The 70,226-nt window shown below is 43.1% G+C and overlaps 4 protein-coding genes across 5 annotated transcripts; 3 read left to right on the top strand and 1 right to left on the bottom strand.

The window, feature by feature from the left end:
- Positions 1-16,142: 16,142 nt before the first annotated feature.
- On the top strand, positions 16,143-25,438 carry LOC311020043 (uncharacterized protein). Of its 2 annotated transcripts, none has more exons than XM_084019821.1 (14): positions 16,143-16,281; positions 18,194-18,523; positions 18,608-18,916; positions 20,513-20,797; positions 20,872-21,016; positions 21,313-21,482; positions 21,557-21,838; positions 21,940-22,233; positions 22,327-22,614; positions 22,691-22,853; positions 23,591-23,751; positions 23,833-23,908; positions 24,912-24,939; positions 25,087-25,438. In XM_084019821.1, exons 1-14 carry the CDS (start codon positions 16,167-16,169, stop codon positions 25,204-25,206), a joined length of 2,766 nt encoding a protein of 921 aa, XP_083875947.1. In that variant the 5' UTR covers positions 16,143-16,166; the 3' UTR covers positions 25,207-25,438. The 2 variants fall into 2 exon arrangements, with proteins under 2 accessions (XP_083875947.1, XP_083875946.1); XM_084019820.1 differs by having other exon boundaries at positions 25,084-25,438.
- A 358-nt stretch (positions 25,439-25,796) lies between these two features.
- rrp8 (ribosomal RNA processing 8) lies at positions 25,797-29,144 on the bottom strand. Its single transcript, XM_084019253.1, has 7 exons — positions 28,899-29,144; positions 28,063-28,306; positions 27,148-27,976; positions 26,774-26,903; positions 26,589-26,695; positions 26,395-26,491; positions 25,797-26,255 (listed from the first exon to the last, which is right to left on the bottom strand). Exons 1-7 carry the CDS (start codon positions 29,001-29,003, stop codon positions 26,142-26,144), a joined length of 1,626 nt encoding a protein of 541 aa, XP_083875379.1. The 5' UTR covers positions 29,004-29,144; the 3' UTR covers positions 25,797-26,141.
- A 713-nt stretch (positions 29,145-29,857) lies between these two features.
- Positions 29,858-42,542, top strand: LOC311020312 (scaffold protein ILK). Its single transcript, XM_084020288.1, has 13 exons — positions 29,858-29,998; positions 31,012-31,264; positions 36,962-37,127; positions 38,207-38,302; positions 38,509-38,605; positions 38,696-38,779; positions 38,944-39,029; positions 39,119-39,228; positions 39,450-39,577; positions 39,784-39,905; positions 40,051-40,150; positions 40,784-40,914; positions 41,022-42,542. The coding sequence occupies exons 2-13, from the start codon at positions 31,176-31,178 to the stop codon at positions 41,169-41,171; spliced, it is 1,359 nt and encodes a 452-aa protein (XP_083876414.1). The 5' UTR covers positions 29,858-29,998; positions 31,012-31,175; the 3' UTR covers positions 41,172-42,542.
- Positions 42,543-43,655: 1,113 nt separating this feature from the next.
- apbb1 (amyloid beta (A4) precursor protein-binding, family B, member 1 (Fe65)) lies at positions 43,656-50,055 on the top strand. Its single transcript, XM_084020176.1, has 14 exons — positions 43,656-43,786; positions 44,422-45,080; positions 46,118-46,323; positions 46,404-46,463; positions 46,567-46,646; positions 46,737-46,803; positions 46,902-47,048; positions 47,279-47,406; positions 48,170-48,284; positions 48,390-48,471; positions 48,554-48,634; positions 48,782-48,897; positions 49,248-49,424; positions 49,525-50,055. The coding sequence occupies exons 2-14, from the start codon at positions 44,444-44,446 to the stop codon at positions 49,678-49,680; spliced, it is 2,052 nt and encodes a 683-aa protein (XP_083876302.1). The 5' UTR covers positions 43,656-43,786; positions 44,422-44,443; the 3' UTR covers positions 49,681-50,055.
- Positions 50,056-70,226: the final 20,171 nt, after the last annotated feature.

Below are 70,226 nucleotides of genomic sequence, written 5' to 3'. Positions count from 1 at the left end.
CTTATTCAATGTTATGAATGGAGACTGAAAGTTGGTTTACGTCCTTGGAAACAGCAGTTGACAAAACAAGACTCACCACCAAAACACGTCAACTTCCATTTGCCAGATTTAGCAAAGGTCTGAGGTCACAACGAGCAGCTAACATGGATCCATGTGTTCCCGGTTTGTGCTGGTTGGCTTCCTGGTGATGAGGACGTGTGTTCGGCCTCCCTTATTGGCCCTCTTAAGTTGATTGCCTTGATGTGTAGCACCTGTCTCAGAAGCTATAAATACTGCTGATTCCCTGTCGTATCTTGAAGAAGGCAGTTTGCTGAAACATTGATTGGTGTTAGTTGAAATAAATGAATTGGAGTTACAAGTGAGAGGCTCATTCTCTTCCTTTGGTTTTAATAAACAGACTTCATTAAGAGTTTTAGTCAAACTACTTTTTCCAAGGCCAAGAATTAACCTTCAAATGTCCAGTTTCAATGCTGATGATCCGGTCTTCTCCTTCTCCTTCTCTTGCAGGACTCTTTAACAGCTGATGAACCACACCTGAGCCAGGTGTGTTTCCAGGTAGAAAAGCTCACTGAAGGAAAGTCGACTTCCTTCTTTCGGTCCTATTTTCCATGTTTCTGGTAATTTGTGAAACAACTTCCCAGTTTGGGATTAATAAAGTCCATCTAACCATGAATATTTGTATAGACGACATGTTTGGGTCTTTTTAGGCCGGCGGCCATCAGTCTCTGTCACCTTCAGCCACTTGCACTGTCCACACCTGCGATAGGAACTAACTGACCCATTTCACGCAGCTCTCCATCCTGTCGAACTCAGCACCCTCTTCATCACAGAGCGAAACAAGCGAAGAGTGTGTTTTTCTTTCTCTAAATGTCTATCACACCTGCATCGACCACCCACAACTCCCAGGCAGTCCTTCACCAGGTCCGATGCGTCTCCTGGAATATAACAAACTGATACCACGCCGAAATGATGCCCTCGAAACATTTACCAAGGAATTTACAATGGCATTCCTTAATCCGAGGCCCTCCCACTCTAAGTGCCTGCGTTTAATCCCCAGTGTTAACCTGGCTTTGGGAGGTGACACGAACACTACCGATGTGTGTTGTTTAGCAAAGTGACAATCGTCCCCTCTGGTCCAGATTAAGAGCGGTGGGAGAAACTGGATATGTAAAATCCTCTGTGGCATGCTGGACAGAGACAATCTCCCCTTCTTGGACTTCACTTTCATCAACTTGAAGCGTCCACGTCGCCTCGGACCCAAAAGCACTCACTCTGTTATCGTGGTGTTGCCTGACTGGGATAACCCCGGCCTAATCCATCACTGCTACCATCTGCATGTTTGTGCAGGCCGTGTGGGTAAATAATGCCGTGTTGGTGGGCTTGGGTTACCGCTCCTTTTTTTTTTTTGGCAGATAGCTGCAAGGGGCATTTTTTCACACTTAATGAATCCGTCAGCAAATGTGTTTGGTTTTGTTGCCTTGTGAAACAGCAGCGGGTCCTGTGAACATTCTTTAGGACCCCACCCAAAGATGTTAAAGTCAACGCATCAAACGTTAACCTTTACAAAGTATTCTTGTAAAAATGCCCTTTTTTCTTCTGTCGTTGTTTTCTTACCTTTAATGATTTATTAATTCACACCCTCCTCCTCCTCCTCTTCACCGATTGTTAGCTAACATACGTGGACGCAGCACCGGGAGCTCACTTCAAAGGCCACAGCTGACTGAGCGGAACAGACAAATTGTTTGAGCTCATGGGTTTGGAAATAATGAAATGCTGCAGAGGGTGGGAGAGAGCGGAGCAGCTACAACAAAAATGTTGTCACATGGCCCGCGGCCTCGCCGGCCTTCGTCCTGCCGTGAAGCGTGTGAGCCACCTGTGGCCGAGACGGTGGCGGCGATATCAGAAATAATAAAAACAACAACCTTCATAGAGAGGATAGTGAGAAGATATGATGTGTGTTGTATTATCACAGAATCCTCACAAGAGCTGATGGAGTTTGCCTGCTTTTCATGGATTTACATTTTTTTTTCAGAGCACCCAGAGGACTTTTTATCCCAATAAAAGTGGAGCTGTAATTATAAAAACAATTTAACAATACTACTACTAACAACATCCTTATCTTCTGGTTCACTATCAGCATTGTATTACAGCAAAACACTTAGTTAGCGACCAGCTGGTGAACACAGTGGAGCGTTCAGCAGCTGAAAAAGCCAGATATTTCAACTCTGGAGTTGGTGGAGACCAAAAACAGAGCTAAAATTGGAGTGAATATTAGAAGTGGAAACAGAAAGAGGACTTTTGCTCCAAATAGGTTGATATGAAACAAACACATTCCTCATATCAACTTAATAGGTGATAATATGTCTGTGTTGTGTTTACAGATTGTTTCTGCTGCTCCCATGTGACCAATCATAACCAGCCAAACTCTTTCTGCTGAGGAACCAGACAGCTACTAAAATCGTTGAAATTGTTAACATTTATATTTTTGGATTATAGAATAAACCAGAGAAAGTCTTTGTTTTTTCTCTTTTTTTCAAACAAACACCATCCTAAACATAGAAGCAGCCACTGTCACTGACTTAGAACATGCAAACATACTAAACAACACAAGCAAATAATAGACAAATAAACCCTCCATTCCTCTTTTGAGGTTTATAAAAAAACGAATCCCGTAGAATCCGGCTGGAAAAAGCCCGTGGCGTCTGCTCTGTGTGCAGACAGCTACTGTTTCACGCTGCCTTTTGTGATGTACAAGCCACAAGTGTTGGGTTTTCATTGTGATGTACAATGGGAGCATTTAAATGATGCAGTGAATCACAGTCATACGCAAGCTGTTTAACTCATCTGCTTCACGCTGCAGCGTGGAACCCACACAGCGAAAAACAGAGAGGTATCTGGATCACGCCATGTTAGCAAACCCTCCCATGCATCACCTTCGAGCAGTAGATTTGACGTGTTTGCAGAATGAACGACGAGAGGTCGACCGCCGTGACAGAGCGCTCTTTGTGCAGCGACTTCTCTGAGACCGAGAGCCACGACAATGGCTGGTTTTCATCGATGAGCCGCATTGTGACTCCGGATTGCGCTGAGGGCCGTCCACAGATCAGATTCTGTGTTTCCAGCCGTGGAAAAGCTCGCTGCTTTCGAAGCGCTGCGAGCCGTTCTGCTGACTCAGACAGTTTTCCGGAGACAGAAAAAGCACTGAGAGCAGCATTATTGCACAATATGAAATTAAACTGGCATGATCGAGTGGTTTCCTCTGGGGCCTAATAAATAAGGTATAAACATACAGATAGTGTTGTGAGGACGGTAAGAAAATATCCATAGGATCATTCTTCCCTTTTGGCAGAGCGACCCCGTCTGCCGCCCACGGCTGTAACAAGCACCTTTAAGGACAAAAACAGCTACACGGTTTACCATACGTCCTCTGAGTTTTTCTTATGGATCAGCCTCTAATTGGGCTCATGGCATGCCACGGACTCTGATCAGAATGGGTGGGCAGCCATGTTACCGGGCTGTGACAGTGAGCCCCCCCCCCCAGCATTGTTCTGCAGTGCTGGAGCAGATATAATCTTCAGTGAATTTTAATCCCTGCAAAACAATGCAATGTTCCCTGGGAAATGTCCGTAGGGTATATAAAAGGAAACAACAACACACAATGGAGGCTGAAATACAGCGAGGACCAGACGGGACGGGACCTGCAACTTTATACACGCTGGACACAAATCTGCAGGAAGTTTGACTTCTGCAGCTCTGTGAGGCCAGTAGGTGGTGGTTGCTAACGTCAGCATGCTAACATGCTCGCATTGACGATTCACCATCGTAGTTTAGCAAGTAGCATGATAAAATGTTGAACCAATGGCGCTATATAAGATCCTCTGGGAACCAAATCTCAGTGACAATCCATCCGACAGTTGCAACAGAGAAAAATGCATGTGGTTTAAAGGTGCAGATAGAAATTTTAAATCAAGAATACGGTAAATATTCTGCTCATTATTTGGCGATGCTGGGCCCAGTATTTGTGAATGACAGACTTGGGGTCCTTGGAATTTCCTTGAAATCCTTCCCATTGTTCTCAGGAACTTCAGGTTTACATATTTCAGTCTCGGCCAAAGTGGTGGTCCGACCGACGGATAGTCATCCCTGGAGCCCCGCTGCTAAAAAAGAAGTTGACTTAAGAATTCCTCCATCTATCACTTTCAGGGACTTCTGTCTGTCTGTCTGTCTGTCTGCTGTCTGTCTGTCTGCTGTCTTCTTGTTATTTTTAGCGTTTAAAGCTCTGTTTCCTTCACCTGCTCGTGTCCGTCAGCTTCCAGGCCCCGAGAAGCAGGATCTAATCCCCCTCCGCATGCTTCCTGTGAACAGTTGGACTCTGGGTGGTTGGTGCAGGCTGACAGCCGGACCGTCCGCTCAGCCGCCACCAGCTGTGTGCGTTTTTAACGCACGTGACGGCGCTCGTCATGTGATTGCCCGCCTGCCCCCCCCCTCCTGGCATTAGAGCAGCAGACCACCAGCAGAGGCTGTTGTTAGGTCCAGGTCCTTGGAGCGGATGACTGGCCATAATAAAACCTCCCCTCACATTAAACCCCTCTATGCAGCTTATTATGAATCAGATGGTTTTCTAATGTTTTAAACAGCCGTTTAGCTCTGATTCATGTTTGCTACCGTCGTTCAGTCAGGCTTTGATCTAACGGGGAGACCTCTCCTGACTGGGACAGATGAGTCTGTCAGACTCAGCTGTTCGCCAGGATGATGTATCACCAGGGCTACGGCTTATACAGTCAGGACATGTGCTTTTTTGTTACAACAACATCAGCGTGACCTTAGCATATCTGATTTATGACTCTGATTTACTGCTCGGGCACGCAGAGCATTTACATATCTAAATCAGATACAAGCTGACATCATTGTCAGTACGTTTAAGTCATGAAATGAACAAGGTTGGACTGACAATGAGGATTTCATGACTTATAGCGTCATGCTAGCCCATTTTATTTGAGATGCTTTAACTATATCTGTTGGTGCTGCTTGTTTTTCTTCAGGAACAGAGTCCAGTTACATTTATTGAAGTTTGATTGTATAGAAGTCAACCCTACTTATTCCAGCTCAAAACCTATTGATACAGTATATAAACACAGGTATTTTTAAACATATTAACCTGATAATTATTGTGATTAATCTGTGGTTTGGAGTCAATGTCATTAAACAGTCACACAACCAAAGGAAACTAAGATGCTAACTAGATCATTGAGTGTATAATAGACTGAAAAACATTCTCAAAGATCAGTAAAGAAGGAAAAAGTTAATGTTTCCGTCTCTTCCGCTAGTTTCCTGATTGACCACTTGACTTCCTAATTGTCTATGCCCTCATCTAAAACAGAGTCACTTTGGGCTTAATTAAACACAGCCACGATCACATACAGCAGCAGTTACGACTAAAGGAAATAGAGACAAAAGGCGGCGAGGAGCTCCATTGTTCCACCACAACACGGGCGTGTTGCAGGAGAGGCGAGGACGCGGCCAACCAAAGCTCATGTCAAATTGAATAAATGACTTTGAACAAGGAGGTGCGGGACGCCCATTGTGGAGCTTTTAAGTTGAACAGCGTGAAGTCTTAATTACTGAGACTTAAACACTGGCCGGCGCAGCGCTCACGCAGCGACAGTCAGGGGTCGGAGGTCGTTCCCCCCGCGCGGATCAGAGGAAGGGGTGAAGACCGAACCCTGGAGAGTAAACAGGACGTTTCCACCGTCTCTGAAGGTCGATTAATTTCATTTCATTTACGAAACGTTAGATAAAAGCAGTCCAGGCCTCATGTTGTTCACTGTCTGGATGAGATGGATTTCCAACAAATACACTTTTTTTTCTCCAGCCCCCTTTTATAACTCCTGTCAGATATTCATGCACACTTGAGTTTATTGGTAGTAATAGGGTTGCTCCCCGCTGACCAATCACATGTTAATGCTGTTCAGATGACGGGGGCCTTGGACGAGGACCAGAGGGTCAGAGAGGAGCTCCAGTTCCATTAGTTGGACAGTGTGATGCTGTGAATGATAATAACGATATACATGCTGACCTTTGACCTTTACTTCCAGGCCTTTGTTGCTTGAGCTTCACTTGTTCACAGTTTGGTGGAAAATATGGTCTTAAGGTGTACCACAAGGTTCTGTAATAGCACCTCTTCTGTTTCTAATTTCATAAACAATATTGGATAATTCAGGGATGATTAATTTTTATGCAGATGATCCACTTATGTATGTATGTATAGTATAGCTCTTACAATGGTAATTTATTTCTGCATTAAGTGCTTTTGGTACATTTTCTTATGTACTTCTACACTTTACAGTGCAGAGGTTTTTCTTGTAATGGAGTATTTTTTTTTTTTTTTACATTGTGGTATTGGTTCTTATACGTAAATAACAGATTTAAGTACTTCCTTCACCATCGCATATATTTGAATATAAAAGTAATTTAACTGTTTTCCATGCCTTCCGGGTGCCATTTATTTTATTTTGTGTGAATGTTGTTGATTAATTGTGTGTGACTGTGTGTTAACTTCTCTATGCAGCCATTTTCCCCATGTCTCTCTTGTAAAAACACTTAGAGTGCCTCAAGAGACGTTTAGGTTTAATAAACAGATCCCATGTTAGTTATTATTTGGGGAATTTTGTGTATTTGTTAATATGACTTATTATTAGAACAGTTTAATTAGAAAAGTTTTACTTCGAATGAACAAAAATCTCACCTGATTTGAACTTCCCATCATTCTGCTCAGTAAGGGCTTGTTTCCTTCCTAATTAGCTGAATGTCTGGGTGTCTCCCGTGGCGATATCACAGCAAATGTCACGGTGCATTTCTTGTTTTGGCTGACTTACATGTTTGCTCTTGTCTGAAAATCACCCCGGGGGTACGTTACCTTTGGAGGTCATTGCATGGGCCTCCAGCAGCCGTGAGGATCAGGGCTCTGGTAGCGATACACTTTCATTTCAGCCAGCTAGTAATCCCACAATGCAATAAAACTGTCTGGGCCCTGCGTCTGGCTCCAGTCAGACCAACTTTACTCACAAAAATGCCCCCCTCCCCCTCCTCCCCTTCAATATTATTAAGCAGAATGTAAATCTCTAAATAGAGCTCTTTTCTCCGTTTTCGTCCAAGATTTGAGATGTCATTAAACAGCTATTGGCCGGCAGAGAGTCAGTAATTATATAGAGGGAGAGAGTCGTATGTGTCATAATGAGGGAGTGCATCTCAACCAAACCAAGACACCGACGAGGACAGAGGTCACGGCCGTCTGGTCAGGATTGTGTTTACGTTGGCCAGAGAGTTGCAGCTGTGTGTGGAAAGTGTGTCTCTTAGACATTATCTCACAGTTGGTTTTGGTCAACTCTTTAAAAAGTATCTCCTGAACTTTCCGCAACTGTGTTTCACGCTGTTTTTGAAAGACGAATCTCAGCCTGAATAGATAAGAGAAATTGTGATCTTTAAACCAGCAATAACAGTTTTTTTTCCCACTTGGGGGCAGCAGAAACAAGATAATCATCATCACCTTTTAAGTGGATGTGGCACTCATGTTAGCAACTGTTGCTTATCTACACATCCAGCAGTGACAGGGCAACATGATCATTTAATAGGAGTTGTGTTTCTGGCCGGCCTGGTGAATAGAAGTCCAATATTCACTCTCCTTTGAACTCGTTTTTGGTCTCCACCTACTCCTGAAGGAAACTCCTGCTCCTGGGGACTAACATCATTACACATGATTGGATCCACTAGAGTCTCAGCATTCCAGTCAGACCCAATTTATGGAGTCACATGACTGATCGGGCTCCCCAGTATGCAGAAATAGACCATTTTATACCGCATGCCAAAATCTGCATCGCAGTTGTTCCTTTGTAGATCGCCTTGCCAGTTTTCACTCGCCAAAATGGAGCCTAACTTTGGAGCGCCATTCAGCCCCCTTATCGACAAACCAATCGATTCCTTGGGTTTTCTAGTTTCATGTGACACTATTCCACTATACGACTTCACCCTAGCTTTAAGATTGATCCGGCCACATCCTCTTAAAGACAGCATGTCCGATGCGATCGCCGGCCCCGGGTCTCAGAGGGAAGCTTTCCATATAGTGTAACTTTTCATCCCTAAAAATAAAACTTCAACTCCTATATTTGAATCCATGCAGCAGTGACAGACCGGCTCGATGCCGCCACGTGGTACAGGAAACCTGAAAGCTATTGATCACTTCGGTTTCCTTAAGGCAGATCCATTTCATCCGCCGAGTCCTGATTCACTGAAACCCAACTCTCACATATTACTTACCTCCTGTAACACATATTCATATGAAGCTCATCCTGACATGAACCTGAAGTCTAAGCACAGAAGGTCTCGTAAGGTAAAGTGAAAATATACTGTGAGATAACAAAATAATGTATTGATCTGAATGCACTCTATTAAAAGGGCCTTTATGCTTCTCAATAAAAAATATAAGGCAAAAGTTATTGCTCTTCATAAACTTTTTCTTCCCATTAAAGGAATCAATTAGCCTCCGATCAGCCAATCCGGATAGCCTGTCCTCTGGCTTTTAAAACGTGGTTAAGAGTTGGACAGATTCTTGACAAATCGCCTCTCAACACCCGCCGGGCGCATAATCACTTAACACGAGGTAGCAAAACGCTGAGTCAGCGTAGGTAAAAGGAAGGTCGGGCTGTGTGTTGTTGGCAGAGGCAGAGCGAGCGGTCACTCGGGGACACTGAAGACACCTCCCGGCTGATAAAGTGTGGGAATGTCCCTTTATTGTGTTGTCATTGTGTTGAAACGTGTGTGAGCAGACTGACAGTAGAGTGTGCTGCAGGAATGCACTGGTTGAGCGGTCATTGTGTATACACAAGAGGCGCCACAGGGATTTCTGAGGGCCCCCGACCATGTGTGTGTGTGTGTGTGTGCGTGTGTGTGTGTGTGTGTGTGTGTGCGTGTGTGTGTGTGTGTGTGTGTGTGTGTGTGTGTGTGTGTGTGTGTGTGTGTGTGTGTGTGTGTGTGCTGCAACTCACCTCAGGAGCTGTTTTAATCATCATAAACACATTTTTTTTTTAAATACATCGGGCATGCTTGCCTCAATTTGATGTCGACACACTGTTGCATGTATGATTTCAGAACATGGGCCTTTTCATTTTCATGCTTTTATTTTGTTACAGATGTTCCACTTCCTGCCCTGCACCTGGTTCGATCCACCTGTGTCCAAAGAACCCCTGCTACCTGCGTATGTAAACCCTGTGTATTCTAACTCATGGACTCTTTGCAGTGTGTTTCCACTTGAGGGTTTAGTTCTGCACAACAAACGTAAACATTTCAAAATTGTACTTAAATACAGTACTTCCTGTCCCCCAACTTGCTCCCAATGTCCAGGTAAAAAAAAACAATTACTTCTTCACTCTTTTATTTTACTAAAATGCTTTTCTATTGATCGTTTTTTTGCATACTTTTGTATTTTTCAGCCTCAAAACTAATCAATTATCAGATGTTCCCATAGGGGGCAGCCATGACATTTGTTTATCTGAAATCCAAAAACTCAGTCCTGTTGCACAAACTTTTGCATGGAGCACTTTCTGCCTGTTTGTTACCTGAATGTTGAATGGACGGGAAACAACTATAAAAAACACATCTCCCAATCAGAAAAGAGGCTTCACGTCAACTAATGCTCCCATTATCATCTCAGTGTGGATGTGTGAGTGTTGCCTCTCTGCTCTCCTTAAGAGCCACGAGACGGAGATGAAAGTAGCCGAGTTAAGAAGGTACATGGAGGAATGATTCAGGTCTATGAAGCCGTATTGATTCGCTGCTCGCCTTCCTGCTCCGTCCCTGCCTGGCCGGTGCCAGAGTAATTCGTCCCCCAGGTCTAAGGTTGCATGTGAATTTTGTGTTGTGTCAGCTGAGTTTAATGCAGTGCATGCTTCAGAGGGGGGTAAACTCTCATTATCCCACGCTGCTTCAATTAAGAGCTCGGCGTCAAACGAAAGCAACATCTTTTACTCATTTATCACCTCTTGCAAGTAGGCATCTCAAAAAAAAACGGTGATATTTCATCTTCCATTGTAGAACTTTGTCACAAACACGTCGGCAGCAGAAACCACAGCAGAAAATGAAGGTTTTTATTTCACGTGAGACATTTAGATAAGTGTGATGAACGTCCGATGCTAAAGTTCAGTGTCGAGGCAGGAAGTAGCCAGGCAGTAAGGATGTGGATGGGCGTGTTGCACACAGTTGACTTTCATGCAGGAAGGTCAGACAGTGTGTCCCATCACAGACCTGCAACTAACATCTGCCTTTTGTTTCACCAGAACCACAACATTTCAACAGAGTGGACCCGCTGACAGCTTTAAAAAAAAGTACTCTATGTTTATTGCATTCTTTGTTTGGAGCACATTGTACAGATTGTCCTGCAGCACATTCAATAAGCACTCTTTGTTTTCGTCGACATTAATATATTACAGGATACCAGACAGACATGCACTTGATGGAATGCATTTTATTGAAATTGTTGCATTGATGTGTATTATTGATAAAAGTAGGTTTTTCAAGTGTTTAAAAGTTGCTAGTATGTGCAGTAATTAAGGCAACGTCATTGTCATCTCCTCTCCAGTGTGTTTTAAAGGAATCCCACCTGGGAGATACCAAGTGGTAATGAGTGTAGGGGTGTTTAATGCACTTTAATCTTAAATTCTGATTTCCTATTTCTCTACGTGATGTGTTATGTAACTTAAGATAGTGCAAGTGCTTGATGTTTTACAGTTTGAGTGTAGATTTGGAGTCGTTGTGTTGCTGTAGTTGCTGATGTAGAGGTTTGGGTCACACCTCCCTCTCCTGTGGTAGAGCTTCAGGTCAGTGCCAGGTGCAGGCTATTTAAAGCTGCTAATAAACACCTTGCCTCCGACTCAATCCAGCTGCTAAGCGGTCGTCTTAACAACCTGTAAGTACCTCAATTTAATAAAAATAAAGCACCATACTGGAGTCAAACTGATCACCTTGAACGGAACAACTCATGGGTGCGACCTTTTGTTGCTCTCTCTCTCGCCCCTTATTTCCTGTCATCTCTTTAAAAAAAAAACAATTCTTGCAAGTGCTTCACCTCTTAAACATGTATCCACCCAACACTTAACCCTGAGGACGATGATGTCATGGAAAGTTGTGCTGATCTGGTAGCAGCGTTGCATCATTATTTCTTGACTTGCCTGCTGTGTAAAACAAAGAGTTCTCTATGGATGAACACATGTTTAAGGCTGTTTTTGAATTTCACCGAAACAAGCCTTTGGTGAGTCTAATAAAAGTGGGTCAGATAAGACGAAGCAGCTCCTGCTGATGACGTCCACGAGTGGAAGTGGTAACTTAGGTGTGGCCTTTTTTTTTTACAACAACAACAAAACAGCGTTGTGGTTTGTGCATTCAAACATTAGTGCAGAAGGTTGAACCGTTACTCCACTGATAGGGTTGAGTATCCTGACAGTACAAGGCTTGATGGTGAGTCTTTCCTTATAAATATAAATTCCTTATTCAGTGAATCACCTCCTCCCTCTGATTGGAGTTGCACAGGTTGCATTAGCCTGCTGGTTTTGAAGAGTCCTGTGGTGGGGGAGGGGAGGGGGAGGACAGGGGGAGGACGGGTGCCAGGTCTGGAGGTGGTGCATCAGGACAAACAACCCAGTGCACAAACCCAGAGCCATCTGCTGTCCATTTCACTTACACTGTCACTTGATGCTCTGCCAGCGGCCGTCTTCGTCTTCCTCTTCCTTATCCTTCTTCTTCTCCTTCTCCTTCTTCCTTCTCCTTCTCCTTCTTCCTTCTCCTTCTTTCTCCTTCTTCCTTCTTCTCCTTCTTCCTTCTCCTTCTCCTTCCTTCTCCTTCTCCTTCTTCCTTCTCCTTCTCCTTCTTCCTTCTCCTTCTTCCTTATCCTTCCTTCTCCTTCTTCCTTCTTCCTTCTTCCTTCTCCTTCTTCCTTCTCCTTCTCCGTCTTCCTTCTCCTTCTTCCTTCTCCTTCCTTTTCCTTCCTTTTCCTTCCTTCTCCTTCCTTATCCTTCCTTCTCCTTCTTCCTTCTCCTTCTTCTTTCTCCCTCCTTCTCCTTCTTCCTTCTCCTTCCTTCTGCTTCTTCCTTCTCCTTCTTCCTTCTCCTTCCTTCTCCTTTTTCATTCTCCTTCTCCTTCTTCCTTCTTCTTCTTCTTTCTCCCTCCTTCTCCTTCTTCCTTATCCTTCCTTCTCCTCCTTCTTCCTTCTCCTTCCTTCTCCTTCACCTTCATCCTTCTCCTTTTTCCTTCTCCTTCTTCCTTATCCTTCATCATTATCCTTATCCTTCTCCCTTATCCTTCTCCCTTCTCCTTCTCCTTCATCCTTCTCCTTTTCCTTCTCCTTTTTCCTTCTCCTTCATCCTTCTCCTTTTTCCTTCTCCTTCATCCTTCTCCTTTTCCTTATCCTTATCCTTCATCATTATCCTTCATACTTCTCCTTCTCCTTCTCCTTCTTTCTCCTTCCTTCTCCTTCTTCCTTCTTCCTTAACCTTCTCTTTCTTCCTTCTCCTCCCGTCCTCACCGATGTGCCGGGTTCAGCTGTGCAGGACGCTGCTTCTGATTCTCAAAACAAAGAGCTCCAATTCCCTGAAACGTATTTTAAAAAAAGCAGCATTATTCATCACAACCGCTCTTCCAGAGCTCCATCATCTTCTTCCCGTAATGACTGGTTTGCCTCTCGCCACTCTTCATGAGAGTCTTCGAGTCATTTCCATCAACTAAATAACCATTAAGCACTCAGCAGTCCGACCTCAACAGTTACAGTACATAAATGCCTCATGACCTGAACATCCGATGCATCGTCTTCAGAACTGGAGCGTCAAGCGCTTGAGTGATTTCCATGAACTACATAGCCATTAAGCACTCAGTGTCCCGACCTCACTGACCATTAACTGGTAGCGGAGCATCGCCGTGAGGCTGACCAGGGACGTTATGACTCACAGAGGCACAAGGAGGAGACTTTTCTTTCATTTTGGAAGCTTAATATACTGAAAAACTCACTCAATGTGCTTGCAATTGCATTAAACTTCCTCACCGTTGTGTGAAACGAGAATCATTCTTTCAGTATGAGTCACCTTCGCACTATAAAAGCACACCGTGAGTACTCATAGTAAAAGAACGTGTCACTGTGAGGTTTCCTCTTTGCACGTTCAAACTGTGATGCATTTGAAAAGCTTTAGAAATCATGTGATCTTTGTTCTTATCAGGACAACAACACATAAACATTAATGTGATGATTCTGATTCATTACGGATGTATGATGTTTTATGAGCGCTGATAAAAAACGCATCAGTAACCATTACGGGCTCTTAAAACCAAGGTCAGGATGTTTTGTGAATGGATTTAAGTCGTGAGTGTTCTCGATGAGCATCAGCAATCGATCGGAGCTTTTTTGTAAACCAACTTCCAGATATGAAATGTGACTGACAAACAATACGACGAGTGCAGTCGAGTATAATGATGTACTTTTAAATCGGAAAAGATCATTTAAAAAAAGATGTACTCAATACACTTTACTTTTTACTGCATTTTTGACAGTTACATTGCAGATAAAGATTTTATTGAAAGATATAAAAAAAGATTAAACACCCAACAAGTTATTAAAATTAGCTCCACATCCACAAGTTACATTAAAAAGCTACATTTTATCATAATATAATGATAAATATTAAAAAAGCACTCTGAAAGGAGGTTTTTTGTTGAAAATATTAAGTTACTGCCAGCAGTTTAGCTTAGCTTAGCATAAAGACTGGAAGCAGGGGGAACTGCTAGCCTGCTTCTGTCCAGAAGTGAATAAACAGAAAAATCTCCCTGTAAAAACCACAACTTGTTGTTTTTGTACACATTAAATCAACCCAGATGTAAAGTGTTTAATCGTTGGTCGTTTGAAGGTAGATTCAGTGCAGATCCAGCCTCGCGGTTTCCAGTCTTTAAACCAACACGAGTCAGACAAATATCATCACATCCGCCAAAAAAAAAAAGCGAATGAGTTTCCCCAAAATGTGAAACTCTTCTTGGCCGCAGACCTACATTTGGCTAACGATGGCGCAGTCGCTCCAGGCTGCTGCTGCACGCAGAAAACAGACTAAAAGGTGAATTTTTAGGTTTAAATGTTAATAATTCTCCTTGAGGAGGCGTGAAGCATAACATCCAGAACTATTAAACTGTTTTATAACTTAATTCCTACGTTTTTTTTAAACATCTGCTCTGATATAAGAGCAGCCGGACTGTTTGTCCTGACCAGACAGGCCTCTTTGAAACTTTTAATTGTACTTTGAACTATAAGCCCAGAGCAAGGTGTGTGCTGATAGTACAGACATCTTGCTTTTCTATCTATTTGTTTCCTTTCTTCTGCGTCGATAGCTTGATGGTGATAATTTAGCTGGAAATGAATAACAGCGGGAAGAGATGCTGCAGACGATCTGTGATTTTCTCTGAAAGATGTGATGATAAGAGTTAAGTAGGTTAACACACAACCATTCTCTGGCAGGCAGGCAGGCAGGCACGCACACACACACACACACACACACACACACACACACACACACACACACACACACACACACACACACACACACACACACACACACACACACTCTCTCTATCACTGGCTCATCACCAACTACCTTTTTTTCCAGCTGAGTTTCTGCATGCGCGTCCATGAGAGAGTGATAAAGAGAGAGCCAGCGAGGTGAAAAGGATGCCAGTTGTACGTCTGTGAAATCTATAAGCACCTTGGTGAAAGTTAACAATCCATTGTCGGTAAAACACATTAGGTTGCAGACAGTGTGGGCACACCTGGAAAAGTTTCCAGACTCCAAACTCCTTCTCCACCTTCAGGGAACAAGCAAGTAATTTAATTAGCCGGGGGGGATTACACCGGGTTATTTCAGACGACGGACTCCACTCTGTCAAGTGTTTGCCCTCGAAAACCAAATGTTGCATGTAACTTCACCTTCCGGAGATACAGTGCAGACGAGTCGGGGAGCGAGACTGGAAGTAATTAGAGCTCTAATCTCACCTGTCTGTGCCGTTTAGAAGCTGATTTACAGATTAAACAAATGTCTTATTTTCTGAGTGTCTTATGAAACGAAATGACTTGAAATATGATTAACATTTGAAATGTGCATGAAATGAATGACTTTAAGGGATGAATTGGCCCTGAATGTTGCTTATGCTCCTTCCTCTGCTCTTAAATGATTCGGGTGTGAGATTAAGGCGTATTTAAGGTCTTGTACCTGCAGATACAACCATGCAGTGTTTGTTTAAGGGGTATTTGTACAGTCTAGGCCGTGTGTGTGTGTGTGTGTGTGGTGAGAGAGAGAGAGAGGATATGAGAATGTGCCATCTCTTTTCTTTGTTGTAAAACCTTCACAGGTTACCAAATGTCTCACTCCGGCTGCCAGTTTCACACCAGACAATTCAAAAAACCGTTGAAAACCACACTAAATCACAAGTGTCAGCTTTTTTTTTATCGGGTCATTTCATCCTCCTGAATGACTCAACACTAAAGTTGAGCTTGAACAGGAAATAATAAAGTATATATACTTTCCAAGGCAGTGCGAAACGTCTTTTACCTTCCTCACCCACATTTGTTTCTGTTTGCAGTTTTCCTCACAGGGTGACAAACTACTCAGCAAATAAGTCTGACTGAGAACACACACACACACACACACACACACACACACACACACACACAGCCTCAGAGTGACTTAGAGGAGCATTATGCCATAAACCAATAAGAAATGAATAATTTCAGGGTCTTGAGCATCCGTAGCGACAGGCAGCATCGGAGTGCCTCTGCAGGGACGGGATGGTACGGATGATGTATGGCTTCACCGACTCCCAAAGGTGCACCGCTGTACGATAACTGAACCAGCGCAGGGTGCACGGCGACCTGGAGGAGTAAACACTCTGGAGTGGAAACATTGTGAGAGACATGCAAATCTGCAGCAGCTCTGATACACAGAGGCAAAGGGGAGAAGCAGCATTACACACGCGTGCGTGTGCGTGCGTGCGTGCGTGCGTGTGCGTGTGTGTGTGTGTGTGTGTGTGTGAGAGAGCACACAGCTGTAGAGGGTGTGTGCATCTACCATAACCACAACACACACACACTTTAAATGCCCTTCTTCTGTACAGTGAGCTCTCCTCCACTCACTGACTTCGTCATGGGAAGCTCAGGGCTGTTGATTTTGGTTTTTGTCCTAAAAGTTGCTCACTGCTTGGAAGTTCTGGGTAAGTCTGCCGGGTTGCACTCCGCCTGTGACTGTCAGCTGTTTATGGGCTTCTTTTACTGGCCCTCACGCTCTTGTTTAACCTGTGGAATTTACACTAAACACTGCTGCTACGGTTTTCCTAAGTGATTAGTGTGATTATAATTGCACTCAGGCAGTAAAGCATCTAAACAATAACCGTATATTGCTGATGGCATGTTGCCGTTGTCGCCCCCAGCAATCAGTGCGTTATTACTGTCACCTAAAACCACATTAGTTTCTCTTTTTATAGCCTTTAAAAGTTAATCTGAGGTTTCTCTTTCGAGGAGGGGGGAACCCTCTGCAGCCTATCTGTAGATTCCCATCTGGGTTCTTTAGCTCCAGTGTTGCTGCTGTCACCGGGACGTTTTAAAGTAGAGAGTCTCCGTTTGTTTACCACAACCCCAGTCTGCAGAGGAAGAGTGGCCCCCCCGCGGGTGGACGGTTGCTCTTTGCTGAGGAAACGAAACGTCCCGGGGGTCTCAGGAAATACGATGCAGTGCATGAATAACTGATTTCTTTCCCCCTCGTTTATTACTCAGTTTGTATCCTTAAGGTGTGCCTTTTTCTCCATGTTTGGCTGACATTTATTTCTGGCAATAACCTGCAAGGGCAAATGAATTATAAACCCACGAGGCATAATTGAACTGATGCAGCACATTTATTTGCCTCCCTCTGTGTCCTTTCCCTCTTAAAAGGCGTTGGAGGCGCTCCACGTTACAGTTAGACCGGGTTTTCACGGCGTTTGAGGCTGTGTGCATCTTTGTTAGTTTTATTCTGCTCATCTGAATAGAGGTTCTTGGCTGCAAACTGTGTCCTCGAGTGCACTTTGAAGTCGGCGGAGGAAGCGAGATGAAAAGGACTCTGTATGCGTTGGAGTCTGCACACTGTCCTCTCTGCAAGGGTTCCTACCTGTCAGCTTCATCATGCTGATCTCAGAACAGTGTGGAGGGAAGCGGTCTGGATGGATCGGGGTGTAATGTTTGGACTGGGTTTTACTTTATTAACATAATGGAGTCCTCTATTAAACCACTAAACACTGAAGGAGCCAAGGTTGCATTTGTCAAGTTCTTGCCTTCAGCCTTTTGATCAATAAAGAGATATCCCGTCTTTGACTCATATTTTCATATCAGTTTTGGCTTCAAGGTTGACTTCTGTGATTCTGAGTTGACCATCTCTAATGGTGGAATTTAAATACATTAATTAATTTAGGTTAGATATGCATGTTCCCCTTAGGATGGATCTCAATATCATTACTAAACATCCTGTCTTTTCATTTAGCAGCACTATGGAATCAAAATTACATTTTTGTCCAATATTTGGTTTATATACTAAATGGAAAATGACAAATGCAGATAAATGTGTATATAAAAACATACATTTGATCTATTAATTTAAGTAATTTAAGTTTTAACACTCACCCATGCCCTGATTTATCCTTTTTGTACTAAAACAATAATAATTTATTTTTCCTTTGATAATACTATCAGCTTCTTTGTATTTAGTAATCATCACATTTTTATTCTGCAATTACACTAAACTCACATGGTAAACATCAGCACACATCGTTGTCATTGTGAGCCTGTTAGCATGACTCTTAGTCCGGCTTCATATTGATTAGTGATCGGCACGTTGTGATTATGATAAACGGACTGAGAACCACTGAGCCGGTGACTCTCATCCATCGGTTTCAGTTAACGAGTCAAAGACAATGGGATGTGCAGGAAAACCCTTTCACAGGCACAACCAAGGAGATCCATCAACCTGTCAGGAACAATCACATTCCCCTCTCAAGACATGTTTCTGCCTTGTTGGCGTTTGGCAATTTCAGGGTTTTCAGAGTTCACAACCTCTCATTGAACATTGCATTGTTGTTTTTGTTTTCGTGCTCTCAGATTCGGCTGGGGAGAAAATTCTCGAGGTCACTCGCAACGTCACGGCCGTCCTGGGCGAGGACGTCCACCTGAGCTGCAGGTATGTGGGCCACAGCGAGATCCTGAGCTCCCAGTGGAAACGCCAGGCCACCTCCAAGATTACATCCAAGCGGATGGCGGGATTTTATAACGGCAAAGCCTTCAGCCGCGATAACTTCACGAAGCCAGACTCCGTCACCAACCTCACGGTTCGGCTGAAGGTGTCCAGCGTGGACGTGGAGGGAGAATACACCTGTGAGTTTTCATCAGAGGAAGAGGATTTCTCAGAGGGCGTGTTCCTCACTGTCCTAGGTAAGATACAACTAAAAGGTCACTAATGATGGAGATGATGCATCTTTGACCCCAAAGGAGACTGACATGTTCACCCGTCCACAGCTCGGCCTGACGTTCAGATGCTGGTGACTGCAGAGACCATCAACGGCTCTCACTACCAGTCGGTGTCCTGCTCGGCGGTCGGCGGCAGGCCCGCGCCTCAGATCGGCTGGTTGGTGGACGGCCGCCCTCCTTCAGATCCACCTTTCACTGTGGACGTGAGTAAAGACGCTCACTCCAACGGCACCTCCACCCTCAGCAGCGTCCTCCGCTTCCCCACCCGTCTGCAGGACGAGGACAGCGTGACTTGTGTGGTCCGACACCCGGCCCTCCCAAACCCCCGACTCGCCACCGCCCGGGTGGAAACCTACAGTAAGCTCACGCACTTCTGTCGCATCTGCAGTAGTTTTGTAATCGTGCAAATCATGACTCAGCAATCTCACAACAACACTGTGCCTCCCTCTCCCACTCTGCTCCACATACACAGTGACACACCATAAATCACATTGCACAATGCAACGAATTCATGTGGGAATGCTTTTCCGTTCAAGAACATCAGTAACTTATATAACAGTGCAGCATGCAACTGTAATCCAGTTTATTTTAAGGTTTAGACTTAAAAACACAAATATTCTACATTTTGATATCAACATGATTCAATGTATATTTAAAAAAAAGGTTGATTGTTGTGATGCTAATGTTGCTTCGTATATTGTTAGTTTCTTCTGCCCCCCAGTGGCCAAAAAAATCAGATAATACAGATTTAAAATAAGCAACTATTTATATAAACGGACTATTTCTATTTGTTCATCCTTGGATTAGAAGTCAAACACTTAAAACTTTAATGCAAAACTTAAGCACATGCAAAGACACAAAACCTCTCACATGTTTGGTTTTGTTGTCACATCAAGTTACACGGCAATGTTCAAGTTGACACATGTTGGCTCTGGTTCCCGTCTTACATGTAGGCCCAAAGAAAACCAAGTCAGTGCTGTTGTGTGGTGCAGCATGTTGTCGCTCGTTAACGGAGCGTCTTCAGAATCTAGCAAAAATAATTATCCACATGTAAAACCCAGCTCAGTGTTGCCAACTCATTTCCAATGAAAGTAGCAGCTCTGGCTCCAAAAGTTGCTAAATCTAACAAGAAAGTTGCCAAGTCAGCAGATGAGCCTTGTAGACTCCATATAAGAACACAGTCATTACATCACTGATCGGTATTGTGAAGCCTTGAGTTTGTCACCATCTTGGCTGCTTTGCAACCAGTGAAAGGAAGTGACCATATTTGGACTGCGGATGGAAGAACAGCTAATCTGGCTAATTTTTTGGTCTTTTTTTTTCTTGATTCATTGATTGCTGACGAGCTGTAATAAGAATTTCAACACATTTTTGAAGAAGATGACCGTTAGCTCGAGCCAGCTCATTTGTCCGTGAGATATTCACACCCCACTTAAATACCACAGCTTAGGTCATTTTCCTAGCGCCGTGGTTAAATCCACACAGAGTAGGTGTTAACAGATGAAACGTTTAATGCCAAAGTGCTTTAACTCACTTTAATCGTATACATACCGCTCTCCAACCCCCGAGCTCACATCTCGTTCTCATTAGGGACGGCTGGCAATCGTATGACGCCACAACTTTTTTTTATGTATTTGATAATAGACTCTGATCTTTTCTGCATTAAAAGCCTGCAGTTCGTCTCAGCTGTAGTTGGACTGCAGCTGGGCCAGACATCTGCTCTCAGCTGCAGCCCAGCCAGCAGATGGGACAGGTGATAAGGCTAAGTCAGCACTCTGTAAAAACCCCGAGCAGAAGCCCCTCACGGCTTGTGTTCTAGCTCATCCGGCCCGGCTTCCTATTCAACGAAAAAACACCCAGAGCCTTCAACTTGATATCTGACTTTTTAAATTTGCTGGAAAAAACATTAGAGCCTGTGAAACTCTTCTCGTCTTTTCTCCCTGCTTCTTTAAGCGAGGCCAAATGTGACCGTTAAAGCGGAGATCGTACAACGAGGAGGAAGTGACTTCTGGGTGGTCTCGTGCATTTCATCTGGAGGAAGACCTGCCGCTGACATCACCTTGGCTTCGAGCACAGGCGAGGAGCTGCAGAGAGAGGACGAGGAAGTGGACTCAGACATGCAAAGGAGCTCGGTCGTCCTCCCTGCGATGGGGTACGGGGGGCACAACGTCACCTGTGTGTTCAATCACCCCAAATTTACACACAAAGAGTCACGAGGCGTTCCTCTGCCATCTTTTTGTGAGTATCGTACAGTGAAGTCACCCTCACGAAGGAAGGAGTTTTAGAAAACACGGATGTTTTATGCTCTGCAGATGTGTCTGAAATGAAGTTGCAATCAGAGCTGAGCAGCAACGGTGATGGCAATGAATCTTTAGAGGTGCAGGAAGGAGAGAGCAACACCGTCGTCCGCCTGCAGATCACTGGGAATGTGCCACATTACAACATCACCTGCAGGAAGTAAGAAATATACGGAGATGTAAAAAATCTGGCAACTTCTGGCCTGTAATTGTATATCTTCCTTTTATATCTCGTAGGAAAATATACAGAATAACAGAGAGACGGTTGAGGTGTTCATGTAGACTGAAACGTACCCTGGGGAGGATGTGGTTGCAGGTTTGGTGGCACCAAACCACAATGTGATAGACAGCAGGAACCAGATTTAAACACATTTCCTGATCTAAATAACAGTCGTGTTTTAATGAGTAAAACAATTCAAAGGAAAGCATGAATTAATCTTTTGTTTTGTGTTGTAGGGACGACGGACCCTTGCCCGAGGGCGTGGAGCTGGCTGGCAGCAGCCTCGTGATTCAGGGTCCTGTGGAGCCTCGGCATGGCGGCCTGTACGAATGTTGCTCCTCTTATCACCATCTCAAAGCAACGCTGAAGTTCAACATCACAGTCAGACCTCAAGTTACACAGATCGGTAGGTGATACTCTACTTTTGCATACGTTTCTTTCACGAGTGCATTTTTAATTTTCCCATGTTCTTCCTCTCAGTTCCTCCCACCATACGAGTTGATTTGCAGACTGAAGATGGACGGCGGGTGATCGAGTGCTCCGCGGCCGACGCCGTCCCTGCAGCCAACATGTCCTGGCTGCTACCAGAGGGCGTGTCTGGAGTCTCTTGGTTCAATTTCACTTCTCATAATGGAAGCCACTCTGTCAGGGGAGTCTTGCTCCTCCCCGCCTGCTCGCCCTGGGAGCTCGCTGCAGAGTGTGTGATAAATCACCCCGCGTTCGAGGAGCCAGAAAACAGAAGCGTAACCCTCCCTCTTTGCGGTATGGTTTGATATATCAAGCGATTTTGGATCATTCAGAGTAGCGGGACATATATACGGCCATATAAGCGCCATTTCTCAAAAGTTCTCTTTCCCACACAGCTTGTGTTAACATCACCGTCGGCTCCAGCGCCGCGTGGAGAGACGGTGACGAGTACACGGAGGTGGACTGCTCTGTGGAGAGCGTCGCCCCCGCAGCAACCGTCACCTGGCATGTTGGCGACAGCAGCCTCGGCTATCTGACCCACAGCCAAGTCCAGGCCGATGGTTTGGTATCGGCCCGCAGCTCTGCACGCTTCTTGTCTTCTTTGTATTCTGGTCAGAATCTGACCTGCACGGTGGAGCATCCGAGCCTGGAGGCACCGGAAAAAAGGACAATACACATTCCTGTGCACAGTACGTTATTTTCTTTCTCTTTTGAGATATTTCTCACCAACCTCACGCCGCTGCTCATCCACCTTCCTGTCACCCCCTTGTTTTCTTTTCCAGAAGCTTTCCCGGTGCTGAGCGTGTCTGTGGTGAGACAGCAGGACGCTCCCCTCTGGCTGGCAGTGTGTGACTGCCGAGGCGGGGGTGTCGGGGCCAACCTCGCCTGGCTCCTTCCCGAAAATGCCAAAGGCCAAACGTCCTTGCAGTCAGAGCATGAGGGGCGAGACATTAAAGCCAGGCTGACTTACCAGTTTCCTCTGGCCCTTCATGAAGGACAAGACCTGACTTGTGTGTATCACTTTGAACACGGAGCCACGGAGAAGAAGACCATTCACATCCCGAGATACTGTGAGTTTAACAGAAACTCCAAATAGTAGTAAATCACATAAATCCATTCAGCGATTCTAAACAGACTTTTCTGCAGACATCACCGCCGTGAGAGTCCTGAACCGCACCACTCCTCTGCAAAGCCGCTACGGCGGTGAACCCGTCGCACACCGGCTGGCTCTCCAGGAACATCATCTCTACCAGAGAGTGCTGCTCGGCGTCGAAGGCAACGTGCCAGAGTACAACCTCTACTGTGAGAGGTGATGAATCCGTTATTATCTTCCACCAGAGGAGTTAACAATTATCAGTCTGAAAACATAAACTGGTCATCAAGGAACCAAAGAAAGGACCTAAACCCACAATGAAAAAGTGTGGGCACTATGGTGTATTGATAGTAGGATGTGTGAGGTAGAATTGACCCAAAATACACACTAGAGCTCCAAATGTGTATTAATCCGCAGTTGAAAATATTTCCCAACTCTAGACTTTAGATAAGAAGTGGATTTTGTCAACCACAGGTTTGTGGACTACGGTTATGAAGCCTTGAATTCGACATTTTGGCCGTTGCGTCTCTGAATTTTTCCATCGAGTGAAAGGAAGTGACCAAGTAGTAGATCAAGAGAGAAGTTGGGTCATTTTCTCATAGACTTCCATGCAGTCAAACTTCTTTTTGCAATCTTTTTGCACCCCCTAAAGGCCAACAGAGAGAATGCAAGTTTAAGGCACTTCACTCTTGGCTTCACTTTTCAGACTTTGCTCCCAACAAACACACGAGTACTCCTATTACGAATTTGAGTAACATTGTGTAACAACTACAGTGCCCAGCTGTCTAAAACAAATTAGACTGAACATTAATGTCTTATAGGAACAGATGCAAACAGAGTAAGAAAGTCTGGAAAATTTAACACATCGTCTTTTCAAGTGATTTTTTCACAATATGAGAAATCTAAAATAATCCTGCAAAGACAAATTCAGTGAAATGTCCCTCGTGTCTCAGGAGTGATGGCTCGTTTGTCCCAATGGACGGGGCTGCGATGGTCTTCGAGTCGGAGGTCACGGCGCGGGATGAAGGCCTGTACAGCTGCCGTGCGTCCTTCTATCACCACACAGCTGTCGTCAACATTCAAGTGGAGGTCGCCAACGAGGACCAGCAGCTCGGTGAGGACTTTACTCAAGACTCTCTGATCACATCAGCATGCTGAGCTTTTTTAAAACTGTGTATGTACGTATGTGTTTCAGCACTCGTGTCCATCTTCTGCATGTCTTTGTCCTCGGCCATCCTCCTCACCCTCGTCGTCATCCTCTGGGTGTGCTGGTGAGTTTGAAACGCCTCCACACAGGTGACTGTTCACCGCTCCGGCAGGTGATGTGTTGACAGGCAAGCGAAGGTATAGAGACAAACAGGATGTGCGGATCGGTAACCCAACTCGACCAAAAACCCCAGTACCGTGCTGTTATTCACAAACAGGATGCAATGTGGCTGGAACGAGACAGGTGCCTCTACCACCGCAGCCCTGTTTGCAGACAGGTAGAAGCGAGAAACAGATTTATCTTCCCTGCTCTGGCTTTATGCAGCGCTACGTCTGGCACTTTGTGCAGCAGACCGATGAATAGGCCAACAAACAGCAATGCCACATTGAAGGTAAAAGTTCAGAAACATATTATTATTATAATGAACTTCAAGCATTCATCGAGAGAAATCCACAATGCATTCCTTAATATTGCTGTTTGGGGTGGAAAAAAGAAGAGTCGTTCTTCTTTTACGACTGATGTGGGATACCTGTCCCCATCCACATTTTTCACATCGACTGCACGAATCTAACTTCTCAAGAGTGTTTGTCTGGATCAGATCAGGCTTCGCTGGGAGTAAAGCCGCACTGTGCAGCACAACCGCGGCTCGGCAGCTATTTCAATAGGCCTGGCTCTCCGGTCAGAACATTTGGTCAAGGTGCCATTGGTCCATAGAGCCTCGGTCCCCATTATCCCCCCCGGCTCCTGTGGAAAGTTCCTGTCAGGCTAATTTGGGAAGGACAGTCACACGGCGTACAACGAGCAAGAAAACATGAGTGAAGAATCTATTTTGAAAGCAACGCCCCCCTTCACCGGGTTGATGAGGTCATAATATACACAGTTTCTGCTGCTGACGTGTGAGATCAATGACGAGGACTCGGGTCACCACTCGCTGCCTTCAATGTTATTCCTGCAGCATCATGCATGTGTCAGGTTAAGACACAGTGCCATCTAGTGGTCCTAAACCAACACTACAAGCTCCTCGAAACATTATTATTATTATTAACATAATCTCTTTTCTTTTACAGCAAGACGAATAGCAAGACACAATATAAGGTAAGGTTAACATTAGAAATATGTTCAGAAATCCTGTTTTTCATGGGAAATTCATCATGTTTTTATTGTTTTTGTCATTGTTATTATGGGAATATGAAAACAAAATGAACAATCTTGGTGCTGCACTCTCTCACTATAATCCAGCAGCGGGAGTCTCTCTCGGTCTTGACCTCTCTGATGATGGCGCCCGGCTCCCCCGAGGTGAAGAAGCCGGCGGCGACTGAAAACGGTTACTCCATCGTCATCGACATCAAGAGCACCGTGTGAAGATGAAAAAGAAGGCTTTTGGATTTACATTCTGCTTTACATCGTGCATTATGATTTCAATGTTTGTTTTAAGGAGCATATGTGTCATTTGTTTAATGCATTGAAATGAGTTTTCTTAATTGTGAATTTAACGCATTATTTTAGCACTTTTCTAACCTACTTGAATTTTGTACATTTCTTTTCCAATGCATTGTTTTTCCCAGTGTTTGTCAATAAAATCATCCAATAATAATATTTTTGTCCAATTTGCCATTTTGTAACCATGACAACAACAAAACACCTCCAGATATAGTAGAGATGACTCATTTAGCGTCACGGCTAGTGCCCTTGTGATGTCTTTGGTCGACTGAAACAGGAGCAGCTGCTGTGACGACTAACTATAAATACATTTTCACACCTTTTCATGATCCAGATGCAGACACACTCGTCTTCATCACATCCGGAGGTGGAAGAGCTGTTACACCCTCTTGTGGCAAGTGAGTACGTTTGAGTCACGATCCCTCAGACTGTAGTCTCTTCCTTTTTATAGTCAGAATAAATATCGGCATCAGAGATCTATTTGATGTTTCAGTTTCTGAAGAGTTTCTTAAAATATGACTCACAGTATAGATAGAAGGTTCATACAAACAATGTACTTTACTCCCCCAGAAGAAAACAAATACAATCACTGCTCCTCCTACTGTATATCATACAAACAGATTCATTAGTTTTATTAAATATGCATTTTATGTTTCACTTCTTCCTGATTTTTCAGTATTTATAAAACAGGAGAATTTCAACATTTGCACAAAGTGTTTTCTTATAAAACGTACTAATTTGTGGCTGAGACTTTGTACAAATAATGACTCGGCTCTGATGAAAATGTAGCCAAAACCTGCTCCTTCACAAAGGAAAGTATCGATATAATCCCACAGTTTATTCAAATGAACATGTATTCATCTTTTCTTGTAGACACAAGGCCTCAACTGCAGCCCAAATTGCTTTATATTTTCTGGAGCATCTCCCGTCTTCAGTAACTCGAAGGAGTAGAAATGAGTGTTTTCTGCGTCCTGAAGGAAAAAAACAATCACTTTTTAAGTCGGTCACTTTAGATCTTCCTTAAATACATTAATCCAAGTCTATTTGTTTGCAACAATAAAGCAGTTTACTGAATATTATTATTAGAGAGCAGACGGATGACTCAGTTACCTTGGACACCATCTTGAATCCCAGGTTTGCCAGAGCCGTGAGGAAGTTCCTCACGTTCTCGAACCTGCTCGCCACTTCTGCTATTTTAAGGACGCCCCTGCAATAAATGTGCAAAAACACTTATAGAGACATGAAGTATAGAAATGCACGAAACCGCCGCAGCTGCACTGGATGCATGCGACGTATTTATTTACCCCCTCTTTAAGACGCGGTTGGCCTCGGCTAGAAAGTCAGCCAGGTTGGTTCCCATGAGAGACAGGCAGAAGACGGCGATGTCCACCGAGCCGTCTCGAAGCGGGACCTGCACACGGAGGATGTGTTTTACTTTCAATCACACACACACACACACACTTATGCATAAAGAGCGACACACACTCACGTTGGCCATGTCGCAGACCGTGACGAGCTCGCAGGTCGCCGCCAAGTCGAAGCTGTGCACTTTGTTCTTCACGCCGCGCGCTATTTTACAGTCGCCACAACCGAAGTCTGCAACCACCAGAGAGGGAGGCCTGAAAGCAACGTTTACAGTTAGAGGAGTGTTAAAGAAGGAGCAACGCAACTTTACATGACATCTAAGGATCAACACAGAACCGATGCAGAATATATATATTATCAACGCCCACAGTGCAGCATTATCCCCTGCATTACATTTACGTATGAAAGGGATTTACTGTAGATATTGTGTGAAGAATATTTGATTATTCTGACTGTTTGGCTGCTTATGAGAATATTCCAGCGATTCTATAATCTCACTTTTGCCGGATGTACGCGATGATGGCGTCCACCGGGTTGGCGGGCCACCTCTGGACCTGCGCCGTGTATCCTCTGTGGTAGATCCCGAAGGCCTGCGGGTCCTGCTTGAACATGCGCCTGGCCTCGCCGCTCGACGTGCTGTACAACACTTCGTTGATGTAGCGGAAGCGAGCCGACTCCAGCCTCTGCTCCATGCGGGACCTCAGGGAGGCGGAGCGGCTCTGGATCGCCTCCTCTTCTGGGACCGCCGGCTCGTCCTCCGTCTCCGCCGGCGTCTCCCGGGAGACCGGGTCCTGGATTTGGAGCAATTTCCGTAGCTTCTCTCTTTTCTGAATCTGCTCTTTGCTCAGCTCAGGTTTCTGTCTTTTCAGGGGCGACTCCTCTATCTCCACTTCAGCTCCACGTGCTTCCTGTTTCAGACCATCGGGAGACGGTTCAGCTGCACCTTTTTCAGCTTTGCCACCAATCAGCTGCTCGTCTCCTCTGAGTGTTTCTGTTCTAGCGGCTACATCCTCTTCTGTCTTTTTCCTTTTCTGAGCTGGACGTTGCTTTTCCTTCTTCTTGGCTGGCGTCGGACTGTTGTTGCTATGTGCATCTATTTTGACTTCTTCCTTCGGCGTGCGTTGCTCTGCAGATTCATGGACTTCCTCCTCGGCTTTATTCGGTCTGAATTTATTTTGACATTTCCTCTTGTTCTTCATTTTGCTTTTCCACTGCTGTCTGCTCAGTCCCGCTGTGTTCGCCGGTTTGTTTACGTCCACCGCTGCAGGTTTGGTCATTTCTTTCTCCTTCGTCCCGCCCACGGAGGAGGTTTTTACCTTCATGGCCCCTTAAGGAAGAAGAATATCTTTATATGATCTAATATAACAGCAACATCACCGATTAGATCATTATCAACACCGTTTAATTACTCACCAACTTTGTTGTCTTTCTTGCTCTTTTGTGTTGCAGTCTGATCTACATCAGCATCGTCTCGCTGCTCGCCTGTCGTCTCGGCTTGCTTCCGTCTGTTCCTTCTTTTCTTCTTCCTCTTGGTGTGCGACGGGACCACGTCTGCCTCGCTGTCGCTGTCCTGCTGGTGGTCCTCGTTCTTCCAGTCCGGGACCGACCCCAGCGTCTGCAGGGTCCGCATCAGGCTCTTCTTTCCAACCAGCTTGGACTGATCAGTGGATTAAATCAGATAACATCATTAGCAGGGCTGGGGGATATATCAATATTATGATGGTTATTGTGATATGAGTTGGGATATTGTAAAATATTGTTGTGTTTTCCTGGTTTTAAAGGCTGCATCACAGTAAAGTCAGGTCATTGATTATATCCAAAAATCTAATTTAGTAAATATTTTGTGAAATCACCAGTATTCAACAACATTATCTTGATATCTATAAAGAATTCTTCATATCGTCCAGCCTTAATGATTAGTCCTTTTAACTGTTATTACTCCATTGACTCATTCATTCATGTGCAATAACAATATCACTCTACAACAATGTGCAATAGCAATATTCTGTGCAATATCACTGTTTCACTCATTTATAATATCTTTACTGTTACTTATTCATCATATATTTGTTCTGTTTTGCCCCTGGTTGTTGCACTATCCTCCAGAAAAGTTTCATTTATGCATGTTTTTCTCTGCTCATATATAATTGCAGGATATTGTCTCCCAAAACAGGAATAATTAATACGTAAATGTATAAAAACATTATATTGCTTCGCATCTCGCTGGCAGCAGCTGGATTTACATTTACCTTGACATTAGTGCTGCTGTTCGTCTTCGCTGAGTTTCTGAGGACAGCTTTGCTCAGGACCTGCGCGTCTTCTTCGTCACTCCAGTCTTCTTCCTCGTTAAACATGTTTCCCGGATGTAGAAAACAATGCTTTTATTAAACTCTTCTTTCATAAACGTGAAGCTAAATGTTATGGATGCAGCAGTTTCTTGTCAAAAAGCAAAAGCCACGTTGGTTTGTCTCATGTGCGCGAAAAGGAAGCAAAACAGAATTACACGGGCGCGTGTGGATGACGTAGGCACAGCACAGATTCATGGGACGTGAAGTTCTTAGAAACTACAAACGAACGACTTGCATTTTCTGTTCTTATTCGGGATTTGTAGAGTACAAAATCCAACTATTGTTATTATCATTATTACTTTTATTATTATTTATTATTATTATTATTATTATCATCTGTTATTTTTTAAGTACTGTACATTTATTTTAAGTACAATATTGAGGTATTTCCCTCAAATTTTCTCGTATTTCCATTTTATCCTACAAATACTTTTTTTAGTGCCTTTTACTCCACTGTATTTATTTGATACCTTGAGTTACTAGTTACTGTGTGCATTCAGATCAATAATACAAAATATGATCAACACATAAATTACGACTTATAAGTCTGGAAAAAGATGAGACTTGATTGGTCACAGCAGCAGTAAAGTAGGTAAATACATATATTAATGCATCAATACTTTAATGTAGTCCTACATAATTGTTTTTAAAAGGACCAATAGAAATCAGACAGACTATTTGGTTACTCATGGTAATTTTTACAGTAGTAAAATATCATCTTCCACTCCTGTACACAACCGTAACCTGTGATTTGTTGCCTCTTAAAGGTTATTTATAAAACTATAACCCGAGGCAGTGAATATTTGACTCCCTGCAGTCCCCCTTGCCGCCTGTAGGGGGCGGGGCGCTCTCTCCCTCTCACTGGACGCTACCACGTACGGACGTACGGCGGTTGAGGGTGTGGACGTCGCCTCAGCATTCAATCCAGCGGAGAGAGAGACAACATAACGCCGCTAATAACTTCTAACCGCGTTACACACCGCAACAGGCGTGAACGCCCGGTAAGTTCACCGCCTGGAAGGCACACTTTAACATCGTTTCGGCCTGTTTGAATAACTTATACTGTTTTGTGTTCATCTCAGTGAAGTGAAATGAGAGAAACGAGGGGAGGCAGCCCCGCGGCGGATAGTCGGCTAGCTTGTTAGCCTCTGTTTCATTTCGTCAACCGGAGGATGCTAGCTTGTGTGTGTGTGTGTGCGCAGCTAATCTACTTGGTTTTGGTTCGATCGAGTGGAGTGAAAACACACGATGCTGCTGGCAGGAGCTGGAGGGGACGATCGGCTAACTTAAACGAGCTATTAATGTGCTTTAGCTTGGTAGCAGGGCAAGCTAGGCTGTACAGGCTCATTACTGTGACACCAGGCTGTAGCTGTGTTTATGTTAACCCAACAAGTCGCTTCCTCATTGCATTGCAATGTAATTGTGTTTATCTATTACGAACCTAATGTTTGAAATCTATTTCGTCATCCATATTGTTTTGAAGTCAAAATTGTGATCTTAACTTATTTGCTAGCTTCATCAACATCACAATCTGTCGTCTTCTTCAGTTATGTCTTGCAATTGGCAAAACAAATGGCCTAAAAATCAAATATTTACAGTTTAGAGTCACATAAGAGAGAGAAAAGAAGCATTAAATAATCCTAATTCCACATTTATGTTTGAAAGATGTCTTAAATAAATGATTGCTTATCAAAATAAGTGCAGGGTTCATTGCTAACTGAATAATCAAATATATTCAAGTAATAAATAAAGAACAGAATTCCTCATGGCGCTGGGTAAAGATATGCATCTGCCCTGGTGTACAGTGTGCAAGTCACAACCAAGTGTGGTGATTCACAATGCTGTAAATATCACACCCACCCAGTATTACGTTAGATCCCATTGCTCAACACTGAGTTGCTTTCTTGTTTTAAGGTTTGTACTGCAGGATCATGATAGACTTTTGTTGTGTCTGGAATAGAGATCAAACTGACTGAAAACTTTCTTAACGGAGGAACTTCCCCTTTTTTTCCAGGGTTGTTGAGCTCTGATCGTGTCCCTCATTATCCCAGATGAGGGACTGATGCTGGCCAGGACTGTGCTGAACCCCCCCGGGTCCCCTCTGTCATCCGTCCCACTTCAGTTCTGCATCTGCTCCCGCGGGTGCAGCTTGAGACAAGGGAGAGTACGCCAGTGAAAATGGATGATATCTTCACGCAGTGTCGGGAAGGCAACGCCGTGGCAGTTCGGTTATGGTTGGACAATACGGAGAATGACCTCAATCAAGGGTGAGACGAAGCTTATTGATTTTGTGTATTGTTAATGGCGTCCAGAATTCACAAATCACTTTCCTCTGTGGCTAATCAGGTTATTGAACGCGATATCAAAATAGCATTCATCACTAAGCATGACTGCTCTTGTTGTCATTAAGGGTGTGTTATAACTTGCCGGGTTAAAGATTTAAAAACGAACCACAAACTAATGAGCTTGTTTTCTTTCTAAACAAAATATCAATACATGCTGACGAATCAACAAGAATGTGAGATTGTGAAACATTTTGCAACCAATGATTACTCTTCCGCGGTTGTTCTTTATCTGCATGAGAGTTTAGAAGTTGCGTTGACAAGCCCAACTTCCTATGCAGGCTGAGATCCCGCCTTCCCAGTCTCTGGAGACAGATCGTGGCCTGTGATTGAACCCATTTCCTTGTGGGCACATGTTTATGTCCAGAATGCAAGCGGAGTAATTCAAAAGCGTGATGTTGGACAGGAAACCCTGCTGTGATGGCAGAATTAGTCACGCTTACAGTTGGCTGGGCATGAATTTAGACCCCGTGAAACTTTAAATACAGACTGGACACGACCGCAAAGAATGCTGCAGGCTTCTGTAAGATTTTACAAGTTTATTGTAGGAAATATCTGCCGGATAGTTCCAGATCACCGGTCAGTCCTGAGTAGTATCCTCAGCTGACTCTGTAAAGATAAACTTGGCAGCGGTTGCCAGTCCAGTGTGATGGCCACCTGGGAAGCTTCCCTTTTGGAGTCCTCTGTCCTAGATTTAGACTCCCGGTATTTGTTTTCAGAGCAAGCAAAGAGGGAAGGAGTTAATCCATTTAATTATGATTACTGTTTACCTCGTAGCTGCTCCCTTTTTGTTTTTCACTGTAGTACTTTTATGGTAGAAAGGTTGAGCACATTAAAAACTTGTTTGATTGTTTTTTATTCAGTGTTTCTATACTGCTTTGTAACTTTACAAAGGGTTTGGTGTCAAGTATCAGAAGAAAGCGGAAGTTTAATTTTCTTTTATTACTGTTTATCATAAACATGTTTCGTTGAAGAGAAATGATTTATAACATACATAAGTTACCATTGAGTACTCAAGTAATAATGTGATTAATAATAAGACTGTGAAAAGATGGATGTTGCCTTTATGAGGTACATTTTAATTTGGGCTTGAAATAGTAAATTGTTGTTATTTGGTTTGTGTTTTCTTGTTTGTCATAACGATAAAATAGGGATTTATATATGAAATACAATATTAGAATTTCAAGGAGTAGCGTTTAAAGTTTAATAAAATACAAAAAGTCAGCACACTTAAGATCCCAAATTGTCATTTTCTTCGTTGCAGATTTATGGCTTTTCTTCCCTTTAATATTCACTATTTGTGCAGAAATTAAGAGACTTTTATTTTTTCCATTATTGAAAGCCTGCATCGAGCCACGTGAATACGTGATGCATTCCCCACATGCTACTCGTCCATTAGCTGATTGCACGTCAAGTTCCCTTTTTTCCGGTTGATATATTATCTCCTCCAGTGGGGATAAAAATCATTCATCCTTTCTTTTTCATTCCCCTGCAGAACTTCTGATTCCTCCCTCCCTCTGTTTCAGTTACCCCGCTATAACTCACAGATCCTCCCCGTACTGTTTGCTCCTTGATGATTGTGTTTACATGTAACTCCCAGAGAGTAGTAGTGGAATGCTGAATCTCCTTACAAGGAGTAACACCCAGGGCTCGAGGGAAACATCTACCACCTACCAAAACTGAGAGAGGGGGAGGAGATTGTTGTAGTGGGGCAGGACTGGAAGAGTTATGTGTGACGAGACAGAGGATCTTTGTGTGTGTGATGGTGGTGGTAGTGGTGAGGGGGGGGCAGAGATAGTGAATTTTTCAAACAAGAAATGCACAGTAAGCCATAGCAGAGCACATCACTGCCCCCTCCTCCACTTATGTGCTTCCTGTATTCGTCTCCCAGCGGTATTAGATAGCTCCACTCATTTCCCCTCAACATTTCCTCCCAACATTTCATTCCAAAGTTAAAAGTAAAGATGTTTACATCACAGTCATTAGCTCTGGTCTTCTCTGAAAGGGTTTGACACACTGCCTCTTTGCTAGTTTGTGCGTAATATTAGTACGGGTTTGTAGTATTGTCTGCAAAATTAGCATGGGAGGGGTTTTAAATTCAAGTTTTATGGAGGGATGGAACAATTACTTAGTTAATGGATAAGTCTAGGCCTGCAACTGACTATTAGTTCCTCAGATAAAAGTGAAAAAATGTCCATTATACTTTCTCAGAGACCATGTCGATGTCTTCAGATTCTTCATTTAGTCCGAACATCACGCCAAAACCCAGTTATATTCAGTTAAATGTCACAAATAACAAAGAAAACCAGCAAATCCTCACATTTGGAAGTTTTGGATTTAGAGAATGTTTGGCATTTTTGGTTGTTAAAAGGACTAAAATGCTTAATGATTATCAAAATAATTGCTGGGGAATTTTCTGACGATCGGCTAATTGATTCATCAGCTAATTGTTTCACCTCTAAATAAGTCAGGTGACTGACAATGAATCTGCTGTTAAAAGTTGATTACTAGTCGTGTGCAGATGTGCTGCTTTCCCTTGTCCTAATAATACGTTTGTATAGAGTATCATTGGATTTTAGACAATAGTGGAAAAACAAACAAATGTCAACTTGAGGAAATCATGATGCCATGTCAACGTTTTATAGAACAAGTGATTAATTGAGAACATAGTTGGCATGTAAAATAATTCTTTGATGCCGCCCTCGTTGTCTGAAATCAGTGTTGATTACAAACTTAAGGGTGATCACGCCCTCTGCTCAACCTGCATTCCCGAGAGCCTCGTTTGTGTTGTTTGCTCTCGGAGGACTGAGGTCGATGCTCATGTGATTTCTTTGGCCTGTGCCTATGTAATCGTGGCTTCGATGGTTATCTGTATTTAGCCTCCAGTGTAAACGTATATCCAAAAGAAGTCCTGGCCTGTGCATGTGTGTGAATACCAGTTTGAGCAGAACGCTTCCCCTTTTCGCTCATGGTCGACAGTTTAACTTATTTTTACAGAGTTTACTGTGTTGTTATGGTTTTGGATCCTTTCCTTTTCATAACAGATTTCGGGTGATTTCATCTCTAGCAGTTCTTCCAAACAGGCTCTTAGACTTCAGCAGGAGTCATCTGTACAATAATGATTGCTTTCTTAATCTGAGGTTCATGTATGAGTACCCAATCGGCCTTTTCATATCGGGTATCCTCAGATATCGAGTTTGATCCAGACTTAGTACAGTGTTGTGGTACTAGGTATTGATTGACTCAAGACATCTCTAATGCCGTGCATCCTAGTGGGCTGTAGTAGCTGCACTTATTGTAGATATTGTTGTCAATTTCTAGCCCACAGTGCCATAAATCCTGCTTTTTCAGTATTTTATAGTGCCTAAAATATTTCATTGACGTTTCATATAAAGAACAGAAATCCTAAAACCATCTCCAGTGTAAGGACATTGTTGTCCTCTTCATTGTGGGATGCTTGTGTGGCTTTAGGCCTCAGGCTTGTTACATTCGGCCTGGTGGGGATGTCAGGCCAGAGACATACAGGCTGCAGACAAGGGCTCTTCCTCTGGCTTTTCCTTCTGCTAAACTGAGCACTGTTGGCAGGTGGAAGTGCCTGAAATAAATCACCGCAGCCAGTGTGGTGTGGGTGAGCATGGAGGAAACCCTGGCACTCAAGTGCCTCTGGGTTACGGGGATGAAGCTAGCTTAAAGGGAGAATCTATCCTATAAAAAGGGCTCCCACATAGAAATACACACAGAGAAACCAGAGCCCCGAGCCTCACTTCATGTGTTTTGTATGTGGATTGGAGCCCTTTTGTTTATACTACATGATCATCAGTCAGTTATCAATTGGGAATGAATGTAACAAATATGAATGCGCTACTTGTGTTATTTGCAATAAATGTTATAATACCAAAAAAAGTCAGAGATATGAATATACAGCAAGAAAAAAAAATTCAATATTCAGCTCATGCACATCTTTTTCCAGTGAACATCCCTTTTATTGAATAACAATCTTGATATAAGATGATCATAATGATGATAATTTGTCACTTCTCTTCCCTGATAGACAGCTTTTTATGTATTTATTTTTATTATTCTCAAATATTTACGGTTATCTCGGCAGTGGATATTCATCACGATCAACCAATTGAGGTTTTTTTTTTTTTATCAAGATCTGCGATAAAATTCTACACGGTCTCATCCCTAGACTGATTTCATACTGAATGACTAATCAATGCATCGTCTGTTCGTTTCTGCTTGTAAATCTAAGACCATAGCTAAGCAGGATGATAATTTAGTTTGTGTGCACTCTTCAGCGATTTAAGAATGGAGCCATAAACTTCATAACTCCTGAAGAGACTCGAACTTAACACAGAAAACTTCAGTGAGTCGGTGGGAGGTTTCCTCTCATAAAACGCTAATTTGTTTTCAGAATTTGGCCTTTTGGTCTGAGAGGAAATTGCTCACAGAGCAGATCTGGTCTCCCAGATGCACAGATGGATGTGTGTTGTGGAACTGAGGGTCTCTGTGGGGCTCCCGATGCTGTTTTTTTCTGCTCGGCTGTGTGACTCAGAGCCAGTGAGTTGATGGCTGGGGGTACAGGGTTCAGATTCCTGCAGATTCACAATACTCCCTCAGTTCTCAGATCGCATCATTATGCTGTCTGCCTACTCATAATGTCAGAGCAAGTGCATAACTTTATTATCCGGAGGATTTGCGGTGGTGTCTTAGCACAAACGATGAAAACACCCACATGGAAAAGTAAAGTGTATGGAAAGTGGAGCGTGTCATCAGAGCAGTCCAGCTGCTGAGAGGGAGAGGATGGATGTGACTGGGAGAAGGGAGTTGTGAGACTCCGATGAGGGAGGAGACCTAGTATGTGAGGAGGAGGAGGAGGAGGAGGAGGAGGAGGAGGTGGTCACCACAGCCAGGCGGAGAGGGCAGGGAACTGAAAGATGACACAATCACACGCAGCAGCTGGAGTGTGTGAAGTTTCACTGGGCCTTATAAGGACCGCAGCAAATGCTCGGCCTACTGTCTCTTCCTGATAGACTCTCTGTCACTCGGCTCCTGTTGCGTCTAAATCTCTCAGTCTTTATCTCTTTTTCTCTGAGACGGTACGCCATCAGTCACTCTGACATGTGTCGCTGCCAGTGTCGCACAAAGACAAAGAGGCGTGATGGGCATCAGCTTCCTTTTTCTCAAGTTCAAATTCAAAGCTGAGTGTCATGGTACTGAATACCCCTAAAACAACGTTCTAATATTTAGTTGCCCTTGAATTAGGAAGCTAACTTTGTAAACAGCTTCACACAACAGTCTAAATATGGTCACTTCCTTCACTGCAATAATTCAAAGATGGCAAAGGCAAAAAACTCAAGGTTTCAAAACATTCTTACGCACTCAGTGTCTGTATGCAATGCATTCGACCATAGCAAAACAGCTTATTACATTCATGTACAGTATAATTTTATATGCTTTAAAAAACAGCCCCAGTTATACCACAGAGTTGTTTGCTGGGAAACACAACATACTGAGAATAACTGCAGGACAGGCAGGAAACGTTGCTACATCCTCGCTGTGCTGGAGGGTTTTTTTGTGAAACCTGTGCTGAATATGAATTCTCCTGTTTCTCTGTAGAGACGACCACGGCTTCAGCCCTCTCCACTGGGCGTGCAGGGAGGGCCGCTCCAGCGTGGTGGACATGCTCATCATGAGAGGGGCTCGAATCAACGTCATGAACCGTGGAGACGACACGCCTCTGCACCTGGCCTCCAGCCACGGACATCGTGACATCGTGGGAAAGGTGGGGGTTTGTGAACACCGTGATGCTGGAACATCATCGGCCTGTAAAACTCTTTCTGATCAATACCAAAATATGAGCTACCTCCACGTCATTACAACATGACCAACTCTCCCTGTGGTCTATTTGTCAGAATAAAGCCAGAGCTGTGGACGTTTGCTTCATAAACAACACCAGAACTAAACTAAAAAATGATATATTTTGAGCAGCAATTTACTTAGATCTTGTCTGTTGCAGTTCCACCATAAGTAATTTAGAACTGAAGGGAGGACAGAGGGAGGGTTTGGCAATTTGTCAGTGTTGGAAGATGGAATGTTTTAGTGGCTGCAAATATGATTATAAATCCAACTACTTCATTTGTTAGCAAGCCATTTATGATGGGGGAAAGAAGCAGTTAGGTTGTGCAAATGTTTTTATTAATCCTTTATTTGTACAGGGACAGTCAGTTTTTCCACTTGCTAATTTTTCAAATACATCTTAAAGGCTAGACGAAGACGATAGGACAATTACATCAGCCGCAGGCTAAATCTATAGCTGATTGACATTTTATGACCAATTTTAATTAGCTAATATCAGTTCAAATTGACCATTTAAAAGCACAATTTGGGCACAATCAGTAGCTGCAATTCAATCAGCAATACAGTTCACAGGCTCCTACGCAGCATAAATAAACCCATCACCGACAAGATTCCCTTTAAGATGTGGGTGTACTGTGTGTCCTGTTTTAAAGCTTTGTAATCCACTGGTTCGCTTTTGCAGATGCCGTGTAATGTGTGTACACCATTTTATAGTAGGTTTTGTAAAACAGCAGATCTGGTGGTTTAAAAATATCAGTGTGTCTTGTATCGGAGTGTATGCAATAATGTGAGGCCTCTGCTGCAGGGTGTCTGATTTAGAATGGCTGCCAGGCAGCTATTGAGTTTAATGTTAGGCATGTCTCAATTCCTCTGGTATGCGTCCACAAGCAAGAGGAAATTCTCTGATTTTGGTTGGCAGCGTTGACGTTCGTCCCTGTGTACAGCCCAAACAAGATCCGACAGCCCGGTTGTGCATGAAATCCTTTGTTTCTGCCTCTCTTTCAGCTGATCCAGTGCAAAGCAGACACTAATGCAGCCAACGAACACGGGAACACACCACTGCATTACGCCTGCTTCTGGGGCCAAGACCAAGTGGCTGAGGTTAGTGCGCCCCCTGGTGGTTTTAAAGCTGAGATTTACCAGCTGTTATGTGTAATTCTCGTGATGATACACTATTAAAGTCCAGCTCAAATTTTTCTCCCAGGAAAACAAAATACTGCCTAACGATACGGAAGCTAGATACTCTTGAAATGCTATTTCAGCTTGACTTTAAAATGTAGCTGACACCAATCTGTCCTTGTACTCAGGACCTCGTGACTAACGGGGCTCAGGTGAGCATCTGTAACAAATATGGGGAAACTCCGATGGACAAAGGCAAACCTCACCTGCGTGAACTCCTCAGAGGTAACCTGACGATTTCAATGTGTTGAAATACATTTTTGATCGTCGTTGTGTTCACAATTTCTCATTGCAAACCTTCCTTCCGCCACTCAGAAAAGGCTGAGAAAATGGGACAGAGCTTGACTAAAATTCCCTTCAAGGACACGTTCTGGAAAGGCACCACCAGGACTCGACCCCGTGAGTCCCGCTCACACACAAACCAGTTTCCATCAGGCGCTTTGGTCTTGGTGCTGCATGAAAGGCAAAATGTTCCTTGCTGGCCTCCAGATGAATTTTAATGTGGTCTTTGAAATTTCCCGTGAATAATGGGGCTTTTGTCTGACTCCATCTTGCATTTTTAGGCAATGGGACGTTGAACAAACATGCAGGCGTCGACTACAAACAGCTCTCACTGCTGACTAAAATAAATGAGAACCAGTCCGGAGAGGTACTTCTGATCTTATTTGCTTCTCATACTGCATGCAAAAGTACACAACATTAATTTAGCCTTTTACTGTGCTTGATGTCTGTCTGTAGCTGTGGCAGGGGCGCTGGCAAGGGAATGAGATTGTTGTTAAGGTGCTAAAGGTTCGCGACTGGACCACAAGGAAAAGCAGAGACTTCAACGAGGAATATCCCAAACTCAGGTTATTATTCATTTCTGACTTTTCTACAGCCTCTGTGTCCTGTGCTGTGCCGCTCATTTGTCTGTTTGCATTGTGTTGAACCAAACTGTATATATATTATTTATTTGTGGGAGTGTTGCATCTCATACAAGCCGTCTTTTTATGTCAAATCCTCTGTGGGTTTGCTTCTTTTTGTCTGTCTGTCTGTCTCTCCTGTCGCTCCCTCTTGGGCTCCATCCCAGGATATTTTCCCACCCGAATGTCCTACCCATGTTGGGAGCATGTCAGTCTCCTCCTGCCCCTCACCCCATCATCATCACACACTTGATGCCTTATGGCTCCCTCTACAACGTGCTGCATGAAGGCACCAGTGAGTACTTCTACTCCGGTCACAAAGTCCGTACTTGTCCCCACTTTTGGGTGGTTTGCAGGGATTTGTGATGTGTTGCACTTGCGCATCTGTCATGATGTTGTCATCACTTTTTGTACGGTAGCAATTTCATTATCAATTTTGGTGAGTGGTGGAAGTGTGGGTGGCTGAAACCTGTTATGATTTGTCACTCATCCCGCTGTCAGACTTTGTGGTGGACCAGACACAGGCGGTGAAGTTTGCTCTGGACATTGCTTGTGGAATGGCCTTCTTACACACACTTGAACCCATGATCCCTCGCCACTATCTCAACAGCAGGAGTGTTATGGTAAGAAGAAGTTGTGGTTTCAGCGTGGCTTTCAGGATCACAAATGAACTGACATCAAAGGAAGTTGTGCAAACTGCAGAAGGAGGAAGTGTTTGTCTGTTACACTTTAAAGTGACAACTCAGTCAGTGCTCCTTGTTTCCACAGATAGATGAAGACATGACAGCCAGGATCAGCATGGCAGATGTCAAGTTCTCCTTCCAGTGTCCTGGCAGGATGTACTCGCCTGCATGGGTAGCCCCAGAGGGTAGGCATCACTCACACGGCACTGATCTAAAGTGACAGCCTCACAAGCTCCAGCACAAACGATGGATATGGGCAACTCCTGACTGTGTCGGAGCTAAATGTGATCTGCAACTGATTTTCCCTTGAGATACAGTGAAATCTAAGCAAGCTGGGAATGTAAGCTGATTACAAAAATGTGAAAATAACCAGGGAACATCTGCAGAAACAAAGAGTAACAACAATCCACAGAAGAGGGTTTATGTTTGTAACAGTGCATGGAGCATGATGGCGGTGACTGCATTGGATATAGGAGACTTGTTACCATAGAAACAACCCCCATACAGTCTATGTATAGTGGGTAGTGAGCCACACTGAGAGAGTGTTGCTATTGATAAGGTGCAAATGAATAGATTTGCAAAACCGACAAAAGAACATTAGTTCTACCACCCACCACCAAATTCTGTTCTCAAATGTTAACACTTAATGGTTTCTTTAATTATTTATCCAAATATTTATTACTAAAAATATGAATCACATTCATGTAAAAATGAATTATGCATTTCAGCCTAATAGTCACAAATGTGTGCTTGGTTGTGCTTCAATAGAAGTGCTTTTTTCCAGTGTGTTTGAACCTTCACTTCTCTGTGATCTCCAGCCCTGCAGAAGAAGCCGGAGGAGATCAACCGTCGGTCAGCAGACATGTGGAGCTTTGCTATCCTGCTGTGGGAGTTGGTGACCAGAGAAGTGCCGTATGCTGACCTCTCCAACATGGAAATTGGCATGAAGGTTAGCACAGCTATCTTTAGATTTACCGACTGAGTAGCAAATACAAAATAAAGTAAACTCATAGCTTTTTCTTTTCTACAGTAACACATGTCTGTTTTGGCTCTCAGGTTGCCTTGGAGGGTTTGAGGCCCACTATCCCGCCCGGTATTTCACCCCACATTTGCAAGCTCATGAAGATATGCATGAACGAGGATCCGGCAAAGAGGCCTAAATTTGACATGATTGTGCCAATTCTGGAAAAAATGCAGGACAAGTGAAAAAAGCTCCTCCGGCGTCCTGTACTGAACCGTTGAATTAGGGGGACGTGTTTCCCCCAAATATCACTCTGATATGGTGGTGTGGTGCTTACCAGTATTGCCTTAAACTCTTACTCTACCGCTGCATTCAGCACCACTGTAGCTTCTGAGATGAATTCAGCAACAGTCACGTCTTTTTATGTTGTGTGTGTTTTTTTTTCAATGTGATATAAGTTTTTTTATTAGTGTCTTCATCTTTGTCACTGATCTGCTGATGCTGTCTTTGCAGGAGCTTTATGACTGTCTGCCTTCTGAACTGTAAACATGTGGACTGAGTACAATCCTCTTCAATCTTCTAGACTGAATAACCTGTGGAGGTCAGCATGGCGGTCTGCTGCATTGCTTCAGGGGATTTAAGGCCTTGTTTTTCTTATCGGGAGTTGGCTCACTATTTAAAAAAGTCACCCTGGAAGAAAAGCGCTCCTCTATAATGATGGCTCTTAATAAAAAAAAATAGCTCAAAAGCTTGTCTTGTGGGGGGGGGAGTTGTTGTCCGCAGCAAACTGTATGCAAGTGGAGAAGCATGGCAAATGTCTGAAACCAAGCATTTAAACAACATGTAAGATTAAGAAAATGTGTATGAATGAGCGTTGGATGACTATCAGTGTTGTAGCAGCTTGGCTGTGGTGAATGTCTAGTGCTTGACCTGCTGACAATGTTGTAAAACTGGCCATAGAAACTCTATTTCCAGCTCAGTGAAATGATCATTGCAATGTGGGAAGATTACTTTTTGAAAAATGCATTGCAAGATGGCTGATTTTCTCTTGTTAATTGCAAAAAATGGAATGTTATTAACTAGTTTACTCAAATCTATTCCTGCAATCTAGTTTATTTTTCATTATTGGCCCTTTGAAACCTCAACATAACAGTTTTATTATGATTGAAATCTTTTAAATACGTCTAAAAGTCTTCATGCTTAACTCAAGTGTTATTTTAATGTTGAATACTGGCAATCTATGTAATCCAACATGTAATACCTTGTTTAGATTGTAATTTATTCATGGTTATGATAGGTACAGCTATAATTTGTTGTTATGTTGTTGAGCATTGGGACTCTCTTGCCTCCCACTTTTATTGCTACAACAGAAGCAGCTGCCAGCAGAAGGCGGCTGGTACATTAAGCGTGGTTTTAACATCCTGCCACATTGTTTTCTCACTTTGTTTTATGGTTTTGCACCTCATGGGGTTATTTCTTCCACCAGCATCGTCTCTGTGCCTCCACCAGCTTGCTTGTTTGTGCCGAATCACAGGTTGAAGCCAAAATCAAGAATGACTTATATAAATGTATGTATTTATATATATAAGTATATTAAAAAGGAAAAATATGGGCAACTTGAATGTGTGATTTTTGGAATGGGAATTTGATGATTTTGGAATTTGAAAAAAAAAAGTGAAATCTTGCATTAAAACCAGCATCATTATCATGCCTGTGTTATGTAACTGTTGATATAGAATGCAACATGGGATAGTGCTTTTGTGATATTCTTGTAGGATTTACTTTCTTTATATAACAAATTAGCGATGGAAAAGGCTTACATGTATTTTAAGGAAATATAAAAAATGTAATGCTGAAATTGGTGGTCCTTAAATCACTAATGAAAATATGGAATAACAAAAATAATTTAATAACTTTATTTTCTAATAGTGACCTCACTACTAGTTACTAAAAAAGCACGGAGATGATTTATTACGTTAGTAATCTGATTATAAAAATTATCAGTTGGTAAGACTGTAATAAACCTCAAGTACGCAGTTATAAATGTTAGTGTAAGTCATTGATAAAAAAGGTCCTTATAAAAAGTCTGCAGTATTAAATGTAAATTAACAGTCAGAGGGATTCTGGTCAAGGTGCCCAGCAGCTGTTTTCCAGAAGGTCAGAGGTCAAATCCATTCCAGTTGTCTAAGGACTTCAAGAGCACAGACCGCCTGCTAGAAAAACATTAACAGGAACTAAAACGAGTTTCCCCCACAGCTGACAAAGTATTTCACTATTGTTTTATTACTAATCTGTAAACCATGAGTTAATATGAATTAACCACAACTAAAGCTGCTGTTTACAACTTATAGACGCTTTATAGAGGGTGACTTATTAAAAAGTGGTTACCCAGAATATTATAGATGCTACCATTTTGTGCAGTTCGTGCAGGGGTGGAAGAAGTACTCTGATCTTTTAATTAAAGTGAAAGCATCAATACCACAGTGCAGAAATACTATTAGATACTACTATTAGTAATCTAAATCTGTACAGTTCACCTCTGATTTCGCTCATATGCAAAGTATTCGACATTTTAAATAATGCTGTTTGCTCGGATGATTTAGACATTATCAATATGTCCAAAAACGTAATTTCATCAAGCCCCCCCCCCCCCTCCTGCTCTGTGCCTGAGTGGCAGTACAGGGCTCTGGCCGTGACGTCGGCGCGTGACGCAGGTTCACCCTCCGTCCATCGCTAGTAGTCGAGCCCCACTGACAGAAAACACCACCTAGAAACGAAGCGGGCCCTCGCGATTTATGGAAATATGTAGCTAGCTCGCATTGTTCCGCGTATTTCGACAACAGGGGGCTTGGAGGAGCTGGTAAGTGAACATTCTCAACATACTCTCTTGATAAAGCCCTGTTATCGCGCACGGCTGTGATTTTCCCTGTTTGGGGTAACGGCAGTTAGCCGAGGAGCTAACGTTAGCCTAGCCAAGATGACGACGACGGTGATGATGGCGGATGGATCCCGTTATTTCCAGCTGCGGCGATGACACCCGATTAATATCTGTGTATATCATTGCATGCGTTTTACGGCTGGATGTTAGGTATTATTCAGCAGACTAAATCTGAAATGGTGCATTGAGCTCCCGTCTGGCTTTACGTTGAGCTCAATAGGTAAAGAGGAAAAAGGTCGTGTTGGCAAATGGAAGGTGAAGCTGCTGAAGTACGTTTCGTATTGGCCGGACAAATCCAACAGTGGAAGTAACTGCAGTAATGGCCAACCCGGAATAGACGAACAAGAAACATACTACGGTCTCCAGATTGTAACGTTGTTTTAAAGCCAATGTATGAGTGATAGTGATGAGGTTGAATATATCCGTAGCCAGGAGCGACAGTATATTAGCCCGAACTGTGATACGAAGCTGAATCTCACCATTTTTTATATCGCTAGCCTGCTAGCTAGCATGCTAACAGTAAAGCTAACACATCTCAACCTCTCCCCCCCTGTCAGCACTGTTACATGGGAAGTTAACATGGGTGGCCATGATGATGAAGATATGCCATATGTAGTGAATAAACAAAAACAAGATGAAGAGCTGAAGAACAAGCTGAATGACAGCAGCCTCTGGTGTGACCAGGAGTCCACTGGCAACAATGCCAAGTGGGTCAAAGAAGGCCAGAACCAGCTGCGTAAAGTAGCCGAGAACCACCAGGACCAGGACCTCAATTGCAATATCAGCCAGAATGGGAACCAGGAAGACTTCCCTCACCAGAACTCCACTCAGGAAGAACAGCGTGGAAACGAGGAGCAGACCAAGTCTCCCAAAATAGCGTTGACCCCCGGTCTCAGTCAGGAGGAGTCCAAGAACATCCTTAATGAGCCGCTCCTCATCGACACGCTGGAGTCCACGGAGGAGAAAGAGAGAGGAGAGGATGACATAGAGAAGGAAACGACATCGGAGGAAGACGAGGAGTCGTCAGGTGACAGTCGAGGAGACATGGTGACAGAAGAACCGGGTAATGCGGGGTCTCAGAGAGATGGCAGTGTCGTGGGGAGAAATCCCTGCCTCCTGTTCTCCAACATGAATGGGACACCAAATGAGGAAGAACCCAGCTGGCCTCCTCTGTCGCAGGACAACCCAGCCGAGAGCTCTCCAAATGGCAACAGAGGTAAATAGACGTCGATTTTTAGGCCACACTTGTATGCTATAACCCCACATGTGACATGTCGAGAGCAGTTGGATGTCACAGCTTGCACAGAAAAAATACCATGTTTTCTCCAATTACAGATGGAGAAAACATGGTGTGTGCTATCATTATTATAGCACACTACTAGCACATATTGTAGTTGTAACTGTGCATTTTGTTATTAACGTAATAAGCATATTTAATATTATAATTCCTTCCGTGGTGATGCACCCGTAAGTACTTATAAATGGAGAGGCCTAAAATGAAGTGTTACTTATAAAAGCAGGCATGTTTGGAAGTTAAACCTTTTTTTCTGATCTTTTTCTTTATTTTCTTGGTGTGAAATGGTTGTGCCTGAATTGCAACCTTTTCTTTTGGATTAAAGACTTTCACTTTATTTTTGACTTTGTGCGAAGGCTTTAGAATACTTAAATTAATTAAAACGTAATCAATGTAATCTGTTATGTTCTCCAACTAATATATCAGTATCATAGTATTCTGTGTGGTGGATTGGGCTAAAACACTAAAGTCTATGCATTAGAAACTATTTCCATGCTCTGTTTTTGTGAACTGTTGAGTTGGTGAGTCAGGTCATACGTTTTGGTTGGTGATGCCAGTATATACTCCTTTATCAGAATAAGTATTACGCAACATGATAGTAGTCTGTAGTAATTGAATATAGCAATGTATAGTAGTTGTAGTATAGTAATAATCTAACTTATCAGAGTTCTAGTTTTCAGTAGTATTGTTTCAGTCTATGGTAAAACACATTACTGATGCATAGAAGCAACAACATATAGCTGTAGTTATTGGTTCATAAAGAAGATGTCACAGTGAATCATTAGTGTTTACATTCCAGTTCATTGTCAGACACCATACCTAACTACTTTTAAGAATCAACTGTTTCTATGCTGTCTGTATACATTTTACAGTATCTTTGTATTGTCCTTGTTAAGTCGTTGGTCTTTTTTCAACCACACATTAAAACAATTTCCCTTTCCTGTGTTCCTGCCCTTCAGAGTCCTTCTGGGATTCCAGTGCCTTTGAGACCGACACAGACCTGCCTTCAGGATGGATGAGGGTTCGAGACACATCCGGCACGTACTACTGGCACATTCCCACCGGCACCACCCAGTGGGAGCCTCCTTCACCCCTGGGTAAAGTCGGCGACTCCATGATGTCCTCGACTATGTCCCTGGAGACTACACCCTGTGAGGAGACTGAGGTGAGGCCCAAAACACATTTCGCGTTTCTATACAGGCATGCGATTCTCCAGACGCTAATATCTTCTTTGCAATCTGCCAGGAATCCTGGGCTCACCTTTCCAGCACAGAAGAAGGCGTGGGTGAAGGGGAGCTGTGGAATGTAAGGCAACATCAAATAGTTTTGGATCGTCTGTCAAGTTATCGTCTTTGAGTGAATAAATAAAAACTCCATTGTTAACCGTTTCTCTTGTTTGTGTCTTCAGGAGGAGGGAGAGGTTACATCTGATCAAAGCCTGAAGGAGTTTGAAGGGGCAACTCTACGCTATGCATCCATCAACCTGAAGTATGTGCTGTTGAAGCTTTTTGATTTGTTAGAATATTCTCTTTCTGTTGCTTATGCTCATCTTTTTTTTTTCTCTCCCTCTCATTGTAGCTACAATAGCTCCCAGTCTGAGGAAGAAGAGAAGCTGGCTCCACTCTGCACAGATTTAGAAACTAAGGTAAATCAACTTGTTGTAAAAGAGTGGAAACTTTCTACACCCAGCCCTACCTTGATTGATTAGCTTTGTGCTAATGTGCTGCATATTTGTGTGGTCAGTGTTTTGCAGTGCGCTCCCTGGGCTGGGTCGAGATGTCTGAGGAGGACATGGTACCCGGCAAGAGCAGCGTTGCTGTAAACAACTGCATCCGGCAGCTCTCTTATCACAAACACAACCTTCATGACACGGCTGGTATCTGGGGAGAGGTGAGCAGATTCTGCCGAGTCACACAGACGATGGCAAAACCCTGGAACGCCCAGGTTGATGCAGATATGTTTGGCAATGCTCATAGACATAGACTGTCTACACTAAAGCACAATATGCCTGATCATATTACTTCTTCAAATTGGGACTGTATATAATTTCAGGTATTTAGTTAGTTGAATGTTTTTCGAGCCAAGCTGCTCATACTTAGAGCGTGTGTGTGTCATGACAGGGGAAGGACATGCTGATGGTCCTGGAGAATGACACCATGAACTTGATCGACCCGCTGGGTCAGACTCTGCTTCACGCTCAGCCCATCGGCAGCATCCGTGTTTGGGGCGTCGGCAGAGATAACGGCAGGTCAGTATCCACAGATCAAGATCAAAATACAAATACTACTATTTATTTTTCCAACTTGCAAATTCTGCTTTAACGAACCCATGCTTCAAAAAGACTCATCTTATTTACTTTTTTGAATGCATTTTTCATTTGACATTGTGCTTTCTAGGGAGTTTATTTAAAGCAAATATTGAGGAAGAAAGCGTCTCTAATGTTTGTTTACACTTAATATTTCAGGATTTGCCTCATAATAGGTGCATTATGGTATATTTACACCTTATAAGATGCATTTAATTTTAGCTTCAGTCAATGTTTGTCAAATATCCTTCCCGACTTGTGTTTGGAAACGAGCCTATCTGGCTGAATGTTCTGCCTTTGTTCCGTTTTATTTGATTCCCGTTTTAAAATGATGTACCGCCTCCTGGAGACATGACTCATTTATGACTCAGAGGTTTGGCATTTCTCAAAAAATCTGTTTTGACAAGCATACAGTATTGTAGTCTTATATATGCTCTTTGTTTATTGCACACTGCAGCCATCTGCTGGATCGTTGAGAGTATTGCAGTCAAACTGACTTCCTGCCTCACTGTATTCTAACACTGGTGTTTTTTCTTTCATGCTGCATTTCCCATCATGAACAGGGAAAGGTACAACTTAACTATTTTTTTTAAAGCTATGTAAAATTGTAGTTTTGTGTCGTTGTGAGTGCTTTTGTTCGAACTTGCTCGTATTTACAAATACATATGTAAATGAGACTTTTTTCTCTCCTTGATTACTCCTGCAGGGATTTTGCATATGTGGCTCGAGACAACCTGACCCAAGTTCTGAAGTGTCATGTTTTCCGCTGCGACTCACCTGCCAAGAACATAGCCACCAGCCTACATGAGATGTGTTCAAAGGTCAGCCACAACTGGATTTAATTTAAATGTATTATGAATTCAATGGAATATCTTTGATTTCTTACTGGAAATGTGCATATTCTCTTCCCCCTACTTTGACTTTAGATAATGATGGAGAGAAAGGCGTCCAGGCCAGGCGTGAGCAGGCTCAGCTCTGACCCGTGCAATCCTGTTGTCCCCATTGAAGGTAAAGCAAAGTGCACTTTGAATATGCTTAATAATTAAATGTGTGGAAACAGATGATGTCATTCTTTCTTCTTTCTTTACAGAGTTCCCTGCTCCAAAAAATGAGCTCTTTCAGCGCTTCCAGGTTTTCTACCTTGGTTGTGAGGCTGTGGCTAAGCCAGTTGGTAAGAAACCTCCGTCAACCATGTGATGGTTTATGTAATTACTTCAGCTATTTGTTCCTGGAAATCAACTTTTTAGTGTCCTGATCACAATTGTGATTCTGCTAAGGTGCATATCTTTAATGTATTTCTCTTGTACACATTTCTCAGGTATGGATATAATCAATCAATCGCTCGAGGCCGCAGTTAAAAGCAAAGATAAAAGCGACTGGACTCCCGTCTCAGTCAATATCGCACCAGCCACCCTCACGATACTTTCAAAACAGGTAACGGACAACTAACTTTACATGTATGACATGAACTCATGGTGTGCTTTTACAGGGATGTCAGCAATATGGTGTAAAATATGAATGCATTACTTTCAGCATGCACCGTTTACCTCCTGTCATTCAACTTTGACAAGTAGCTTCAAAACTCCCAAATTAGAGTGAGATCAAGATCATTTTCTTGTTTGCACCGTGAGGCTTTGTACAATAGCCAGTGTCTATGGGCTCACATTTATAAGGTGTATATATATATATATATATATATATATATATTTTTTTTTTTTAAGATTTGGAATAACATGGAATATTCCAAACTGTTAAAACTGTAACCTTCTATTTTCCCCCGTCAGAGTGAGGAGGTGCTGTCTGAGTGCAGGGTGCGTTTCCTGTCGTTCATGGGCGTGGGAAAGGACGTCCACTCCTTCGCCTTCGTCATGGCCGAAGGTCCCCAGGATTACACCTGTCACATGTTTTGGTGCGAACCCAACGCAGCCAGTCTGAGTGAGGCCGTCCAGGCTGCCTGCATGGTGAGTCCTGAACGAATACACCAGGCGGACGGATGTAGACAAGAGAAGGAGATGTTAATGAAGTCTGTAATACATAATTTATGCTGTTTTCTTTTTATAGCTTCGCTACCAGAAATGTTTGGATGCCCGTCCGCCCAGCCTGGCCTCCTGCTTGCCCACTCCTCCTGCTGACTCTGTGGCTCGACGGGTCAAGAAGGGGGTGCAGAGTCTGCTGGGCAGCTTTAAGAGCTACAGGTCAGGCTCTCAATCCCCTTGAGTTGGAGGGAAGATGGTCCACTAGTCCATTAAATACAAGGCCCGTCACCACAGCCCCTTCTCAGAGTCACTTCCCCCTCTCTCATCCGTCTGCCACGGTTTCACCTAACGACCGCTTCACCCGTCTATCACTAGTGTGTGTGGAGCAGTTTGTGGGTGAAAGGTGTGTGTGAAAAGATAGCATTTATTTCCCTTCTTTGGCTGTTAATTTATATTTTAAATTCCCATCTCCAAACAGATGAAACCCTGGCACCTATTTGTTTTTCTTTGCTGGGTTTTTTTCTGCAAGTCTTAACTATTTTTGTGTTTTAACAGAAACTATGAATGTTGGATATGGATGTAATGTATATTTACATACAGACTAGAATTTGCTTGAGATTCTCTCACAGAAACGGTGTCGTTCCTTTTGCCACTCTTTGGGCTAATTATCATCTCTAACGCTCCTTTTCTACTCTCACACTGCAACACAGTCGTCGGTCGGTGTCAAGTATCCTAATACGGATTTAAAAAACACCATGGCCCCTCTCTTTCCACCACCTTAGGCTGTAGTACAAACGCTGTGGGTGTCTCAGTGGTGTGCCACATAGTAATATGTCCCCACCCCTCCCAAACTATGTATTTTAGTCTTCCAAAGAAACTGTATGGTCATCTGTCGCGTAGTGAGCAAACACTGATTTGAGTGTAGTGTGTTTCCTCATACATTCTGCATGAACATTTGCAAGTTCAGTGCTAGTGTGCAATAATCAGATGTTCCTGTATGATGTGGTGATAGGATGGCTGCCTTGTGGTTTTATTTGTTCACTTTAACGCGAGAGTCTGGCTAGATTGGATGCGAGGCTAATGGAACAACAGCTCCATGTTGAAAATCATTATCTTGTGTGATAGAAATAATAGTTAAAAAAAAAACAACAACAACTGGAAACTCACACAGCCGTTTATCACCAACAACGACTGAAAAGTACTGTAGAAACTCACCACAAGCTGCATGTTTCGATAGCTTAGAGTTCTTGCTGCTTGCAGCAGTGTAGTGCTTCAGAGCCATCAGTGTATCCTGTAAATTCTTTCTCAGTGTTTCTGTGCGGTGAGAGGAGGCTGGAGTCGATGTGTTGTTTCGTGTTTCATAGGCATGTCACCCTAGTTAGAGTCAGTGTTTATCATAAGCTAGCCGTAGAAAGTTAGACTTCCTGTGACTTCCTTCACACTGAAAAGATGAGAGCAGGTTGATGTTTGTATTTACAGTTTGTGTATATTCCAAAAACCTAGAGATGATTTCTCCAGTGGTTTGCTTTTTCTTTCTTTTCTTTTTTTCTCCTCGGCCACATTTGACGTGTGGACCCCTGCCACCCCCGTTAATGTATATTTGATTGTTTCAACACAACACAATGTACACTATTAAGATGATATTCACATTAGTTTGTTAGATTTTAATTTTTATAAAGAAAACACTACTTAGCCAAGTTTTATCTCAATGTGTCTGTCAGTGATCAATACTGTATGTAGCACAAGATGCAGTTTGTAAGATTTTTTTTAATTATATATATATATATATAAGTTTGACCTGCAGGGCATTTGTTAGGCCACATTGTGAGCTACTTCCTAGATGTCCTCAGGCTAACTGTCCACCACAGAGAGCTGCAAAGAAGACAAAACTACATTAATGGATTAATATTGTGAGAATGAGTGTAGTGACATGGATAACAAATACAACTTTGTATTTTAAAGACAGAAATGCATCTAGGAAACGGTGATTTCTTAATAGATAACATTGTGTCCACCATATCATGCTAATGTTTGAGTCTAACTGGTGCAAAATGACACACCTGTGGTCTAAATTAAAGCCACTTTCAAATACGTTAAGTCATATAAAACATATTTTATATTATTTTTATATTTAAAAAAAAACAAGCTAAAATCAGAAGTGTCCTGAAAAGAGTTTAGTACTCGTGTAAAATATAGCCATGAAAGATATATTCCATGTTTGAAACGTGGATTGGATGTTAATCCCGTTTGAGTGTAGAAGAACAGTTTATTTTAGACAAATTTCGAGCTATGAAGCTGTCATGGACTCTGACCTTTCACCCCAATTTTGAAGGCGAAGCAGTGCTTTGTGCTGACTTGGCCCGTCTCAAATTTGACATTCATAGATCCCTGTAGATGGTTTTTAACATTTTAGAAGTTATCACTAACACTTAAACTCTTACCAACTGCTTCTTTATATATGTGTGTGTGTAAGATATAACACTAATGAAAATTAGTCTACATTGACTTATATTACTGCCATGCTGCTCATGTGTCACTTGGGATTAATTGGCTTTTTTCAACGTTAGCTGCGTCCAGCCGGCGGCAACACTAAAGCCAGATGAGTTAAAGAAACATTAGCAGATTAATTTATTTCTGTTCATGTAAATTAGGTGTATAAAAATGTATGTATATAAAAGTCACTGCACAATAAATGTCAACATATCATAACTGTTAAGCTTGTGGTGTTTTAATATTTTGGCGTGTGTGTGTGTGTGTGTGTGTGTGTGTGTGTGTGTGTGTGTGTGTGTGTGTGTGTGTGTGTGTGTGTGTGTGTGTGTGTGTGTGTGTGTGTGTGTGTGTGTGTGTGTGTGTGTGTGTGTGTGTGTGTGTGTGTGTGTGTGTGTGTGTGTGTGTGTGTGTGTGTGTGTCTGTGTGTGTCTGTGTGTGTCTGTGTCTGTGTCTGTGTCTGTGTCTGTCTGTGAAGAGATTAGTTTCCAGCGCAGGTCTGGATCCTGCAGCCTGAAGACGTCTCCCATGGTCTCTGCTTGTAGAAGCACATTCATTTTCTATTAATGACTTTATCTGTCATTCCCAGCTTTTCCATTAAAATGTAAAAGAAGCCACACACACACACACACAACCTGTCTGGCTCGTTTGCATATGCATTAAACCTGCTGACACTGGTTTTACCATGTGTATGGACAGACCAACCACGCAGAGCGTGAAAAAGAGAAAATGTTTCGGTTCATAACGCCCCCCTCCTCCCACCTGGTGAGTTCAAAAGGATGGGTGGGGCTGGTTATTGTTTCCCTAAGAGATGGCTTTTGGGAGATGAAAGGTGCACATCAGGTGGAATCGGCGGCCGCCGCAGACTGGTAATAATTTGCTCCACCATCTTCACACAAATATCAGCGCTGCCCTGCCAGCGGGGGGGGGGCAGATCAAGGCTCGGGCTATAATCGCTTCCTTTTGAAGACGGAGAGAGACTGAGGACCTCTGTGACTTGTTGACTTCAGTTTGTATAGATGAAACGTCCAAGTCCACCGCCGGAGTCTGTCCCCTTGCATCACGGGTGTTAGCGTATCGGTGGTGCATTTTAAAACGGCAGACATTGTTCTGGTTTACACCATCTCTTGAGGGTGCACCTTGCTAAAAAGAATGCAGTCCTACAACCGACCTTTATGAGGTTTGTGTGTTCAAAAATCCCTCTCAGAACTTCTACGTGAGCTTTCCTGACATCATGCTGACGTTTGTGTTTTTTAGTGAAATCTCTCAACAATTATTAGGCATTAATTAGTATGTTAAGACCCCCCAGTACATCCTCAGAGAGCTACTAAGTACATAAGAAACTGCTAGTATTCATGGAAAAAATACACTTAATGTTTTAGACTTGCTCTTGATGACTAGTATCCCATAATGCAATGCACAAATGAAAAGGAGGAGCTAAGCACAGTTTTTGGTAAGATATTTTTGATCTCTCACATTCCTGTTCTAGATAGTGTGTTTTGATTTCTTGTATATGCTGATATATATATATATATCTCCTATGTGGTGCTGCTGTTTTACGCTGAGTTTCTAATATTTAATTTATATCACTAGGAGGAGACATACAGCTTCTCCAGAAAGATTACAACCTTCATGAAGGTAGGATCCATGTTGTATTTGAGTGTTTTATATTCTGCGCCATGTGAAGCGTCTTCTGACTGTGTATTCCTTATACAAACACATGCAGTCTGTGCAAGCATGGATTATGAATGTGGCATGTTTACAGCCACCCGTGCCCCTAAATCCCTTTGTCTCCTCCGTATCCGGATGCTTGTTATTGTGCCGCGGTGTTTGTCTCTGTATCTCCGAAGGCCTGATTTATGCACTCCGCCTTTTGCCTGGGTGTCAATCACGATTTACATAGGTCGGCCCGTGGAGAAACTAATCACAATTATAATTATTCCTATAGCCTAATTATGCATATGGCATTTGTTTAATGGAGATTTATTTTTGAGTAATGAATGTGTAGTCTTGTGGAACATTGCTTTTCCTCTCGGTGTGGAGGAGAGGACTTGCTGGGCTCTTCAATCTAATCACCAATCTCAGGCTTGGAAAAAAAAAAAAAGTCTTCAACCGTCTCCAACCTGGTATGAAGGTCTGAGAGGTGATGGCCGGGACTCCCTGTAGGCTCCGGCCTCTTTCTGACTCATTCAGACTCCTCTTTGAACGAGGAATCTCACATCCTCTGCAGCCTTGATTTCAACACTGTTACCATTGCTGCTGCGTTTTTGTTGTTTGTTTGTTGTTTGTTTGTTTTGCCCACTTCTGAAGAGAATCCGTGCTTTCCTGGTAATCGGGGACGACACCTCCGAGTGTTGAGGCGCCGCTGTCGGGACCAAATCAAACGCAGCCACAGGACCTGTGTGAAGGCATGGAGTTGGATCAGCTACAAAGTAAAAAACAATTCCTGCTTCCACTGTCCTATAAAATATGAGCTCCATTTAAAAAAAAAACATGGAATGACGATAGGTGGTAGAAAACAAACGACAAAGACACAATTGTTGGTCCAATCTCTATTAACACCCCGAGCCATTCGTCTGGGGATTAAGTGGTCTAATCTCAAAAATGTTCAGTAATTCATTCTCTCCCAAATACCACAGTGATTGCTTTGCCAGTGGGAGCAGCTCGCCGGTGTCCGGATAATCGTTTCTCCGGTGGTCCTCCGGCCATTCCTGCAGCTCGGGGGACAGTTAAGTAGCAGTTCAGTGCACACAGCAATCTGAGAGGACACACTGACTCTGCTTTCTTGTAGCATGCAGCATGGGGTAACAATGTTAACCCACTGCCCCTGAACGCATCATGATCTACAGTTTAATATTCACTTTTAAAGCAGTGCACATCATATTAGTATATTAGAGTTCCTTTGCATCAGTGAAATCACAAGAAGTGGGAGAATACGAGAATTTTGGAAAGAAATTATTAAAATTATTTGTAAATATTCAGTTATTTGTTCTTTCACTAATACCCACTAGAAATCAAGAAACCATTAATGTGATCATGAATAATCAATATCGGGTCATACTTGAATGTGAATGTAATGGGACGCCTTTAATAGTACAAGCTTGTAAGGAATTAATTGGCTTCGTTAATTATTTAGTTACATATTTTAATAGTTTGTTGTATTTTGTGTATTTCAGAGTTGTTGGCAATTATTTTTTTTCCATATAAATAATTTAGGTGCATGTCAAAAGAGAGTCTGGAGTATAAAGAGATGGAAATGGACAGGCAAGGTTTTTTTCTTTTTTGCGCCACATTCTTCTTCTATGTGCTCTTTAAATTGCATGATGGAAAATTAAAATATTAAACTATTCTTGTAGTATAGAACTGTTATTAGCAACATGTCCTTGATTTGTCCATAGTAAAACTACTTGTTATTGCAGTGAAATGACCCACATGTGTGTTATATACCAGATTATTGATACTGCTGCATGAATACATAATGTAATATGTAGCTGGTTGCCATAGAGACAAAATATTTACCTCTCAAATGGAGCTCAGTTGAAGCATGAAGTAGCACCGAATGGGAACAGGCAAATAAAGCACAAGTAGTTCAACACTGTAATTAAGTAAATGTTCCACCCTTTACTTATATAGCACTTTCACATAAGTTACAAAGTGCTGTTCAGAAAGATGAAAAGAAAAAATGTATAATAATAGAGACAGAAAAGCTATAATCTACAAAATATTAGGACAAATACCTTACAGACCACAAAACATGTATTATAAAATCATGTTAGGAAATGGCCAAAAAAAATGAATACAAAGATGCTTTTGGAACAATAACAACAACAAAAGTGCGATCACCTTGATTTCCTGCTACTTTTGAGTGTGAGAAAATCTCTCACTGGTCTCAATCTCCTCTCTGGTTGTATAGAAGTCTATGAGAAAATGGTCCTACTTCTCTCTGCTGGCCACCAGGGGGCGACTCCTCTCTGGTTGTATAGAAGTCTATGAGAAAATGGTCCTACTTCTCTCTGCTGGCCACCAGGGGGCGACTCCTCTCTGGTTGTATAGAAGTCTATGAGAAAATGGTCCTACTTCTCTCTGCTGGCCACCAGGGGGCGACTCCTCTCTGGTTGTATAGAAGTCTATGAGAAAATGGTCCTACTTCTCTCTGCTGGCCACCAGGGGGCGACTCCTCTCTGGTTGTATAGAAGTCTATGAGAAAATGGTCCTACTTCTCTCTGCTGGCCACCAGGGGGCGACTCCTCTCTGGTTGTATAGAAGTCTATGAGAAAATGGTCCTACTTCTCTCTGCTGGCCACCAGGGGGCGACTCCTCTCTGGTTGTATAGAAGTCTATGAGAAAATGGTCCTACTTCTCTCTTGATGTATTATCTCAGTAAACATTGTAAACATGAGTTTATGGTCTCAATCTCTAGTTTCAAGTCTTCTTCAATCCAGCATGATGTTCATTTAGTACATTATGGTCCATTTAGAGTCCACCAGACCAGAAAGCAGGGGATGCTTTAGGGGGCGGGGCTTACCTGCTGATTGACAGGTCACTACCACACTACCCATGCTAGTTAGCTACTAAGATGACTTTAACACTTAGTTGTAAAGTTGACCTTAATCCAGATCCATCCATGTTCTGTTGCTTGTGTTCATCAGATCCACCCGTCGCTCCTTCACAGTCCAAATATGGTCACTTCCCTTCACTGTTACGACGACCAAAATGCCGAACTCGAGGTTTCGAAGCCGTAGCGAATTCATCCTCGTGGGAGGCTGAATGTTCATCACACACTGACTTTGACTTAGTTTCTGCAGTTTTGGTTGACTAGATGTCTTTTTTTATTATTCTTCAGAGAGAAACAAGCAACGTCACTGTTGACAAATATTCCATTGATCTTCCCACCAGTTACCTCTAAATTAATCTTTTTAGAGTTTGTCAGAGAGCAGTGTGCAAGAAATGCATAATTAGAAATGCCTCCGAGATGTCAATATGACTCACTGACAAGTCCTTTCATTTCAAGACAAATCTGCTTCTCTGGCGCACCTTGGTCTCCTCTCTCCCTCCTCTCTCCCTCCCCTCTCCCTCCCCTCTCCCTCCTCTCCACCTCCCCCAATCAGTCATTTCTATTAAAAGTTGTCAAGTTCCATAATAGAGTAATTGCTATGAAGAATAGCGACTGTCACGCTGAAAACGAATGGCCGTTCTATTTGGTGCAAAACCATCTCGCTGGAATCCTTAATCATTAAACTTGAAATGACACACGGCAAATTCATATTCATGCTGTGTGATGATTCGGGTTTGTCAGGCTGTGATGTTCAATGATCGGCGTTGGTCGAAAATGACACGTCTCATTATACGAGAGGATGAGACGCTGGCAGCGCTGTTATAGAGACACAACGTCGTGGGTGTGTGTAGGCCTGTTACATCACCGAATATGACACTCATTTGCCATATTTAAAGTTATTTCTGTCATGATGATATAGAGTGATGATCTTCATGGCTTTGCTAGGTGGGACGGTGGAGATTTTTCAACGTCCTCCTGTTGTCTTCACTCTTAATAATCAATAGATAAGAGGCAACCCTGGGTGACCAATCATAGTTCTTGTGGTCCCTATGTGGCATCTGTGTAGACGCTGCAGCCCAAAGTTACAAAGCTGTAGCCCAAAGCTACAAAGCTGCAGCCCAAAGCTACAAAGCTGTAGCCCAGAGTTACAAAGCTGCAGCCCAGAGTTACAAAGCTGCAGCCCAAAGCTACAAAGCTGCAGCCCAAAGCTACAAAGCTGCAGCCCAAACCTACAAAGCTGCAGCCCAAAGTTACAAAGCTGCAGCCCAAAGCTACAAAGCTGCAGCCCAAGTTACAAAGCTGCAACCAAAGTTACAAAGCTGCAACCAAAGTTACAAAGCTGCAACCCAAAGTTACAAAGCTGCAACCAAAGTTACAAAGCTGCAACCCAAAGTTACAAAGCTGCAACCAAAGTTACAAAGGTGCAACCCAAAGTTACAAAGCTGCAGCCCAAAGTTACAAAGCTGCAGCCCAAAGCTACAAAGCTGCAGCCCAAAGTTACAAAGCTGCAGCCCAACGCTACAAAGCTGCAGCCCAAAGCTACAAAGCTGCAACCAAAGCTACAAAGCTGCAGCCCAAAGTTACAAAGCTGCAGCCCAACGCTACAAAGCTGCAGCCCAAGTTACAAAGCTGCAACCAAAGTTACAAAGCTGCAACCCAAGTTACAAAGCTGCAGCCCAAGTTACAAAGCTGCAGCCCAAAGTTACAAAGCTGCAGCCCAAAGTTACAAAGCTGCAGCCCAAAGCTACAAAGCTGCAGCCCAAAGCTACGAAGCTGCAGCCCAAAGTTACAAAGCTGCAGGCCAAAGTTACAAAGCTGCAGCCCAAAGTTACAAAGCTGCAACCCAAAGCTACAAAGCTGCAGCCCAAAGCTACAAAGCTGCAGCCCAAAGCTACAAAAAGGCAGCCCAAAGTTACAAAGCTGCAGGCCAAAGTTACAAAGCTGCAGCCCAGAGTTACAAAGCTGCAGCCCAAAGTTACAAAGCTGCAGCCCAAAGTTACAAAGCTGCAGCCCAAAGCTACAAAAAGGCAGCTACAACACATGACCCCAAACAAAAAAGTATTCATGAAGCTTTATCACCTTGAGAAAGAGCCAGTTTACTGTTTCTGCCTGTTTCCTGTCTTTAAGGCCAACTGCCTGCTTTATATCCATCTTTCTAATCCAATCTGATCTTATAATAAAGCAGAAAGCTCTATTATCCCGAAATTGTCGCTGCAGCCAAACGGAGCCCACGCAGATATGAAGCCCTTAACAGGTGCGAAGACTAAACGTGAGAATGATTTACTTGCAGACAAGAGTCTCTAAAAAGACAACAACTTCCCAGCCACGGTCTCCCGCGACTCTCCCCCCACAGACCCCACCAATCTGACGGCTCCAAAACCCTCCCAAGGCGTACTGCAGCAAATTGCATCGTTACTTTGCAAATTTGTTCAAGCAATCAACTCAATCTCACTTGGGGTACCAATCTGACAACAGGAATGATTAGAATCCAGGGCGGCTCGCCGCTTGTCGCTTGGGACCGAGATGAGAGAGGAATTACAATGAAGCCTGAAATTGTGTGCTATTGTTACCTCCCCTGTGTTCCTGTCCTCTTTTCTCCAGCCTCCCCTTTTTTATTCCTCCACATGCCCACGTCTGTCTCCTCTATTCTATCCTTCGGAGATGTGGTAACAAGGTGTGACTGCTGGAGACAAAGCCAAAGGGCAATTGTCTCGGATAGGAGACCAGAAATAGCATCCCGTCCCCATCTTTTATTCCAACGCAGATTTGCCGCCATCAGAGTGGAGAACCCACTGATTTGGGAAATGGAAAAAATGCAAACTTTGTGTGTGGAGATGCAACGGAGGATTAGAGTTGATAGCCTTTAATGTATATATCGTGCTGCGCGGGAAGCGATGAATACACGGGCATGGCGTTTCACTGGAGTTCTGGAGAAAATACATTAAAATGACCTGGGGAATTGTGGGTGAAATGCAAAGGGCAGAGGCAGGCGGCTCTCGGCTCTGCTTCATATTTATCAGTTTCTGCTCACATGTTGCCTTTGAGAGGAGGGTCCGGGGGGGTGAGGTGACCTGACGGGAGCTGAGGGGAGGAGAAACAGGCTGTTGATTCTCATTTCACCGTTCCCATCTCCCAGCAGGATTGTCTGAGACATAGATAAATATTGCCAGCACTGCGATTTATAAGCTGTGCAGCCGCCACAATTTCACCCATTACCTGACTGACTCCAAAGTCCAACACGCTTGACTCCCCTGCATACAGAGTGCTGGGATTTCAGCTGCTTTGCTGCCATTCTTCTGTGCTGCCTTCGCCTTTCCTCTCTCTCTTGTCGCACCACAGCAGGACAAGGGAACTCTCAAACCCTGAATACTTTATTTTCTTTTCCGCCTGAATACAACAGCGATGTGCTTTGTGCGGCAAAAAGAAATGTTCATCATTTGTTGTCAGCCTGGCCAAGTCTTGTTTGCTGTGACTGCTGTGTGTTTAGTCTCAGGGCTATACTTAATGTAATTGCGGTATTTGTGTCTTTGATTATCCAATCAATGCCGACGGGTTTGAAAGTTGGCTTGCAAATGTATGCATTAGTAAAAAATAGAAAGAAAGAGAGCTTTGCTAGCATTACAGTACTTTCCAAGCTTCAAACTGTGATTGTGTGTCACGCTCACATTTTAAATCAAATTCTGTGTAATCTGGAAGCATTTTACCACATTTTACAAACAGGCAATGTAGAAGGAAAAAGGTCAAATTCAGCAGCTCAAAAAATAAGTTCTTCTAAGAACGGAAAATATAGTGAAGTGAACCAAAAATCTAGATTGAAATGATTTGAATTAAACAGTGATTAGGCTGAAAACAATCTAATCCTTGAACAATGTCCCCAACAGTGTTCTTAGATACAAAGCATCGGATATTTTCTTACCTCTATATCTGCTGCCACTCCAATTAAATAGAAGTAAATTAAATCATTATTTTCATTATAATTTGGGTGACTGGCCCTTTAAAGGCTGAGATTGGGGGAAAAAAAAGATCACATCCTGGTCATATTATGCATTTCACAATATATGCATTAAAAAGTACAAAATAATCAATTTATTACATATAATATATATATATAATATAACATTTCTTTCTCCTTGGAAAACTCAAAATGGACTTTTCAACCAATCCGATCCTGTTTCACTCGGTTTTGTAGAAGGTGGAAAAGATTAATTTTTTGTATTTTAATATTAGTTTTCAATCAGAAGCAATATAGCTTCGGGCAATTCTTGCTTCAAACACCATTCATAAACTTCAAATAAAAGCTATAGCGTATTAATGACTTCTGCAGATTAGCATGATGGATTCTCATCTCTCTCTATAAGCTTTATTATTGTTCAAAATGAAATTGTGGAGCGAAAATCAACATTATCATTCATTTAAATCCTATTTGGTGAAGCACTTTAACAATGGATTACTGTTACATCATGTTAAATATGTAAAAAAAGAACTGAGAGACCGTGTTTCACATCTCTGGTACCAAAAGCAGCAAACAGGCTCTTTTTGTTCTGAACTTGAGGCTATTTTGTCTCCAGTAGTATTAAATACCACCGACTTTCCTCCCCATTCTCATTCAAAGTCAAATTACTCCTTCAAGGCCTGCCAGTAATATGGGTTAATTGTTCTGGATGGCTGGATCACTTCCAAGCAGTTCATCCAATTTCCATTTAAATTGAGCTATCGGAGCGTGACATGGGCGACGCTTGGCTCGGCTGGCCGGGATGCATGAGGAACCTGTTTACAGGTCATATTGGAGAGACTCGAGTGGCTCGCAAACAAATGAAATGCAAGCGCACACCTTTCTGCTTCCCTCAATGGGGCTTTAAAAAGGGGGAGCGGGGAATAAAAACCTCATATAGTCAAACCGGTCAAGGGTGTATACGTACAGTCTGAACAATAGAGTTTCTGTTTTTGAATGACAGCTGAACTCCTCTTCCTCCTCTGTTTAGCTACCAATATTATATATATATTTATTTGAGGCCGCTACCCCTGCAGGATTCCTGTCACAACACTCTTTAAATGTGGACTCTAATGAGCCCTGATTATTTCCACCCACTGCTTTGTTTAACTGTATGAAGTCAAGACGGTGCATTTCAGCAACGCTAATAAATCCCCTTTCATCACACTTTCTCTACAACAACAATTCTTTTGAATATAAGAGACAGAATTAATCAAATGCGACACAGGACTTCAACACTCCCACCTCTGATTGCACATTTACAAGAGTCGTCTCAAATCACACGTGTAACCCTTTCCCTAGGAAACTCTGATTTCTACCATTTACGGGATCTCTTAAACAGAAGTAATACATGGTTTTCTGAGTTTTCCTTTTGGAGGACCAATCTGAGGTCTGACTCCAAAACCAGAAAATCAAAAGCTGGATGGAAAACTGCTTTTCTATAACAAGATGCTCCACTAACCCAGCTGCCAGAAAAATGTCGACATTGTACAGTCCTGCAAAAAACACGTTGTTTCTGAACCATAAATCATATCATCACATCCTCAAACGATTGGTTAGGTTTAGGCAACAAAGTAACAAAACAATGTAAAAGTTAAAATATTCTTAAGCCCTCGTAAATATCACACGTCGAAGGCAGCCAATCAAATCGAGCAGGAGGCGGGCTTTACTACTTAATCAATGGGACAGACAACAGCAAATGTAGACATTAGTGGTGATTGACTGGGATGAACTATATATGTTTCCTCTCCTGCTCATCTAACAGCAGAGCAGCAGAGATACACGAAAACACATCTTTAAAGCACAACTGGAAGAATGTTCTTCCATCCAGATGTTTTTAAGACTTCTGGAAATACCTTCTCAAAAGTATTCTTAGAAGATCTCCTGAGTATTTATTCTTTAGTAATGTCTCTTTGTCCCGATGCCAGGCGTTGTGACTTCAATGTGATGGTAATACACACACACACACACACACACACACACACACACACACACACACACACACACACACACACACACACACACACACACACACACACACAGTCAGACCCCGTGCTCAGTGGATCAGCTTGGATGACTCGCATCAGTCACCCCCCCCTCCACAGCCAATCCAGCCCAACTTCTCATAAAACCCACACCGTGCTGTATCATCGATTGGTTCCCTTCTAAAAATGGGCCCCGTGTCACGCGTATTGTTTCTAGATTGAAAAGGAGTTGGCCAACATCTGCTGTAAATCATAAACTCCCATTAAAACCAAAAGGGATCCATTCTGCCACCGGACATCAGCTCTCTCTCTCTCTCTCTCTCCGTCCCGGGTCGAGCCATCGCCTCGGTTTTATTTTTGCAACCTTAGCAGGTCAGACCCTCCATCACTGACCCCCCCCCCCCGCCATCAGAGGGAGCTGTGTGAACACAATGATGTCAGGTACAACATTAAAACGTTTAACCAAGTGGAGGGGCAGCAGCTCACGCCATCAGGCGGGTCAGGATGAGAAAATGGAGGTCACGTAACGCACGACCACATATTCTTCTAAGACTCTAAATGACACTGGAAGGGAGGGGAGGGTCATATATATATATATATATATATATATATATATATATATATATTTAACTGGAGGTCAGTTCACCCAAAACAAATACATAAAGTGGCGTCTAACCATGAAAGTAGTTTTGATTTTATTTGCTGAGATTCTGAGTCTATAGGGTTTTTATTTCTTTTGGCTACTGAACTCATTTCCCATCAACGTCCCTGATGTTTACACAGTTCCACAACCGTATCAAAAACAAAAACAAGCATTCGATGTCTGACATTTATTACAAGCTAAGAACTAGAGATCTAGAAATCATTTAATTTATTTTTGTCTTTAGAAAGACGGCGAGGTGAAAAAATAAATTAAAAACCCACCAGAAATCACAGTGTTAAAGATAATGGTTGTGACATAGTTCAAGATGCGAATATCAATGAATTAATGATTAAAGCATCAAAACAGTTAGCAGCCATTAAACTGAAGCAACCTTAAAGGAATAGTTTGACATTTCCAGAAATAGACTGATTTGATTTGCCTTTTAACTGCACAGACGTTACTCTGGTATCAGTCCGATCATTTAACGCCACCAAGAAAACGAATCCTTTAGAAATGAAATGATTGGTGAACTGGCCCTTTAAAACAAATACATTCTAATGCATGTAGGGAATGAGGGAAATCATTTAATTTCTGTTTCGTTTGCCTTTTGTAATTGTGTGAAAACAAAATATGAAACAAATGTTTTTGCTTCTTCTTCTATAACGAATGTTTGTAGGATTTCATGCACCACGAGTCGGTCTCCTAATTCTGAACCAGACTCAGGTCTCCGACATTAGCAGTTCCCCTTGAGCTGCCCTTGACTTGAACGCACTGAGCCCGAGGCGCTGGGCTGAGCCCCCCACCACCACCACCACCACCACCACCACCCGAAGGCTCCCCTCCCCCCAGGACACTGCAGGTTGCCTTCCTGTCTGCCTGCAAAAAAAAAAAAATACATGTCCAGATACTTCTATTGTTCTGTGCTCTGATCTTCACACAGGTTGCTAAAACAAAGCCCCCCTTATTAATATTTATAGCCTCTCTGATGGGACGGGATCAATGGAGAGAGGAGAAAGAGAAGAGAGTGTGCCTGAATAATCATCATCCATCTACTTCCAGCTCTCTCTCCCTCTCTCTCTCTCTCCCCCTCCATCTCTCTGAAGTCGAAGCGATGCTTTAAAGAGGAATTCAGTGTGTTGAGCGGGAGATGGAAATGTGATGCGATGGGCGAGAGGAACACACAACCGTGACCGTGTTCGCTAATGTGTGTGTTTATGTTTGATTTCTGTGGCTTTGCTGGCTGCCACCTTGACATTTGAGTTATATTAACAGTTTTCTTTACTTTAAGCTGAATAAAGCAACAATATGAATCCTCAAGAATATCCTTCTGGAAGGAAATCTGTTGTAATGCCTTCATTTGTCCTCATTGTTTTCCCCCCCAGCCCAAGATGTGTGGAGGAACAGACTCCTGGTGTCTCCTGGCCCAGCATGGTGGATCTCCGAGATGAAGGTCTGACAGCCGGAGACTGTCTTCAGCATGGTGGGCACGCTGCCCAGTGCTCAGTAAGCAAATTAGGTGGGCAGTAGGCCCAACGCTGCCCTCTCTTGACTGACAGTGGCCCCGCCGAGTGCTCTTCAACTGGCAAGGAGAAAGTTATTAATCAGATGTGTTTGCGTCTTCCAGCTTTCCCTTCAGAGGAGGCGGAGGAGGAGGAGGAGGAGGGGGGGAGGTGATGAATGCCCTCACTTCTTCGTGTTTCAAAAGTACAGTTTATCCATGAGGAATGGAGCAGCCTGTACATGGGCTGAGGGGGGAAATTGCCTTTTTCCTTTGACCTGCAGCCAAGGGTGAGGAAGTGAATGGAAAGCGATATGAGGGTGTCTGCCCTCTGAGGTGATGAATACGGTGTAAATTAGAGGAAGAGGCCTTTCAATCTCAAGTGCTTTGGCTTTTCCCATTCTCGCCGCTTCAAATTGTTTTCTGTCTTTTTGCTCTGCAGCCCATTCTCATTTTTTTTTTTTAATCTTTCCTCCCTCTTTTCTTCCATTTTTACACCCCCAGCCCTCCTCCTCCTCCTCCTCCTCCTCCTCCTCCTCCTCCTCCACGCTGCACTGCGGCTGGGTTCGGGGGTTGACAGGTTGAGCTCCGGGAGGTCAAAAGGGCAAGGGCAGCATTTGCAGATTGTGGGACAGAAAGCTGAGACAGCACGGCCTTCAGCGAGAACACAGTGTGCAGCAGGAATCACGAGGCCGAGTCGCAGGCAAACCGTGACCTTGAGCTGTGAGCGGAGAGGAAAATCAACAAATCCATGGAGCCCGGACGTGGACTCGGAGGCCCCGGCGTCTCATGTTTTTTTTCTAAAAAACGGGTTAAACAGAAGCCCTAATGAATTATTATGAAAGTCTGGGATGTTGCAGCGCTGAGAGATAAACAAACGAGTGCTTTTATCACGACTGTCTCTAATTGATATTCATGAATGCAGCATTTCGTCTGCAACAAAAGATTTGATCCGATGCTCAACATTAAAGTTTTTATTTATTCATTAGTATTATAACAATCCACCGGATGCATACTGTTGCTTGTTTGTGATTAATTTAAGTGCACAAGATTCCTAATCTTCTGCTTTATCCTGCAGCTATTATGTGTGTGTGTGTGTGTGTGTGTGTGTGTGTGTGTGTGTGTGTGTGTGTGTGTGTGTGTGTGTGTGTGTGTGTGTGTGTGTGTGTGTGTGTGTGTGTGTGTGTGTGTGTGTGCGCGCGCGTGCGTGTGTGTGTGTGTGTGTGTGTAGCTTACACAAAATACTCAGAATGATACCGCAAAACCCCCAAAACTACACAAAGTATCCAACACAAAGCCTGTGGGACATGGAGCTTTGAGTCATACGTGAGTGGAATAACAACGCCGTCTACGAGGAGACTGATGGACTGCTTTAAAAATACATGTGATTCCAACTGGACTCAATCTTTATTTGGAACCGGCCCAGCTGGATTGCCACTAAACCTGAGAGAGAGGAAAAAAGAGTGGGCCCGCACCGCTGATGGACAACCTGAACTGTGTTTTCTACTGTGCATATATTAAAACATTATCTTTCACTCATATGAAACATTGTTGGTGACGTTCCTTAAAGCTGCTTCCATAAACTTAATATTTTCGCATTTAAACCCACAGAACTGCATTGATATTCCAGTCAAAATAACACGTTTCATACCTTGTATGTCAGATTGAACTGTGCATTAATAAAAGAATGCATTAAACACATTTCTGCTTAATTATGCAGCTATACATATGACTATTTTATGTTAATAACAATGTGTGATGTGAATGTGAGAGGATGTCATGAATGCAAATGTTTTTAATATTAATGCCAATGTTATATTTAGAGAAGCATCATTTTAACATTCTATATAACTTTGTTGCTCCCATGAAAATAGCCTCAAACAAGAAAACACACACATAAAACATAATAACACAATACATGAAAACACAACTTACAATAAAAGGTTTTTATGAGGCAGATTGTCACCGGGATCCCGGAGCTGCACGTCATGGAAGAGTGGTTTGTCGTTGATGGGAGTGTTTTTTCTTCTCTCCTAGAAGTGGAGGGGAGGGGGGGAATTATTCTGTTATTCTACCTGAACAACCAGCTTTCAGTCTGAAGTCTGCTCGGGTTTTCATCTTTTCCTCGTTTACAATAAAGACACGTGAGTTAGATCCTTTGAATCTGCTGCTTTTTGGTGTTTGTAAACACGGACAACAATGAACTGTTTCTCTCGCTGCAGTAAACTCACATTTAAGGGAAACGTTATTAGTTTGCATGTCACACGTGTCACATGACCAGACCTCCACTCCATTATCATCCTGGTATGTGGCATCAAAATGCTTGTTTGTTGTTTTTGTACACACATAATCGACTCTCTGTGCCTTCCAATACCTGTACGACCACACGATTTACTTTAGCAAAAAATATCTAGTAAGTCCCAAAACATATTATGTCAAATGCAGCGTGCCAAATAAATACCAGGATGTCCTATTGCATCACATTTCTGCAGTATGAAAGCCAGCATGCGTTTCCACAACCTTCTCCACACACTGTGAGGGCCGCTGCAGTATAAAGTAAAAGTAAAACAAATCTAAAAGTGTCTATTTGGCTGTGATTCTGCTGCCCTCCACAGGTGTTAAAGCCCATTAGGAAGTCACACCACTCTGTTTGACCCTCAGCAGCCACCGTACTGCTACAGTTAGCTGCTAGCTGCTAGTGTGCTCAGTGTGTGGCTGCAGTGCTCTTATTTCAGTAGTTTCTCACTCAGTAGTGTTTTTGCAGAGTGACTAAGTGTAACACCTGTCTAGTTGTGGTGAGGGGTTTTTAACGGACCAATCAGACTCCATTTAAAGGATTATTGCTCGGACAAACAAATCCACCAGCACCTGCAGCATGCAGCAGGTTGTTCACCTCTACACACAGGAGCCTGAGGAGAAGCTTGCATCCAAAGGTAAGTTGATCATGTGACACTAGCTTAAGACTTATGACACACCTGAGCATGCTTTAATTGCCTTAATGGCCTAATTTCCATATAAATTGTGAGGTTGAGTGGAACTCTCCTGTCTGAACTCTGAACTTATGAGGCCTTGTTGTCCAGGCTTCACCTGTCAGCTTCAAGTACACATCCTTTATTCAAGTCAAGGTTGATTCCAGATTCACTCTGAACAATGTATGCAAAGTCATCTTTTAAAAGAAGCCCATCTTTAAAAATGAATCATGTTGCTCAGTCTCTTTGATGTTTATTTATTAAAGTCCTCAGCTTAGTTGTTGTTGGGTGTTCTCTAACCATTTACATTAACATTTAGGGCATTTAGCAGACACTTCTATCCAAAGTGACTTACAATAAGTACATTTGTTGGAAGAAAGTGCAACAGTATATGATTATCAGTGCAGTACGGAGTTTCAAGCAATCACTAACTCACCTACTTAAAGGATGTCTGTGTGCTGAGCTGCAACGTCTCTTTAGAGTATGAAAAGCTTCAGAGTGCTGGGGAGAGGGAGACGCTTGGCGTGCAGAAGATCATAAACTTAATCATAACCTTAACTTAACCGTAGCTGGTAAACAACCGAGATAAGTGCTACGTTTATTTTTAATTCATCATTTATGATTATTTATTATATATAACCAGCTGCTGAGTGAATGCACTAAGTGAAACCACCAGCACCACACTGTGTCTATTAAAATATGTGTCTTTTGTGGCAGCTGGCTCCACACGGAGCCACATTCCCTGCAGTGTGTTGTAACGCAGGCAGCCTGGAGCTGCTTCACTCACAGGCCACGCTGCGTTTGTGTACAGTCATCAGTCTGGAGGCCTGAACCAGGGCTGAACCGGCGGGAACGATGGATGCCGTTGTCTGCCGAAGCAGCTTCCAGCCGCCACACAACGAATGTTCCTCATGCTGGGATATTGTGCCGGACAGTGTTTTCTCTCCCCTCTGTCTGTTATTCTCTAACTACTCTTGGTCGCCGTGAGCAACGATGTACATTCAGGCTCTCCGCCGGGCCAATCCCTCCCTGGCGACGCGTCCCCTCGTTTTCTGGATTGCTTATGAATATGTGCCGAGAGATTGGAGGCTGATTATGATTTATGGTTTACTTGGGAAGCTGCAGCTGTGATTTTCTAAAGTCTGAGCACATAGAGTGGGATATCTCCACTTTGCCTTTGTGTGTGTGTAATGATAACTTTTGAGTTTGATGTGATTTTTGTCTCTTTCTTAATAATACAGTCGCTCTCACAAAGGGATGGCACACATCATGAATAGTTATGTGCAGCTCTGTGGCTCTTAAAGGAACAGTAAGACAATTTGTCTGATAAGGCATCAGCATGCAGATGTTAGCTTAGCTTAGCATAAAGACACTATTAAGTACTGAGCTTTAGCGGTGCCTGTGGGTGTATTTATACTTTTTTTCATATGTTACAGGCAGATATGAGTGGTATTGATTTCATATGAAAGCACATATATATATATATTTTACAAAATGTTGATTCTTTTAAGTATAAAGCATAATAGTTTAAAATTGTGTGTATCTCCTGAGGGGGGCAAAACAGGAAATAGTGGACATTAATTTGTGCTGACACGTGTACAAATAATAATGCTCTGAGAAGCGTTCAATACATCACCAGAATGAATCTCGTGCCATCATTTGCTGTGATTTCCGATCATTCATCTCTTTGAGTTATGGCCCGTCTTTTAGAGGAGGATCCTGTAGCTCAACCTTCACCCTGGCTTTTTATACGTTAAACCCTGCTGTGCTGTGCTTTTTGTTTCTTGCCGGTCTGAGCCTATAGTGTAGTGACAGATCCACTGGGACTGCAGACATGAGGTTAAAGCGATCCACCACGGCGGAGAACTGGAGCCCTCTTTGGCAGCGGTGAAGGATGGGCAGAGACGAGCACGGATACCAGATGGCGGTGAATCTGTAATTACAAATCTCTGGTGCAAAATGAGGCACTGGTGGAATTAAATCTTGTTATCCTGGTAACAAAAAGTCTTTGTTTACTTGCCAGAAGGTTTCCGCTGGTCATCCTGGTTTCTTTTTGAGGTTTCTTGTTTGAAGAGTTCAATTATTGAAGAAGAAAAAAAGGCCGTTGGGGCTCCGTCGGACTGCAGCCATGTTGGTGTCCGCCGCCGTCTTTTTGTTGCATAGTAATTACCGGCCTAATCCGAAACAGAATGAAGATGGACAAAGACGTTTGCACTGAATTTTAAATGGGATGGAGCCTGTAATGGCGAGCCGGGTCTGTGCTCGCCCCCCAGAGGGACTCACCTGTGATTTACCCTCCTTACTCCTGTATGTGACAGGGTGGCATGGTGGCATCGCCTGCCCCCTCCCCTGTGACCCGGGATGCTCCCTCCTCTTCCGTAGGAGGCTGCATAATTGTCTAATTAAATGGAGAGACAACAGCCCCGGCATACCTCATTAAAGACGCCGCTCCATCAGTTCCCTCCTTTCCATTTCTTTTTAAGGGATCGTCATCCTGGCAGGAAAGGTCAAATAAGAAAAGTGCTGATGGTTGCCCGTCCCACGAAGCATCCCTCCTAGTGGGAGGCTAAATTACATTTTATGGCAATGCACAATAAAGGACCGCTTCACATTTTGCTTTTTTAAGTGTCCAGAGGGAGTTTTTGCAAACTTGTTGATT

Source organism: Eutrigla gurnardus (assembly GCF_963514095.1).
Source record: "Eutrigla gurnardus genome assembly, chromosome: 10".
NCBI lineage: Eukaryota > Metazoa > Chordata > Actinopteri > Perciformes > Triglidae > Eutrigla > Eutrigla gurnardus.
The sequence above is the reverse complement of the archived record's forward strand: the minus strand, read 5'-3'. Positions and strand labels throughout refer to the sequence as shown.

What these genes read in the sequence shown, in the direction of transcription:
- LOC311020043 (XM_084019820.1), top strand. Translation starts at nt 16,167, where the DNA reads ATGCCCTTCTTCTGTACAGTGAGCTCTCCTCCACTCACTGACTTCGTC. An exon ending in TCACTGCTTGGAAGTTCTGG is followed by an intron (nt 16,282 to 18,193) that starts GTAAGTCTGCCG and finishes TCGTGCTCTCAG; the next exon opens with ATTCGGCTGGGGAGAAAATT. An exon ending in GTCATCCTCTGGGTGTGCTG is followed by an intron (nt 23,909 to 24,911) that starts GTGAGTTTGAAA and finishes TTTCTTTTACAG; the next exon opens with CAAGACGAATAGCAAGACAC.
- rrp8 (XM_084019253.1), bottom strand. Translation starts at nt 29,003, where the DNA reads ATGTTTAACGAGGAAGAAGACTGGAGTGACGAAGAAGACGCGCAGGTC. An exon ending in ACAGCAGCACTAATGTCAAG is followed by an intron (nt 28,307 to 28,898) that starts GTAAATGTAAAT and finishes TCCACTGATCAG; the next exon opens with TCCAAGCTGGTTGGAAAGAA. An exon ending in CAAGAAAGACAACAAAGTTG is followed by an intron (nt 27,977 to 28,062) that starts GTGAGTAATTAA and finishes TTCTTCCTTAAG; the next exon opens with GGGCCATGAAGGTAAAAACC.
- LOC311020312 (XM_084020288.1), top strand. Translation starts at nt 31,176, where the DNA reads ATGGATGATATCTTCACGCAGTGTCGGGAAGGCAACGCCGTGGCAGTT. An exon ending in GAGAATGACCTCAATCAAGG is followed by an intron (nt 31,265 to 36,961) that starts GTGAGACGAAGC and finishes GTTTCTCTGTAG; the next exon opens with AGACGACCACGGCTTCAGCC. An exon ending in TGCATGGGTAGCCCCAGAGG is followed by an intron (nt 40,151 to 40,783) that starts GTAGGCATCACT and finishes TGTGATCTCCAG; the next exon opens with CCCTGCAGAAGAAGCCGGAG.
- apbb1 (XM_084020176.1), top strand. Translation starts at nt 44,444, where the DNA reads ATGGGTGGCCATGATGATGAAGATATGCCATATGTAGTGAATAAACAA. An exon ending in TATGCATCCATCAACCTGAA is followed by an intron (nt 46,647 to 46,736) that starts GTATGTGCTGTT and finishes CTCTCATTGTAG; the next exon opens with CTACAATAGCTCCCAGTCTG. An exon ending in TACATGAGATGTGTTCAAAG is followed by an intron (nt 48,285 to 48,389) that starts GTCAGCCACAAC and finishes CTTTGACTTTAG; the next exon opens with ATAATGATGGAGAGAAAGGC.